This window comes from Gavia stellata, chromosome 30 (assembly GCF_030936135.1).
Source record: "Gavia stellata isolate bGavSte3 chromosome 30, bGavSte3.hap2, whole genome shotgun sequence".
NCBI lineage: Eukaryota > Metazoa > Chordata > Aves > Gaviiformes > Gaviidae > Gavia > Gavia stellata.
Window position 1 is genome coordinate 3,310,992 of NC_082623.1, and position 69,477 is coordinate 3,380,468.

General features: G+C 54.7%; 1 protein-coding gene across 1 annotated transcript; it reads left to right on the forward strand.

Moving 5' to 3' along the window:
• The first annotated feature begins 1,537 nt into the window (after nt 1-1,537).
• On the forward strand, nt 1,538-44,285 carry GRM4 (glutamate metabotropic receptor 4). The gene is made up of 10 exons (XM_059831064.1): nt 1,538-2,056; nt 10,776-10,992; nt 23,256-23,391; nt 25,813-25,967; nt 26,273-26,413; nt 32,284-32,484; nt 33,392-33,528; nt 34,101-35,036; nt 40,730-40,976; nt 44,236-44,285. Exons 1-10 carry the CDS (start codon nt 1,538-1,540, stop codon nt 44,283-44,285), a joined length of 2,739 nt encoding a protein of 912 aa, XP_059687047.1.
• The last annotated feature ends 25,192 nt before the right edge of the window (nt 44,286-69,477 follow it).

A 69,477-nucleotide genomic window follows, 5' to 3' on the forward strand; every position in this document is an offset into this window, starting at 1 on the left:
TGTCCGTGGGCACAGCCTGCGGGCATCACCCAGGCACTGCTCCCAGTGCCTTCACCACTGGTTTTGCCCCCAGTTTCCTGAGGGACCATTCGCTCCCTCCTTCCTCCCCTGTGGGCACCCAGCTTGGGGTCTGGTGGTTTTTGCAGCCCGATGCTCTCGGCACACAGCTGACCATCCATCCTTGCCGCTTTTAATTTGAGCGGGCCCTGGGGCAGCCGGAAAGCCATGCTTCCCCCGCGGCTTGGGCGAGCCCTCAGTGCTGTCAATATTTGCTGCTGGAAGCTGTCGATAACGGATGCTTGCAAGGAAGCAGCTGCCCGTTCAGAAATCAGCGGCCCGAAGGAAGAGCGGCAGGAGCAGCAATGCTTAGGGTAGCGATTCGGATCCATAACGCCGGGTTTCGTCAGTGCCTGGCCACGTCGGTTCTTGCTTAAGACACAGATCAGCTCCCAGCCCGCTCGGTTTGCGGCGCGGCAGTCGAGATGTGGGCACTTGTGGCAGGCGATGGAAAAATCCGTTGGGAAACAGCCCCCAGCTCCTTTGGCACCTCCCTTGCTTGAGTTCGGTGGTGCAGGGGATGGGGGACGGCTCGTGTCCCTGATCCCCCCCGAGTGCCTGGCAGATGTGGGAGGAGGCTTGGGAGGATCTTCAGCCTCAGCTTGCTTTGCTGGGGACAGGGGCTTGCGTCTGGCTGGGCCACCGATGGGGACAAGCAAAGGGCAGGTGGGTGCAGCAAGGGGTGCTCAGGAGAGGAGGGGACTTGCCACTCAATAGAGGGGCTGTTTAAAGAGCAGGTTTCTCCCCAAATCAGCTCAGCTTTAAGGCAGCCGCTTGGTTCCTGTGCCTGGCTGTGCCCTGGGGATGCTCTAGGGTGGGTGGGGACCAGGGCTGGGGGTGCATGCAGGGTTTGGCCCCCTCTGAGTACTGTCTCAGGGTCTGTTCTGCCCCAGCAGCTCCCCAGAGAGGGGGTGGGATGGGATGGGATGGGTCCCAGGGCCTCCCTCCAACCCTGGTCCCGCTCCTCAGGGCAAGAGTGAGCCGGAGACCCATGCACTGGCCCCTTCGCCTGGATGTGGTTTGGGCTGAGCCAAAGCTGCTGGCTTGAGTCAAAAATCGAGTGAATCGAAAACCTTTTTTTGCAATAACCCCCGGTGCTAATTTCTGCTGGGGTCCCTGATGAAGGCTCGGGATACCTGATGTCCTCTTCATCCTCCTGCTTAATTTTCTCTCTCTCTTTCTCTCCCTCCCTCCTGTCCTCCCTCCCCACCCCAAGGGCTCCGGAGGAAGGACCCGAAGCTTTGCTTGGGCTCACGTCTCCACTGCTGCCTCTTCTCCCCGGCGCAGCCATGCAGACCCCGGCACCCTCCTGCAGCCTGGCTGCCTGCTGCTCCCCGGGGACCGGCATCACCGACGGGAGCCGCTGACAGTGCTGTGAGCGGGAGCCCACCGGGAGCCATGCCACCCGCCCGCACCAGCCTCGCTCCCTGACCGCCGCCGGGTTTTGGGCCGCGAGCTCTGCCCCAGCACGGCTTTGGCGATGAGCGGGGGTTATTTTTGCATGGAGCGTCTCTCCTTCTGCCTCCTCCTGAGTGCCTGGAGCTGGGGGTGGGTGCCCGGGGGTGCCGCCAAGCCCAAGGGCCAGGGCTACCCGCACATGAACTCCATCCGCATCGACGGGGACATCACGCTCGGGGGGCTCTTCCCCGTGCACGGTCGGGGCACGGAGGGCAAAGCCTGCGGGGAGCTGAAGAAGGAGAAGGGCATCCATCGCCTGGAGGCCATGCTTTTCGCCCTGGACCGCATCAACAACGACCCCGACCTGCTCCCCAACATCACCCTGGGCGCCCGCATCCTGGACACGTGCTCGCGGGACACGCACGCCCTGGAGCAGTCGCTGACCTTCGTGCAAGCCCTCATCGAGAAGGACAGCACCGAGGTGCGCTGTGTCAACGGTGGTCCCCCCATCATCACCAAACCCGAGCGAGTGGTCGGTGTCATCGGCGCCTCGGGCAGCTCTGTCTCCATCATGGTGGCCAACATCCTGCGGCTCTTCAAGGTAGGGCTTGGCGAGGGTAAAAATAACCACTTGGTGAAACCACCGCGGGTGTTTTTGCAGTGTTTCTCCACGTGTGCCTCTTCCTCCATGGCTGGGGGTAGGCAGGAGCCGGTGTCTTTAAAACCCTTCTCCTGCCTCCCCCGGGTCCCTGGGGATCCCCTCCTCCATCTCCCTCCAGTGACGACACTTTTAGCAGGAGGATTTTGATCTCTTCTCCCCCGGCTTCATGGTGAGGGGGGATGCTGATGCTCGTGGTGCATCAGCGGGGCTGTGGGAGGGAGGTTGCCTTGCAGGGGATGGATGGGGAGGTGGGCTGAGGATGGGTGTGGGATGACTCGGGCTGGAAGGGACCGTGGGGGGCTCAGCCCACTGTCCATGCCCACTGGGGCCATCTTGGGGGTCAAACCAGGTTGCTCAGGGCTTGGTTGTGGTGGATCTTGAAAACCTCCGAGGCTGGAGAGGGTCCAGCCTCCCTGGGAACTCCCCGAGGGTTTCTGGGCTGCAGCCCTCGCCCCTGTTACTTGAGAGGGCTTGGCTGGTCTGTGGGAGCACTGTCACCCAGGGAGGTCGGCCTGGGGGGACCCTGGCCATCCCGCTCAGCACCCTGGGTGTAAGATACCCTTTGCCATCATATAAGACACTTTGGGCACCTCCCTGCCTGTGGCTGTCACCTATAGCCTAACGCTCTCGACTTGCCTGCTTGCAAGTAGCTGATATTTGGGAGCATTTCAATACAGCCCACCCTGACACTGGCTATGGGGGATGGCTCGATAAGGGGGTGTGGATTATACCCCCAAAATATAAGGTCACACCGTAGCCAAATGACTGGGGAGCCACAGGTTTGCTGCGTTCACTGCTGGGATGGAGGCAGTTATGGGTGATGGGGTGCAAGGACTGCTGTGACTGTTCTCTGCTCCAGCCCAGGGGACATCAGCCAGGCTGGGGACACTTGTCCTGTGTCACCGGCCCCGGGTGTCCGGGGGGGAACAGGGCACTCAGGGCTGTGGTGGGACGAGGGCTGGCTCTCCCTCCCGCTCTCCGTGCCAGCTGCAGGAAAGCCGAGGAGTTCCTAATTGCTTTCCCCCTCGCTGTGCATTTATTTATCCGCAGCAACGTCTCCGGGCTAGAGAGTGTTTGAACAAGAGCCCCCTCCGCAGCAAACAGCAGGGAGAAATGCAAACACTCTGTACACCCAGCAGCCATGGGAGCCCTGTGCTGCCCCCGGAGCGGGGTCCCGGCTCTGCCTCCCCTCCCAGCACCCCAAAACCCCTCGGTTCTGCAGGGCTGATGCCGTTTTCCTTTTTCTCTTTCTCCCCCTCCTCTTCCTCCGCCGGCCCGGCATGCGGAGAGCACCGGGTACCCTCCTGGGAGGGCTGGAAGCTGTTAGCAAAGATGGAAAAAACAGATCGCTGATGGAGTTTGATTTTTCTGGGTCCCTTTTTTTAAAACGTGTTAATGTTCCAGGCGACGAGTGAGAGGGCTATTCAATAATTAAAATAATATAAATTAGAGGGAGCAGGAGGAACTTAAAAGCTATTTGCCGAGACAAAAAAGATTGAATGCTTGCCTTGGAGAGGAGGAGGGAGGCAGGCAGTGAGAAGGGAGGCAGGAGAGTGACAGTCAGAGGAGCGGAGGGTACCTACATCCTTCCTAGGTTGTTATTTTCTTTTTTTCTCCCCCTTCTCCAATTTTGATCCTTGGGCAAAGCAGCCGTGACCTGTGCAGGAAGGATGTCAGCAAGCCCAGATGCACCCATGCCCCAGCCTTGCACCCAGGCACTGGTGCTGCCGGTGGCCTGGTGAGGGCATGTCTGGAGCCCTGGGTGTCCCCAGCACCTTTAAAATCCAGAGCTGATCTCAGCCCAATGTGACAGTGAGCAGGCGGGTAGAGGACGGAGACCTCGAAATCCCTGGGAGGGGACGATGCAGGACGAGCTCAACCCTTCCTAGGCAGCAGTGAATCCCTGTGTGTGTGTGACGGGGTGTGCATGGGGTGGGTGCAGAGTGGGTGCACTCCCCGGTGGTCCCCAGCACAGGGACATTATTCCCACGGGACGTGGGGTCTCAGCCCACCGCGCCGGGCACAGCCGTGTTCCTGCAGCAGTGGGGGCTCAGGGGGCTCGAGGAGGCTCTTGCCTCCCCCTCCCGCCACGACCTGCGAGCTGCTGCCGCTCTTTGTTATTCAAATAGTGGCTTTATGGCAGGGACATGCTTAAAATGAAAATAAGGCAACTTCCATTTCACGCCGCTGCTGACCTTTAAGCGCGGGTGACTCCGCTCGGAGGTTCAGCAAAGCGTTTGCCTTCCCGGGCGTCGCTGCACAGGCGGTTCGTTGCCTTTGCCCATTCCCTCGGGAATAACACTTGCTGGACCTCTGGCTCCTGCCGTGGCATCATGGCACGAGGCGAGTACCGCTCGTGTCCCCCTCAGCGCCTGGACAGGAGAACCTCGGTGTTCCCCCAGCAAGGGGATGCTGGTGTCAAGTGCTGGGAGCTGAAACAGGAGGTGGCTGTTCTGCCCCGGCATGATGCTGTCCCCCCTCCATGGTCCCTTGCTCCATCCCATGCTCCCTTCCTGTGCATCCCGCCCTGCTCCATCCCTGCTCCGCTCCCGCACAGCCCACCAGCTCTCCCCCACTGGCGGTGAGCCTTGCCCCTCCCTGCCAGGGGTTTTGTCGCTCCCACGTTACATAAATAAATAACATGTCCTTCGTTAGATGCCACTGCCTAATTAAAGCTGTACATCAGTGGAACAACTTGCAGATGCGGCATCCCCTGTCCAAGCCGGTTTCATCACTCCTCGTAGCTCTGCCTGCAGAAAAACCTTCCCCCAAATCCCTGGTCTCGGCTCCTTGCGATAGCATCTCTCTGGCGTCACTGCGAGAGCTTTCTGGCACGCTCCAGCTCCTTCCCACCCCTTTCCGCTGGCTTCCCAGCCCCAGCTCTGCCCGATTTCTCCTGAACCACCACAGCAATGATGGTGTCGAAGGAAACAGGTCCGTCCCCTGCAACTGTGGTCCCCAAAAAGCTACGTCAGGGTCTGGGGTGTGTTTTTTCAAACCCATCCAGAAAGAGCTGGGACATGATGAAGCTTGAGTGCTCAGCCGGGGTGAGGAGCATCCCTGGTGAGAGGATGGACTCCACACACACCAGGCACTTTGAAGCGCTTATTTTCTTCGTGGCAGCGACTGCAGCAGCTCTTTTTAGCACAGGGGTGTTGCACAGCACGAATAATTCACCTAATGGAGGATGCTGCCCGTCGCGTGCACGGCGGGAGCCGGGTGTGCTCCGCACTGGCAGGCACGCGAGGTCCCGGGGCCGGGTTGCTGCAGCTGGGGTGGGTGCGGAGCCGGATCAGGCCCCCGGTGCTGAGCCCCCCTCCGGCTTGTGTCTGCTCCCCGCCACGGGGCATGTCCCGAGGCTTTGGGGGCGGTGGGACGGGAGGGATGCTGCATCCGGCACCGCGCTTCCCCACTTAGCTGGGAAATAACCTTCATGAAGCCGGGAAGGTGGAAATCGGCTGGGGGACGCTCTGATTAATCACCCGCTCCGCTCCTGCCACTTCATTTCCTTGTTCTTCACCGGGTTTATTAAAACAAATTGCAGCTGCCTGACTCCCCCGGGCTGCCCCGGCGGCTCCCCCCTCGGTCCCCGGGCACAGCATGGCTCTGTGAGGAGGAGTGGGAGGCCGAAGGCAGAGGGGATGGCAGGACCAGTGAGGAGCACGCTTGAAGGGCAGCGGCCGTGGCTCTCTGCTTTGCTCTCGGCTGGGATGGGAGCTGGGTTGTTGGGTATTTTTTTGGAAAAAGGGATGCAACCGCCCACTGGCAGCACCGGGGTTTTCTGCTGGAGCGGCCTCCCCGGCGCGGGAAGCCGGGTCCGTGGGCAATTAAGAAAAAGTTTTCTTCCTCATCACTGCTTTTATGTCTGCCTCTGGCACCCCCGGATGAGCCGTCTCCTTTCGGCGTAAGCCCACGCCAGGGCTGGCCGGGAGATCCTCCCGCAGCTGCCGCACTTCCTGGTGCTTTATTTCTTGACAAGAGGCAGATTTATTGCAGGGACCTATCAGCCCGTGCCTGGCCAGCGTCAGCCCCGGCGTTGGAGCTGCCTCATTTACACGCTCAGTTTAACAGGTCGCAGCGAAGGAGCGGGCAGGTCGGGGAGTCCATTGCTCCCTGCCCCAAGCTGTGTCCCCTCGAGTGCGGCTGTCGTGTGTCACCCTGGGGCAGCTACCTGTCAGTGTCACCAGAGCTGGGAAATGGAGGAATTTATCATTGGCTCCATGTCGTGTTGACGCATCGTGATGCCTGAGCGATTTGCCTGCTCTGTGCAGTAGGCATCCCCCATTTTCAGCTGGGGAAACTGAGGCACAGAGACCTGGTAAGCAGCCCAGGGTCTGCGGCGTGTGGGATCTTTATTGCTCTCTGAAGAGATGCCGACGGCTGGATCCTGTCTTGGCACTGGGCCTGATCCTGTGGCCCTGGGGAAGGGGCAGTGGATGCGGGCTGCAGCTCGCTCTGCTCCAATGACAAGGTCCGACTGTCCCCACTCACCCCCTCGCTCCTCCAGCCCCTGCGGTGCTTTACGCTTTCCCTAATTAAAAGCTGTCGTCCAAATGGCTCGATGATGGAAATTCTAATTAAATCAATTCCATCTTGTTGGTGAATCAGAGGTTTGCATAAGATATGCATGAAATTAATAATTATGGTTAGGGAATTAGCTGCTCCCGACACCGTCTCTGGTGGGGGGGGCTGGTGCCGGGAGCAGCCGGGCCGGTGCAGGAGCCCCTTCTCACAGGGATGCTCCCGTCCGGTGTGTGCGGCTCTGGCTGTGCAACGGCCCGTTTGTTTTTTGGCTCCGTCCCTGCCGGCTGCTCAGGCTGATGTTCAGATTGATGGTTGAGGTTGGAGCATTGCAGCCCCCCCCAAGCCTCGGCTGGGGCCCCGCTGAAATCGCTGCCTTGGCCTAATTCTCCCCGATCTGGAGGGGATTCTGTCCGCCGCCGGTAGAGAAAACGCCGCCTCAGCTCGTAAGCCGGCAGTAATGAAATGGGTACGAAATCAAGGTGTGTTTGCGGTGCATTTGAGGTTGATCACACCAGTCCATTGACCCAGGGGCTGGGGGGAGCAGGATGACACCCCGACCCTGGCTCCTGCCCGCTCGCTTACCCTGAGGGACATTTCTCCAGGTTGGGGGTGCTTCTAGGTGATGCTGACTCTGGTTTTCGGTTCAAAATAAGGGAAGAAGGAGGTTTTTTCCCGCTGCCCCGGGGTTACTCCTGGATCTTGATGGGACAAGGGAGCCTTGGTGTACAGGAGAGCTGGTCCCGCTAATTTTCGCCCCACCACCATGGTATTTATCCCAGGCTGGCGATGAGCCAGGCAAAGTACCACCGGTGCCCGAATATGCAGCTGAGATATGTTTCCAGCTCCCCTTCCCCACCGCATCCTTCTTCTTTCTAAGAACCTTGAATTCCCTGCCTGCATTTTGCTTTTATGGACCTACAAGGGCTTTTGTCTTTTATCTGAGAAAATAGCTGGTGCTGGGAGTTGGGCTATTGTAGACCAGGAGATCAAAAAGGCAGAGGGGGGAAAAAGACAGAAAAAGTCTATGAAACGGTCATTTGGGAACTGGTATATTATTTTCACTTCCATCCAAGGCTGAGGAGTGAGAGAGAAAAGCTCTTTCCATTTTTTTATTAAAATACAGCTTCCAGTTCGAAGTTTGTAGATCAACAGGTATTTTCTAGGCTTCATTTTCCAGCAGGGCTTCGAGCAGGATGGGCAGCCCAGGGGTTAAACCCAGGCGTGTCCTGGCCGTCTGGGCCTGGATGGGATGCGCTGGGCTTGGACGGGATGCGCGGTGGCACGGGCGAATAGCTGGGAAGTCTCCGTCGCCAGTGCCCTGCTGAGGAGGCAGGGATCTATTTAAACTACACTACTTTGCAGAGGACAAATCATTGGGAAAGGATCCTCTGGAAAGGCAGGGCAGCATCCCTGCCCCCAAATCTCCTTTGACGTGGGCACCGCTGCTTTCCATGCCCACTTGCCCTCGTTGCATGGGCACGCTGCACGCATTGCCTCCACCCCAAGCCCCCGTGTCCATCCTTTGGCCAGCGCCGCTGCAGGCAAGGCAGGGAGGAGGGAAGGAGACCAGGCACGGAGCAGCCCCCCCCGTTCCCTCCCCAGGATGAATGATTGCCAGACGAGTGCCTTGCCTGCTGAGCAGAATTTTAATCGAGTCTCATACACCGGCTCCCGGTCACAGATACTCAACGAGCAGATCACAGCCCCTCGGAAAGGAGCACAAAGCAGATTGTCACAGAGAGTAATCCTATTTGTGCCTTGATAAAGATTCCTTCCTTTCCCTCTCCCACTCCTTCTCCATCTCTCTCTTTTTTCATCTTATATTTTGCAGGTAGGTAGAAGAGTGGCTGCTCCTTTCCAGGGGCCTTTTAGCATTCAGGTGGAGTCGTGGGTTTATAACACCGGTATTGCATTTAATAGAGAGAGAGAGGGGGGAGTGGAAGAGGGGAAAATAATGGAGAAACAAAGGAGAAACTGTGAGATGCAGCCTGGGAGCAGGAGCAGAGGAGGATGGGGTGGGTCGCGGGGACCGGGAGGGTTGGGAGACCCGGGTGGCTCCGGTGCAAGTACCCCCGTCCTTGGTCTGCCACTACCCAGCGGGTGCTGTGCCCGCTGGGACGGGGGCTTCTCCCAGCCTCAGGGCAGGGACAGGTCGGACGAGGTGTTGGGATGGGATGATACCGATATGTAACCAGGGAGCTGTGGTCGTGAAGCACCATCATTAAGAGACAGATACCAAAATTTCAGGCTCCCAGCAAGGTGGCTTGATCTTATAACATGAACTAGGTTCTCCACAGACCCCAACGCTCTTCCCGTCCCCTCCAAGCCCACCCAGGTGTCTCTGCTGCTGGCAGTTGGCTAATTGCTTAATGGGGAGTGATGATGGGTGAGGCCAAAGGCAGCCTGAGCTGATTTGGGCATCCAGGTGCTTGCTGAGCCTGGAGGATTACTGGGATCCATCGCAGTTCCCCGTGGCTCTGTCGGAGTTTGTGCTCCTGCAAGCGGTGATTACTGAATTATTCCTAAACTGGGTTAGAGGGAGCAGGAGAGGGGGAAAGTCCTCTAAGAGCTGGGGATTGCCGCTCTGCACCCGCTTGCCCCCAAAGCATGGGGTGGTTTGGGATTGGCAATGCCCTGGGCTGTTCTTCCTCCGTTTGCTCTGTCCTGGCAGTAAAGGAGCACCTGCGGGAAGGCGAGAGGGCAGCGGACCCTTCCCTGGGCTGTGCCAGCTCTGGGTAGGGCTGCCGCTGTCTCTGCAGCGCTACTGCCCTGTAGCTCCAGCCCCTGCGATTATGTTGCTGCTGAATTTAAAACCTTGCCCAGGCTTTGGGCAGGGCTCTGCCAGCCCTGGCAATGTGCCGGGCTGCACCCGGGAGAGGTACCTGCTCAGGTGTGGGACAAGGGGACGATGGATGGGGCTGTCTGGGTACTGGGTACGTCGTTGGTAGGGAGCTTCAGGCTGGTGGGGGGAATCTGGGCTTGATAATTTAATAAGCCTTTTCCATCTTTAAGATAAATTAACATCTGTGGTGTGTTTTAGAGATGTAAAGTGCTGTGTAAGTGTTAAGCATCGCATGATCCTGTGTGCTAAATCATTCTGATGTAGTGTGTGAGGTGTGGCAGCTCTGGTTAATTTAAAGCGCTTATTTATGGCTTGGGTGGACAGGACCTGGAGGGGTCAGATCTGTCCTTCCCAGGGCAGAAAGCCAAAGGGAGACCTTAGCAGTGCTGTCCGGGGCAGGAAGAGGGTTTTCTCTTTGGCCTCTCCCATTCTGGGCACATCCAATGCTTGGGAAAAACTCCGGGGGTCCTGCTGGGTGTCCCTGAGCTTCAGGTGGTCCCCGAGCTCTGACATCTCCAGGGGCTGGGCCAGCCTGCGTGGCCAAGGCTTGGTACCCACTTTCCCTGGATGGTGCTGGTCCCCTTCACCCAGGCAGCACCCAGAGGCACCCACAGCTCTTGTTCTGGCCAGCAGCCGGGGAGCACAGAGGGGAGATGAAGGTAGGCTGGCAGGCATGTTACATGCAGAAATGAAAACCTGGGATGCTCTGAACCTCTCCTTGCAAAGCCGAGGGCTGCCCAGCTCCTTGGTGGACCTCGGAGGGACTTACTGGTGGCTGCTCTGCCCTGGGGCTGGTTTCTGTTCTTCCTCGGGAGATCCTGGAGTCCTTCTGACCTGCTGGGCGCTTCTGTAGGCAGAAATGTAAAGCAGCAGCTCTGCACCTTCTGATGGTTTTATTTTCCCCCTTCCCAGACACTGGTGTGTGTGGGTTTAGACCGGTCTGGAGGATGCAGAGGAGATGTGTATCCTGGCATGGGTTGGGGCAGTTTTGTGTCTCCCGTACCCAGTTATGGATGGAAATCACCAGGTCAAACCTTTGGGTTGCCACCAAGACCCAGCAGAGCTGATCACGCTCCACTTTGTGGTCTCCCCTCCATGAGTTGTTGGTCCTGGGTGCTGTGGAGCATTGCATGTCCGTCTGGTGGCACGTGCTCCCACCTGACCCATAGTCTTCCTTGATTTCCATCTCCCTCTCCTCCAGAGCAGGGCTTTGGGAGCATGGGTGAGGCGAGGGCACCGCAGTGGGGTGGAGATCATCTCTTTCTCCTGACGCTTTGTCTTTCTCCATCCTAGATCCCCCAGATCAGCTATGCCTCTACCGCGCCGGACCTGAGCGACAACAGCCGCTACGACTTCTTCTCCCGCGTCGTCCCCTCTGACACATACCAGGCCCAAGCCATGGTGGACATTGTCAAAGCTCTCAAGTGGAACTACGTCTCCACCTTGGCGTCTGAGGGCAGCTATGGTGAAAGCGGCGTGGAGGCCTTCATCCAGAAGTCCAGGGAGGATGGTGAGTGGGTTTGACCCGGGATGGGAGCTCGGCGTGGGCTTTGGAGCAGCTGGAGCTGGGGGAGAAAAGGCAGTGGGTGGGAATGGAGGGTTGCGTCTGGTTGGGCTTCTTGGCCTGAGCTGGGATGTGGCTGCGGTGCCTGAGCAGGGGTGGATGGTATGATTTGGGGGACGATCCCAGGGCAGTGCGGGTTTTGGGGCTGCCCTGCTGATTGCAAGGACAATGTGGTGTCCAGCAAGGATCCAAGCTCTCCAGCAAGGATCGGGACCCGCAATCCCCAGCTGCCTCCGCTCTGCAGGGCAGACTGCTTTATTGCTGCCGGCTCCTTTTAGGTGTCTCAAGACCCCATTCCCTGCTCGCCAGGAGACCTCAGATCTGCCGAGCTGGTCTAACCCCTTCCCTCCGCGGCCGAGCCACAGCGCTGGGCACGTTCCAGAAGAAAAGACTTTTACAAATACTCCCAGGTTTTAACAGAAAATAAAGTTGGCACCGATGCGCGCTTCGCCCAATTTTAGTGGAATTATCCCTGAAGGCAGGTGCTTTAACTTGTCTATAGGCTTTGGACAGGCGGAAAGTCCGTGCTCAGCAAAACTCTTTGGGAGGATTTGTCTGGAGCCAGAAAGCGTTTTGCTGACAGGAGCGCTGGGATGCTTAGGGGGGATTAGCAGCCTTGGGAGCGGCGGAGGAGCTCGTGGGTACCCACTGGTGGCCAAGCATCAATCCCGGGACCGGCTGGGATGGTGAGGACCCCCAGGTGTTTCTGACATGGGTGCTATTACCATGAGCCCAGAGCCGCCCTGAAACCCCGCAGAGGGGGACTGGTACAGCACCCGGCTCCCTCCTTGCTCCGGCATCGCTTCGTCTCCGCAGCATCGCGTGCACGGGGCGAGACGGGAGCTAAAGAGTGTTTTCCGAGGCAGTTAAAACCCTGCAGCGCACAGGCTGCTGCCTATTACTGGCTTAACTGTATCTGAATGGCACATTAAGTTCTGGCAAAATCGGTGGGACACCAGCCTATCTGGAGTTAGTCAAACTGTGTTATGGCCTTATAAATGGATAAAGGGAATAAAAACTTCTAGGTGACGAGCTCCTAATCAAAGCCCTATAAATAGGAACAGTGTTAATTCTGTCTCTCGCGCGCGCCCTGGCACTGGGAACTGGCTGTGCTTTTAATATGCAGAGAAACCCATCTGGGGATTCAACCTGGAATCTGCTCTTCAGGATTTTAACTTGAAAAGCAGAATATTTTCACGGGGCTGCAGTTTTGCAAGGAGGAGTGCGTGAGGATGCTTTGGGGTAGGCGGGTGCGATGCTTGTCGTACGGCTGGGCGCGGGGCGTGCTGCTTGCGTGCCCCGTGATGGGGATGCGGGTGTGAGGGGTGCCGGGGTGCCTGCGCGGAGCTGGGGTTGTGTCTACACGCAGCCGGGTGTGACAGCGAGTTGCTTCAGGCGTTACACGGGGCTGCAGATGGGAAGATGCCATCGGGCACACGTGATGCCCGGCACGTCTAGGGGAGCCCCACGGGATGGGGAGCCCCACGGGATGGGGTGCCCCATGGAAGGGCTGCAGGGCTGCGAGCAAAGGGCTGCGTTTATGGCTCTATTAACAGCTTCGCCGCTAACCCTACCGGGGTTTGTGAATGCTAACAGCAGCCCCATCTGGCTAGTGATGATAATGAGGTTCTCAGCTGACTACAGGAGGAATAAGGGAAAGCAGCCTTTCGGGGGGGTGCGGGGGGCATTTTGCATTATCATAAGTGTTTTTCCACCCAAAAAGGAGAGTTTCCTTGCCTGCCTTGGGCCGGCAGGTCCTACTCCATGGGGTGCCTGGGGCAGGGCTGATGGGACCGCTGGGTGACATGGGGAGGTGACAGTAATATTGGGTTAAGCAGCTTCGTTAGCCCATGCCTGGCCCTGTTGTGCCCTTACCCTGCAGCAAGCACAGCCGGAGGATGCTCTCCCGCCCCATCCATGGCTGCTGCTCCCCGGGGGGGTCCGGGTGCTGGGCTGCACATGGCCGGGAGGAGCGGGTTGATGCACAGGCATGAGTCAAACCCACGCTCCTCCTCCATTAAGCTCCAGTAAGGAGCGGTTGTCGTGACTGCTGGTCCCACTGCAGCACGAGCACTTCTTCTTTGAGATACCTGTGGTTACCGCGAGTTCCTATAACCAGATGGTTAATGATATGGCAGTGTAATTGCAGAGTAAATGAGTGTACATGGAGTCGAAATGCATGCGTATTAATCCGGGGCTGAGGCAGTCCGTAATTTGTGTATCCACATAACCCAACGATTATGTGCATTAGTGATAATTTAGTTATCAAAAAGCATAATTCCACTGTAATTGCGGTATAACAGCGGCGTAAGTGCAGCCCGTACGTTATCAGTAGTAACGCTGCTTCCCTGCTTGCGCTGCAGGAATACGTTTATTTATAAGAGCTGTCATGTATCAGCCTGAGCGCGGGGCCCCGGGGAAGCGGCTCTCCCTTGGGTGCCTGGGTGGGATCCGAGCTGCTCCCTGAAGCATCTCCCCTGGGAGGGAGCACCGGGGGTCGGCCTCGCTCCTTTGCCCGTGGAGGGCAGCTCCACAGCCGTGAAAACAGTGTGGTTGGACCAAGAACGTGCTTTTTCTTGATTTTTATTTTTATTTTTTTTATTTTATTTGAAAATTCCCCAGCCTTGTCCCGGTGGTGGCAACTGCAACGCTGGAGGAAGAGCTGGGCTGTGCCTGCTTCGCCTTTCTGTCTTCCTCCATAAATAGGGACGCCAGAAGGCTTTACACCAACACCGAGCCGTTGGGAAAGGGTGAAGGATCCGTCCCCTTCTTTTATAGCCTGTTTGTATACGCCTGGCTCTCATTTGCACTTCTCTGGCAGCGTAAAGGTTCCTGCAATTTATTGCTGCTTCAAGGTGCCTCCAGCCTGTCAAAGTGATGTAAAAGGGCTGTCGGTTGACTCAGGATCTGGCCTCTGCCTAGGGCTTGCCAGCAGTTTGTCAAGCAGCAGAGTTTACCCGTGCTGGGGTATTTATGCCGGGAGAAAGAGCCAGCCGACCCCTGGATCAGGGTGAGCATCTCCCCGCGCTGCTCCCGAACAGCGCTCCGCTTCATTTTTCATGCCAAGCCTGAGTCTTCAGAGTCGGTTTTTATTTCCATCAGGCAATAATGCTCATTGCTGTAGTTAGCAGTTAGCATTCAAGCTGTTTGCTTTCTGATGCATTATCAACTTGACCTTCAGTTTCAATTTTTAGCAAAGCCTCATGTTAAAGCCTTCGCCGTCGCAGCGGAAAGCGTTTCTGCTCAAGGCACAAACCGACCCCCTCCGCAGCGGGAGGGGGGAGAAGAAACTCGCCCTGGGGACAGGTTATTCTTGCAGCCAGCTCTGGCCCCGGGCTACCGAGACAGACTGACCTGGGAGGTTGATTATATTTTATATCTTGCAATTACTCTGGCAATTATGCTGTTGGCCCCTGGTGACCGCACCCATGGCTGGACAGTCCTTATTCACTGAAGTGAGGGGTTTTTGGGTGCTAGCGTCGCAGAGATGTTATGTCTGCAAAGGATGAATTTTCTTTGGCCATTTTTAAGGGTTTTAAGCGCTCCCCCAAAGCATCCTCCTCCCCCAAAGCATCCTGCAAAGGCAGTGGGTGCATCAGCTGTATTTACACCTTGGCACCAAGGTGCAAGGCGGGGGTGTCCCCAGCGTCCCCATCTCCTCTTGTACAGCGTCTCCCCATGACCCTGATCCATGGCATCGTTTAGTGGACGGACAGACCCGTCCGCAGCTCTGCATGTGTTGACACCGCTGTCGCTGAGCTCTTGGAGATGAAGTATTAGATTTATGTTTATATAATTTAGCTGGTGAGCGCAGCATGTTATGCCACGCGTCGTAATGTGCAGTGCTCGGTTTTGTGAAGAGGGTAATATTTCCAGCCAAACGCAAGACTCCTTAGTCATGTGTCTGGATCAATTTTACACTGTCATTTCCCCCCTCTATTGTTTTATCCTTCGCTGAGTTTTCTATATTTTTAGTTAAGAGGCTGATGTGTATTTGTGATGCATTTGCTCATCCCCAGGTGACATTCATGGCTGTCTCTTTCTGGTTTTAACCAGGTTCATTACTTCTGGCTGATACATCGGGATGTCACCCCCAAAAAGCTGCTCCCAAGTCTTAAGGCATAAGTGAGCATCGAGTACGACTTTACAGCAGATTTGTATATGCAATCCTGGAGGTTGCTAATCCTGATTATTTGCTGGCCTTGGGGATCATCCCCTCCTGCGCCCTGTGAATGCCGTCCCCGCGGGACAGCTGGGATGGACGGGAGGATGATGCTGGTGGGTACCTGCCCCTGGTACTTGTCCCTAGAGATTTTTTTTCCCTCGCAGCGACATGTGCGGGAGTTAAAGCGAGTGACCTTCAGCCCCGGGACGGGGAGGTGTGATGAGCGGTAGGGCAGAGCAGGGCTGGCAATCCAGCTCCCTTTCATCCCCGAGGACGGCTGTTCTTGTGCAGTCAGCACTCAATTACCGCGGCTCACCGGAGGGCTGTTATTTGCTGCCGGCGTCTCGGCTCCCCAGCCAAATCCTCCCATTCAGCAGCTGGCATGGAGCTGGATGTTTTTTCATGGCACGATGCCGAGAGCCCAAAGGGTCCCTGCTCCAGGGTTTGGGTGAATCTTTTCCTGCAGGTGTTTTCTAGCTGATAACACCGAGGGTGGTGGCATCTCTGTCTCCTCTGGGGCTCGAATGGAGCATCTCTGAGCAGGTCCTTTCACAGCGTGGCTCAGGAAGGGTCCCTGGTACCCACGGGTCAAAATCAGGCTTATACCCAACCCCTGAGTTTCTGTGCTGGCCTCCCACCCACTGTCCAAAAATTAGCCCCAGCTTTTGCTGAATGCGGCACCTCTTTGTGCTGGATGGGGCAGAGGGACAGGTTTGGTCACCGAGGCTCTGCTGCCATCGCCACTTTGGGTCCTGAAACTCTTGCAGGCTCCTCAGAGACAGAAACCACATTTCCTGGGTTATTTTCCTATTTCTTTCCCCCCACTGCTTCTTTTCTTTTTGCTACTGTCAACACGGTGTACCCCAATACAGCCTGAAGGGAGACGTGCCTCAGTTTCCCCACCTAAAACTCTTCCCTGCCCTCAAGCTGTTTGCTGGTGGATGCAAAGTGTCCTGCAGGCTGGGACTGGGCAGAGCCAGAGCTGGACTGGGCAGAGCCAGAGCTGGACTGGGGCTACTGGGCTGGGAAAACATTCCCTCCAGCCCCAGTGCTCTCTCCATTTGCTGGCTGAAATCTGCCTGTAAATAACACTGCCCTCGCCTCTTAACTCCGCTCCTTGTTTTCACATCTCGCAGCGTTCCCTTTGTGCGGTGGAAGCGGGGAGGGAGGTGAGTAGGGCCGGACAAAGAGGAGCTATTAGTTGTGGTCGAGGCTGGCGCGCGGGCTCTGGCTCGCAGCCCAAACCTGGGCTTTGGAGGCAGCCCGAGTCGATATCTTGCTTTTTAATATTTTTGGTGTGTGTTGGGGGTTCCCGTGGGCTGGTGACCCGGGCTGGGTCGTGCCAGGCAAATGCTGGTAGCTCCGTGGAGCTCCCGGTGAGGTCTGGTCCGAGATGGGAGACGCAGCCCTGGGAGATCACTGAAGCGGAAAACGTGTGTGTTTTCCGTGATGGGGGCTTGGATTAGGAGAGATGAGATAAATGATTATGATAAATGAGATAAATGCAGGAAAAAGCTGTCTTTGCTTTCAGGACTCATCTGGCACTTCAAGCCCCAGCTCCTGGATTCACGTGATGGGTGGGGGATAAATAAACTCAAGCCTCTGGCTGCAGAGCGATGCTGCCTTTGCAGAGCAGTAGACCGGGGAAAGACTGCAAAAACTTGCTATAAACCTTCCCCCAAAATCCCAGAGTTTCCTGGCTTTTATCGCTTCAGGGCTGGAGCAGGGTGAGGGGGAAGGAGACGCAGCTCAAGGGGCAGCTTGCCCGCAGAAGGGCTGCAGGAGCTGAGGGGATTTGCCCCTGTACTCGGTGCTGGTGAGGCCGCACCTCGAATGCTGTGTTCAGTTTTGGGCCCCTTATGACAAGAAGGACATTGAGGTGCTGGAGCGTGTCCAGAGAAGGGCGACGGAGCTGGTGAGGGGTCTGGAGCACAAGTCTGATGAGGAGCGGCTGAGGGAGCTGGGGGTGTTCAGTCTGGAGAAGAGGAGGCTGAGGGGAGACCTCATCGCTCTCTACAACTGCCTGAAAGGGGGTTGTGGGGAGGTGGGTGTTGGTCTCTTCTCCCAAGTGACGAGCGACAGGACAAGAGGAAATGGCCTCAAGTTGCGCCAGGGGAGGTTCAGGCTGGATATTAGGAAAAATGTCTTTACTGGGAGAGCAGTGAAGCACTGGCAGAGGCTGCCCAGGGAGGTGGTGGAGTCACCATCACTGGAGGTGTTCAAGGAACGTGTGGACGTGGCACTGTGGGACATGGTTTAGTGGGCATGGTGGGGTTGGGTTGGTGGTTGGACTTGATGATCCTACAGGTCTTTTCCAATTTTAGTGATTCTGTGATTCTGTAACTCGCCTGAGTCCCTGATTAGGTCTTTAGCAGAAGATCCTTCCTATGGTCACGGTCTGTGGTGTTATTACCTAAGCGAGAAACATGAATTTTCTGCTCCCTGGCATCCCACCCAAGGCCCTAGGTTTGACCTGAAGACTTGCTTTTTTTCCCCTTCTCTTCCCCATTGCAAATTCATTAATTACTGATTTAGCCTGGCAATGCAGGCAGTTGAAAAGCAGGCGCAAATTGCTCAGATTCATAATGCCTGATGAGATTTCAAAACACTGGAGAGCAGCATTTGAGCCGGTTCCAGGGACGAGGCAGGCGGCAAGTGCCAGGAGCCTCCGGTGATGGGGATGTGTGGTGCAGAGCCCAGGGCACACAAGGAGGGATCTGCCATCCCCACAATGGGACCAGGCTGCAAAAACGTGGGGCTCAGGGAGCTGCCATTGGTCCCCGCTTTGCATTCCCAGGAGGGAAGGGGGGAGATGCCCGCCTTGCAGTGAAGCGCAGGAGTCTACGAGCTGAAATCTGGCTGCACCAGGGGATGCATTGGGGCCGGTTTTGGGTGACAAGGGCAGGCTGGTGTCCCCATGCACACCCGAGCTGGTAGCGGAGGCGCTTTGCCAGCAGCAGGAATGGGACGCGTGGGATATCGCAGCCTCCGTGCTGGGTAATCTGGGTATCGCTCTCATTAGGGCTCCACCACAACAAAGGAAGGATTAGAGCTGTGTGTGATGGGACCCGGGGCAGCTCGCTGGCACTGCCGCTCTCCCTCGGCTCGTGCCGTGGCACAGGGCCATTTCCCCGTCACCCCGCTCTCCCCAGCCTGGCTTGTGTGCGGATACCCATGGGATGTAGGGACCATCTCCCAAATTGCAAAGCCACTTGTTGCTGCAGTCTTGAGGATAGACGGACGGTGCAAACCCTCGCCCTGTGCAGGACATCCTGTGCTCTGTGATTAGACCAAAGCACACTGGTCCTGCGATGGCACAGGAGCTTTGCCTCTGCGAGGGCACAGAGCCCTGTCCCTAATGACTTCTCCTCTAATGAGTCGGTTCCTGGAGGCTTTGAAGTGACATGAATAATGAATCCCGGGGCAGGGGAGCAGCTTGCCTCTTGCCAATTAAGACTCCGGGCTTGGGAATCTCATTTAAAAGGCTGGGGTTAGGAAGGGGAGGCCAGGAGCACGCAGGAGAGCTGTGCAGGTGCTTGCAGAAGGCCGCCACTGCCGGGCTTTGCAGAGTCCGATCCCCTCCTTGCGGTGCCCAGGGCTGCCCAGGGAACGTGTCACGGTGAGGGGGGGGACATGCACGTCGCTGTTCCCAGCACGGTTGAGCTGGGCCCCCCTTCTCCAGCACGCCAGGCCCGTGCTCACCCAGTGCTTCGCAGCCACGGGCGCTGCGGGGAGCCCCGGCAGAGCGCTCCCTGATTGATGGTGTACGTTAGCGACAGCAAAAGCTTATTATCTACCTGCAATCAAGAGGGCACTTCAGCGTCGCGCTTCCCGGAGCAGATGCGCTCCCACCGAGCCCGTAATGGAGGAGATTAAACCCTGACCTGTGTTTGACAACACGCATTAACCCCACCTTAATGAGGAGAGTCCCTCAGGCCCCCGGCGAGCGGCCGGCAGAGCCGCAGGGATGCCGGGAGAGGCTGAGATCCCGCCGGGCTGGGGGTGATGCCCGTGAGAGGGACACGGCCATGTGCTTGAGGATGGTGCGGGCAGCGGTTTGCTCCCGGAGGGCTTTGCTCTGTCTGGGGTGGGGGTGATACGCTCACAGGTGAGCTTTGCACGGCTGAGATGGGTGCACGGGGCTGTTGGGTGGTACTGGGTGCAGACCCTCGCGGTTTTGCCACTGGGGCCAAGGTGGGACTTGGGTGCAGATGTGTCCCCGCTGTCCTGGCAGGAGGGTGGGTTGTTTGCTGGAGAACGAGCCCCACGGCGAACCCTTCCCTTTGGACAGCCACTGTTGCTACACGGCCCAGTTTTGCATGGGAGATTTTTCCCTCTTGCCCTGATGAGCATCTGCGCCGAGACCTGCCTGGGTGGGAGGGGGCGGCCGCCGCTTATTAACCGGGGTGGGCTCGTTACGGTGAGCTTTGGCAGGCGGCAAAGAAAGGGGCTGCAAGTGCAGCGCTGGGCATGCTTGGCCATGTCCTGTAATTACATCCCCACCATTTCACTCTCTCTGTCAGTCTCCGCTTCCCCGGATGAGGTCTGCTGAATATTTCATCCTTGGCTCTTCCCAGCGGTCTCCCTGCGAAGCTGCTGGCTCTGCCACTGTGGGACTGGGATGTCACCGCTGCGGGGGCTTGGGCCAGGAGCCGAAAGCAGCTCTGGGTGCTCCTGGGCCATGGGGCTGCAGCTCCGGGTGCCTGGTTGCTGCCCTAGCTCGTGGGGGGTTTGGAAATGGGCTCAAGTTGGGTTTTCAAGGCTGTTTCTTGCTGCACGCATCCTGCGCTGCCATCCATCAGTGGTGGTGTGCACGGGATCTCATCTGAGCACCCTTAAATTGGGCGCCTGTCTCCGAGCTGTCTCTAGCAGCTGGTTGTGGGATGCTGCCCCGGTCCTGGAGGTTTTCCCCACTCTTCCTGCTCCTCTTTGGTCCTTTTCCAAAGCTGGGGGAGGAAGCGGGTCCCCGTTCCTCACCTCCTGACGGAGTCAGACCTTGGCCCGAGCTGGGGACCGATGCTGTGCCATCCTGCCGGAGGAGGGAGAGCGGCCGCCTCCTCCCCGTCACCACCGCCTCTTCGCTTTGATTTCTTGCTTTAAAGGAGTGTTTTGACTAAATGGATTTTTGTGCGAAGGCAGTAGGAGCATCGCTTGGCAAATCCCCCTTCCTGCCGCGGCGCCCGGGGGCCATCAATAATGCAGGCGCTGAGAGCCTGGGCTGCTGGAGGTGAGCGGGGCTGCCCCGAAACACACAGCTCTGCCCACCCCAGCTGCCCCCCCCGACCTCTTTTTTTCATTATTAAGAAGATTTCGTTAATTAAGAAGATAAAAACGTTAAGCAGTGTTGCCAGCATCGGTGCACAGGCTTGGAGGAGGGTGCTGCGGGAATATGGGGCTCCCAGACCCTCTGAGGGCTTTTACCTGGGCTGGGTTTGTGTTATTTTTAAGCCTGGAGAGCCCCGATGAGCTGTAGCAAACTGCGGGGCACAGGCGGTACAGCCAGGGCTTGCAGACATCCGTGTCCATCCTCGGGGCAGTTTTCTCCCAGCATCCAGCTGCTTTTTTGGATCTCCATCTCTGCTTTCCCCTCCCGCTGGCCTGGCTGCGTCCTGCTTGCATGCGCCGCGCTCTCCAGCCGCTGCGTTAATAAGGTCTTCATTACATCCTAATTGCCCGCATTCCTTTTTTGTTACATTCCTCGTTAGTTTGATTTAACGGAGCTGCCGAGTTGGTCATTTCTGAATTGCCATCGATTTAGTCTCTTTTCTTATTTATTCATGGGCCCATCTCCTCTGCCACCTCTACAAGAAGACGGTCCCTGACACCAGCTCACCCAAGGCCACTTGCTGCCCCTGCAAGTGCCACAGCATCCTGGGGATGCTCAAAGCCACTGCTCGGGGTGAGGGGAATAAAACACTCGTGGAGGACCCCAATGCAAAGCCTTGCTGCTGTCCCAGGAAAGTCTCGAAGCTGGGTTTGCTCCGGCCGTGCTGGGAAGGGACTGGTGCTGCAGCTGCCGCGTGCATGCCAGGAACCCCCGTGTCCCTGTGCCACACGCTCATGGGAAGGCTCTCGTGTTTGCAAACGGCTGCTTTTGTTGGATTTTCTCCTTGTATTGCCATGGAAACCGTAATTAAGCTGCACCGGCTCCTTAGCCAGAGCCGGTGGCTCTGGCGGCACAGCCGGTGCCACCCTGGCCTGGCTGGGGGCTCGGTGGTGACCGGGGCCGAGTGCCCCCCAGGCAGGGACGTGCCCACCCCGCCGGCACTGCCTGCTGCTGCCCGTCTCGCCTGGCTGATCTGTCTGTCCGGGAGTCTGTTTATCCAACTCCCTCCTCTCCATCCATCTGGCTCCCCATATGGGAAACAAACAGCAAATTGGCCCAATTTCTTACCGCAGGAAAAAAATAAAACCGGAAAAAACCCCTCTCTGTGGCTGGGCTGCAGGGTGCCGGGGGCGGGCGATGCTCCCCCGGGCAGCGGGTGTTTTCTGGGGGATGCTGTTATCCCCATCCCGCAACCTCCCTTGCTGCATGCTTGGCACCCGTCAGATCCCTCCCCTCTCTCTGTCGTTAGGCTGCAAGGGGCCAAATTACCCCAATTTCCCTCCAGCCCTGCGGGAGGGAGCGAATCCTCCTGTCCCGGTGGCCTCCGCCTGGGTGCCTGTCCCTGTCCCGTTCACCCCCGGGTGCCTGTCCCCGTCCCGTCCCCTCCCGGGTGCCTGTCCCCGTCCCGTCCCCCCCCGGGTGCCTGTCCCCGTCCTGTCCTCCGCCTGGGTGCCTGTCCCTGTCCTGTCCTCCGCCTGGGTGCCTGTCCCCATCCTGTCCCCCCCCGGGTGCCTGTCCCTGTCCTGTCCTCCGCCTGGGTGCCTGTCCCCATCCTGTCCCCCCCCGGGTGCCTGTCCCTGTCCTGTCCTCCGCCTGGGTGCCTGTCCCTGTCCTGTCCTCCGCCTGGGTGCCTGTCCCCATCCTGTCCCCCCCCGGGTGCCTGTCCCCGTCCCGTCCTCCGCCTGGGTGCCTGTCCCCCCCCGGGTGCCTGTCCCCATCCCGTCCTCCTCCTGCTCCTCTCCTGCTCCTCTCCAGGGCCTTAAACGGGGAAATCTCTCCCTGCTGCCGTGTGCTAATTACTCTGACCTTTGCTTAAGCAGGGATCTTTTAGTGGCAGGCGAGGTATCAGCCGTGTCATTTACTATGCAAATTGAGACCATCAATTACATCCAGAAGGTCCCGCAATGTTTAATTTTCTCCCCCATCTCTCTTTTTATTGGCATCTGCAAAAATGGAGGAGCAGGAGGGCCCTGGCTTTTTGGAGCTGGAGGCTGGGAGCCCAGCAGCCGTGTGTGGGGACTCTTCCAATTGCCAGCTTCCCCTTGTCTCTTCTAATTTTAATTAGCTGCTTTTGCAGTCGCCCTGCGGAAAGCTGGGCTGGGAGCTTGGCCCATGCCGCAGGGATGGAAATAAAACCCTTTGCAGGGCCAGGCTGCCGTGTCGGGGGTGAAGGGCTCGTGTCGGGGCTGCAGCCTGTCATCTCTTCGGCCCACGGGCTGTTTCTGCCAGTACTTGACCACTGCATGTGCAGAGCCCTTTGCAAAACCCAGTCCTGGGCTGGGGAGGGGCTGGTGCTCGGAGCTGGCTGGAAAACCCTCTCTGAGCTGCCGGGATGGGACCGTGTGTCTGTTGGGGGGACGGAGCGTGATGTGGTTGTGTCTTGAGGTGACAGGAGGAGCGGGTGGAAGGCAGAGATGAGCTACGGAGATGCGGGATGGGAGGGAAGGCAGCGCAGAAGGGCTGAGCTGTGGGGAGAGGAGGGGTGAGGGGAGGGCTCAGGTACCTGTCCCGGGGGGCTGGGTGGTGGCCAGGGGGCTCTGGGGGTGGTGGGCTGCAGAGATGGTGCGGTGCTGAGCCCCTCGCTGTGGCTGGGGTGCAGGTGAGCTGGGGAGAGCCCTGTTTGCCTGTTGTGGGGCTGAGGAGTGCTGGGAGAGGGGCTGTCCCCAGGGAATGGGGCCTCGTGGGGGTGTCTCAGTGCCAGGGCTCTCTCTGCCGCAGGGGGGGTGTGCGTGGCCCAGTCCGTCAAGATCCCGCGGGAGCCCAAGCCGGGAGAGTTCGACAAGATCATCCGCCGCCTTCTGGAGACCTCCCATGCACGGGCCGTCATCATCTTCGCTAACGAAGACGATATCAGGTGTGGAGGGGCCGGCCTGGCTGGGAGGGGAGGCTGTGGGGGGGGAATGCACTTCAGGGCACCCGTGCCGAGCCTGACGTGGTCTACACGTGCTGCTGGCTGGGATGTGGGATGCGGGATGCTAATGGCAGGAGCTGGGCACTGCCACAGGAGCCGACCATGTCTGCAGTGTGCACATGTGTCTGCAACGTGGTGTAGATGTGTCTGCAACGTGGAGCAGATGTGCCTGCATAGCTGCCTTTGCAGCGTGGCAGGATGTGTCTGCAATGGGGAGAGGATGCACCTTGCAGCGTGGCAGGGACGTGTCGGCAATGGGGAGAGGACGCACCTTGCAGCGTGGCATGGATGTGTCTGCAAAGGGGAGAGGATGCACCCTGCAGTGTGGCAGGAACAAGTCTGCAATGGGGAGAGGATGCACCTTGCAGCGTGGCAGGGACATGTCTGCAGCAGGGACCCACCAGAGCTGACTTCAGAGTGGCTGCCTGGCATGTTGCTGCCATCAAACCACAGCAACACGGAGCTCGAAGGAGGAAAAATCCACTTTCTGTTGGCTTTGGAAACCCCAGCTGTCATGACCCGGCTGCTTCACACCGCTCGGGCTGGACCAGAGCTGGCGTGGGGCTGTGGCAGGATCCAGGCGCTGGTTCTGCTTTGCTGTGCAGCCTCAGCCCCCAGCGTGGAAGAGGAATGGGTCCTGGGGGACCTTTTGGGGACCCTGCCCTTGCCGCCTTGCCTGCCTGGCGGGGCTGGGGACACAGCCACGCTTTGAGGTGATGAGCTGCTCTGCTGATGAAGCGATGTCTTGCAGCTCCCGTTGTTTATGGAGCAGAATGATTCACATGGAACTACCCCTGATTTCCTAAGTATCTAATTTATTAATCAGCAAACATTATGTAAATGTGGGTAAACTGCGATTTTAAATCAGTTTACATCAGATGTGCAAATGCTCCGAGTTTCTTTTTTCCTTCCTTAATAGAAATGTCTGCAAACCTGACATTTACACGAGTGCGTGGTGAGAAACGGGGGATTTACCTCACTGTGTAAATGGCAAGCCCCATTAACTGGGGTTTGTAAACATTTACCCATCCAAATAGGATTATATCCCATGAACCGTGGTTTACACACACCCACCTCATGCCGGGTGAGCATGGGTTTAGCCCGGGCATGGAGACTGCTGTGATCCCGACCCTCGTGCCAGCTTGGGCTGTGGAGCCTGGAAGATGGTGTGCTGCCTCTCCCGAAATATGCAGCGCCATGCTGCCAAGCAAGATGGTCCAGGGATGGTTCTTACTTGAATTTCTGCCTGGCTCAGTTTGGGTGTAAATCACTGATCTCCCAGGAACGTCCTCGATTTGCCCCGGGGAGATCCTGCCCCACACGAGGACTGCAGGCAGCTGGAGATGCTGCTTGTGCTCCGAGCGGGACGTGGGCTTTGCTGACCTCCCTGCGGCGGGATGCGCCTGGAGCTCGGGGCAACCCGGGATGAGCACGGAGCAGCCGGCACGGCTTCCCGGCTGCTTGCTGGCCCTGCGGCTCCCAGAGCACGCCTGCCTCTTCCCATCTTGTCTCCACTCTCTGCTCGATTTGTATGGTTTTTTTTTTCCTTATTACGCGTTTCAAACACCATCTGGACTTGAAATGATCAGCTCCCGACGGCGGGGGGGTGAGTCACAAACCTGCCTCCTCGCTGCACGGGGAGACGAAGCTGCCCCGGGCCCCACTCCCACGGGGCCGGGGACCCACACAAGCCCCTGAGGGGACAGCGAGCCCTGGGAAAAAAGAGCACGGAGGGTCGGATCTGGGAAAGCTCCCGTCCACCTACTAAGATTTTCTGAACTGGCTGGCGCTGGTGGAGCATGCAAGCCTGTGCGGCTGAGTGTCTGACCACATGAGGGGTGCTCGGAAGGATGGATGCCATCTCAGACTCCCGAGAGCTGCTCAGCTGCCCAGTTGAGCCCAGCAGAGCCCAGTTTAGCTCTAGCCTGAGCACTGGCAGCACTGGCTGGCTCTGTCCCATGGCTTGCAATGCTGATCAGAGATGAGAGCACACGCGCGCTCTCCAGTGCTGCTGCTTTTCCTGCCTGCTGCGGCATAACATGGTTTCTTTTTTCCTAATGTTGGGTAATTAAGGGGGGAATTCAATTACCAGTCAGCAAATATGCAAATGAGGTGGGAGAAGCAGGCCTGTGTGCCGGGCTGGGGAGGATGGAGGGTACGGGAGCGGAGCAGCACGGTTTGCTCTCGTGTATCCATAGGCACTGGGTCGTGCCTGGTGCCAACCGAGTGCCCAAAGCAGGAGACGCAAACAGTGCTGAGCCCTGCTCCATGCCAGCATCCCTGCTTGCATGGGGCTGGACACGAAGCCGGTGCCCCGGCCCCACAGTGCCGGCGAGCGCCAGCGCCTGTTGCTTCTCTCGGCAGAAGGGTGCTGGAGGCAGCCAAGAGGGCGAACCAGACGGGACACTTCATCTGGATGGGCTCGGACAGCTGGGGCTCCAAAATCTCCCCGGTCCTGCACCTGGAGGAGGTGGCCGAGGGCTCCGTCACCATCCTGCCCAAGCGGGTCTCTGTCAAAGGTAAGGGGCTGCGCTCGGTGGGTTCCCTTAGCTCCCCCTTGGGTCATCTGTCCCCCCCGACGGCATCCCCTTAACCACAAGTTTTGGCTGTGAAAGGCTCTGTGTTTTGCTGTGGGTCTTCCCTGAGTGGGTTTTCCAGGCTGCAGCTTTGCCCAAGTGGCAGCGTGGACATAAACCCACCGCACTCTTACATGTCCCTAGACCCCATCGCTCACAAGACCCTCCTTCCCCTCTGCCTGGGGAGTTTTGGGCATCTCTCTGCCATCCCAGAGATTTACCCCCTCCGTCCCCTCTTCCCCGGGCAGGTTTCGACCGCTACTTCTCCAGCAGGACGCTGGACAACAACCGCCGAAACATCTGGTTTGCTGAGTTTTGGGAGGAAAATTTCCACTGCAAGCTGAGCCGGCATGCGCTGAAGAAGGGCAGCAGCATCAAGAAGTGCACCAGTAAGAGCCGTGGGGATGGTGCGGGCGAGTGGTGCTGTATCGCACAGGGTGGCTGGGGATGTGAAGGTGATGACAGAGAGCCCAGAGCAGGCATTGGAAAAGTTTCGCTTGCTTTCCCCTTACGGCCTTCCAGCACAGCCACGTCGTTATAGCTCTGGAGCTGCCAGCCCAGCTCAAGGCAGCTATGTGGCAATTAATGGTCCATGTGTGGCAGTCCCGGTTGTGAGTGTGGTTTTTTTGGACTAAGCATCAAAGCCAGGTGGGTATATGGGGAAGGTTAGAGAAACGCCGGTGCTTCTGCAGCGTGGGGAACATGGGCGATGCAGAGCCGCTCGCCAGCACGGGCACCAGCACGGGTGTCCACTGGGCTCGTGACCGCGACAGCTTGCTTAAAACTGGCTGGGGGTGTTGCACAAAATGCTCTTGTGCATCCCGATGTGCTGTGTGTGATCTAAGAAAGGTGTGAAGCCTGCTCGGGTTGTGTGTGTGTGGAAGCACGGTCCCTGCGCAAAGCTCCCAGGGCTGCTCCCTCTCACACATGCGTCTTGCACATCGCCCTTCCCTGGACCATGTCTTCTGCAGGTGCAAAGCCACCCAGATTTGGGGGATTTGGGACTGAGTTCTGCATCGTTTAGCAGCATTTGAACAACTGCCTCTTTCTCATTGTGTGCTTGGCAGAAGCACCGTTGTCCTGTGTAAGGCATGAAACCACTGGTATATCCTTGCTCCCTTGCAAGCAGCTCCTATCTTACCTGAGCAGGCTAAAAGCTGGGGTGGTTGCAGAGAAATGAGGCCAATTGACGGTTCGGGGTCAGGATCCAGCTCTTGTTTGGCCGGCGTTGAGGCTGTGGCCCCAGTGTGCCCATGCCCGCAGGGAGGGTGCTGCTGGGCGCCCCACCGGAGGGTGCAGGGGTGCCTGGAGAGGAGGCGATTGCCCCGGGGCACGTGCTGCAGTGGTGTTTGCCTGTGCCTCGTTGCAACCTGCTTCAGCAAAGCAGTGCCCCTTTGCTGCTCCAGGCAGGGAACCTTGTCCCTGGCAGAGCCCGATCCCAGGCCCCCTCCTCACCCCCCACTGTGCATTTTTAGCCATTTCCAGCTAAAAGAGGCTTGTAGGGATTAATGCAGTAAACAAGGCAACCAGGGGATCTGTCTTGCTGACAGCGCTGCTGCCAAGGTGGTGGTTGGACACTCAAGGAGGTGACATGTTTACTGAGAGAGGGGAGAGATTTACTGCCTGCCTGGCACCGGCTGAAGACAGATAACGGCGACTTTCAGGCTGTGACATGGCAGGACTTGGGGACATTTGCGTGTCCCCCCGTCCCCTTGGGAGGGACACCTGTGGAAGCTGTGGCGTGCCGGCGGGCGGATGGACTTGGCCGTGCCTGGAAAGTTTGATCATTAAAGGGTTTTATTTCCCCCTTTCACCACTGAGGACAAGAGGGATGGTGCTTCCACATCCTCCCCCTTGCAGGCATTCCCCAAATGTCCAGCTGATAATTTGGGGACACCTCTCTGTCCCCGCAAGGCCTTTCCAGTGCTGCAGCTTCCCCAAGTAGTCTTGTGGCTAATGCATAGGCGTGAGCTTGGTAAGCAGCAAGGGCATGCAAGAAAACTTGCCCGTGGCCATGGCCTTGGGTAGCTGAGAGCTCCTCATCTTTCCCGACTGCATCAAGTAATCCCCGGCACCAGAAAATGCATGAGCAGGGTCTGCAAACCGCTGATCTCTTCATCTTCATAATAATGTAGCATTTAAACAAGCAATATTTCAGGGCCAAGGTATTAGTGGAGGCAGCTGAAACCACGACAAGGCAAATGTCCTAGGAACTGTCTTTAAATTATCTGAATTTGTCAGCAAATAAATTATGTCCTGAATGTTTGCTTGGCAGATAAATGGAGAGGGGAAATAACGCACGATGAAGCAAATAACCTGCCTGTGCGGTTCCACGCGCTCCTGCTTTGCACGGCTTATGCAAATGTCCCGTTTGGGGCTGTTTTCTAGAGGGAATTGTACTGACTTTCCCCATGAGCTTCAAGTTTGGGTAGAGCCCAACATGCACAGAGAAATGCCAGCTTTGCTTGCTTTTACATCCCAAAAGCCAAACCTAAGGGTCCCACCACTGAACAGGGCAGCTCGTGGCTCTCATTCACGTATGGGAGAGCTGTGAGGAAGGTGAGGGGCGAAGGCTGGGGTGGGCACCAGGTTTTGGGGCGATTCCCACTGGCAGCTGCTTGCGTTGTCCCCGAGACCAGTCCTAGCACCCATCAGGACCCATGCGCTCCCTCCCCAGGCTGTCCTGCTGGGACCAGGATCAGGCCAAGACCCATCTCCCAGCTGCTTTTGCGGTAGGATCTCCTCAGCATCCTTCCCTACCTCCAAGCTCCCTCCGTCGGGCTGCGGCCCCGACCCTCCCGGGTTGGACAGGCTCCCACAGGGAAGCCAGCCCCTGCTCGTGCCCGGCTGGCGGGGCTGGAAAGGATCCTGCCAGCCGCCACTTCGTTAATAATTCACGCACGTGTGGATGCAGATGGGGAGGTGCGGGGTGCTGCGAGTGCAGACGGAGGAGCCGATGGCAGCACCGGCTTTGCCGGGCCGACGGGTGGCAAGGGCAGCAGGACAGGGCACGGCTCAGGGCTGCGTCCCCCCACCTGCCACCTGCATGGGGACCGCAGGATGCTCCCAGGCCCTATGGGCTACTCTTTTTCCAGGAGAGCTAATTATTGGCCCTCATTTAGCAGGGCTGGATGGTAACTCTGCTTTGAAGCAGTGCTGGGGATTTCTCTGCATGCTCACCTCCACCCAACCAGGCTGAGGATAGATGCAGAGCAGCAACGTGGGCGGGGGGGGAGAGGAGCTTTTGTTTGATTTTCCTTCATTATTTGTGATTCTTCATATTCTTTTCCCTTTTTGTTTTGGTTCTCTCCAGTCTCTTCTTAATATGGGGTTGTTTTTTTGTGGCACTGGCTGTTTTCCAGCACAGCATGCCCTAGCCAGGCCAACGGGGAAGGATTCGCACTGCTTGCCCGGTAGTTAAGATGATAAAAGGCTCCTGTTGATAGAGGCTGGGTCTGAGCAGGCAGGGGCGTCCCGGCAATGCCTCTGCTTGGCTTTCCTTCAGATCCACTGGCTCTCCAAACGGGCACTGCCAGCCTCGCTGCGAGAGCAGCTCAAGCCCTCGGTGCAGAGCAATGTTTGCAGCAAACATCCCTCGTGGGGGGACAGTCCCTGCTCCCCGGATGGGCTCACTCAGCCCGAAAATGCGGCGATCACACTGGGTGCTGCTGCCAGCACCCACGAGATTCAGAGATTCAGAGGCGACACCGTCCCCCAGCTCTCCAGAGCATCACTGTGTGTGATTTTTGATTAACTCCTGCCGAAAGCCGGCGCCGGCGATGTGATGGGAATTGATGCTAATCCCATCTCATCCACCGCTTGAGAAGATAGCTGTGTCCGTCCTCTGAGGGGTGCCAGCAGAGGCTCATCATACACTTGAAAATTAATTATCAACCCTGTAGAATGATGCACGACCCCGCTATTATAATCAGCAGGGTCACACCCCTTTTGCAGCCCTAATCTACTGCGAGTTTGGCGGAGATTTATTGTCTCCATGTCGGGAACGAGCCTCGGCTTTCTGCTCCGCATTGCCCCCTCTATGTACCAGCCTAATTCCCATCTGCAAAAAGCAGCTGGGGCCTGGATGGACAGCCCTGGAGACGTCTGCTTATCTGCAACGGCACAGCGTCGGCACCGGAGACTGCTTCTCCCACTGCTCCGGGCTGACGCTGCTTGCTGCAAGCCAGAGGGATGTTTGGGAGGAAAATCCAGCCTCCGCAGCCTGTGTTATCACAGTGGGTTGTATTTTACTTGCTGGGACCTGTGTGGGATTTGAGGTGCTTGCTAGGAAGCCGAGGAGCCGGGAAGGGACGAGTGTCCCCTGGGTGTGTGTCCCCTGGGCTCTGCGGGGCGGCAGGATGGTGCTGGGGGTGGGACATCCCCGCGGGCTCAGCTCCCCTAGACAGTCTATGACACACTTTTTTTTAATGGGTAATTATCTTGACAAGATAGAGTGGCTTGTCTGCGCCTTGAGAGATGAATGCGGGGAAAGGCCCGAAGTTGAGGGAGAAGATTAATAGCCCTTGTCAATAATGTGGAAGAAAGGATAACTTGACGGGTTTCGCATGAGTAATCTCCACGTAGTCCAAAAGCATTTTTATAACTTTGAAGGATGGGCTATAAATTCACCTCCTTGATATCATCTTTTCTTGTTGGTCAGTTCGTTATCAATTTGCTTTAGTGTCTTGTCAGTGGCACGTTCTGCTCTCTGTCCCCGTGCAGGGGCCTGCGGGTGCGCGGCTCTTGGGGACGTCCCTGCTTGGAGGAGATCTGCTCCGTGTCCAGCGCTGGCTTTGTCCCACGTTCCCGTAGCGGGGAGGGAGGGGATCAGCAACCACAGCTTGCTTGTGCCTTTCGGTCCCCATCTGCACAGGCTGTGTGTCCCGGTCCCCTGCAGTGGCCCTAAATCCCCACCTGGCATCAGGGAGCATCCGTGCACGGAGGAGCCTGAATTAATTTTGGACAGCCTTGGATGGCTTTCTAGGATGCCTCTGCCTCTCCAGAGGATGAAGACTGTGCCTTCAGCTCCCTGAGAAACCCTCCTTCCCTTTCGCTGTTGCCAAAGAAGCTGTGGCCTGGCGGGGTGCCCGGCTGTGCCGCAGAGGTGGTGATGGAAGTGCAAAGGCTGTGGCTCTCCGACGCGGCTTCACCTCATGGGAGATGATATCTTAGCTGTAATTAACAGCGTGCTACATTAATCGGTGTCTTTTGCTAAATGATTAACATGTTTCTAGTCCCATTAAGGGTGGTTATGACAGTAGAGGCAGGCCGCTGTCACTGGTAATTACCAGATCCTTGCAGGATCCTGCAAGCCAGGATGGCTGGGGAAGCTGCAAAAGGCTGCGGGGTCAGCGGGGTGGGAGGGTGACAGGGGGTGATGAGGGGACCAGAGTGACAGGAGGCTTCAGGAATGTGATGGAGGACATGCAGCCAGTGGTAGATACTGCCTGGGTGGTCCCTTGATGCCACTGATAGAGACTGAGCCGATGGGAGCTCCTGGCAAGATGAAGGAGGTCAGCCCGTGGGGATGAGGATGGCACATCGATCGCAGCCCAGCCCGCGTCCTGCTGGGGGACCTGGGGACCTGGGAGTACGGGGATGTCCCATGGCACTGGGATGTGACACCCTGAGGGCCCTTGGAAGCACAGCTGGGTGCCAGCACCCACATTTTCAGGAAGGCACTACAGGGAGGTTGGTTGGGTATTTCCCCAGTCAATCTGGTTTTTTGGCTGCACATCACCCTCCTCCTGCCCACAGAGGCCACCTCATGTACCCCGAACCTTCCCAATGTGCTGCTCAGGGGGGCTGGGGTGAAAGCCACAGCGTCCCCCCCCCGGCTGTCACTCCTGACCCCTCCGGACGAGGGACACACAGGCGATGGGAGGACTTTCAGCTGGCAGAGAGGCTCGAGCCCTGAGCCCCAGCAGCGCAGACACAGCCAATGCCTTGGCCTGGCACTGCAAAATACATCTGCAACGTGGGTTTTGTTTTGGGAGGAGTTTGGGGTTGTTTGAGATGCATTCCTGCCCTGCTGCTCCTTCCTGGGGCATGCCTAGGTAGCAGAAGCTTCCCCCTGGGAAAGAGGTGCTCCGGCTGGCTGATGGGTTTGTAGTTTTGGGAATGGGGTTGGAATTTCTGGCTGCTTCAGTCCTGGGGATGAGTGGGTTTGTCTGCAAGGGTTCAGCTGCAGCAGAATTATCCCTGAGGGGCACGCTGGGATGGCAGGGAGATGGCAGCCCCGCTTTATGTGTATCCACAGACCGAGAGCGGATCGGCCAGGACTCCTCGTACGAGCAGGAGGGCAAGGTTCAGTTTGTCATTGACGCCGTCTACGCCATGGGCCACGCTCTGCACAACATGCACAAGAACCTCTGCCCCGGCAAGGTGGGGCTGTGCCCCAGGATGGACCCGGTGGACGGCGTGGAGCTGCTCAAGTACATCCGCAACGTCAACTTCTCAGGTCTGTCTGTCCCCGGGGCGGTGGGGAGGAGTGGCCCCGTGGGGCTGGGTGTCTCAGGTTGTCCCCTGTCATGAGTCACACAGCAGCACCCACAATTTACTCGTGTTGCCATTTGGCGCCCGCCGCACTGCAAATGCAGGGTGCGAAGATGGGCTGGTTTTGCAGCAGATCAGCAGAAGAAGAGGTCTGAGCTCCCATATCTCCTGGGAGCCTTTGGAGAGTAACCCGGCAGCAATCCTGCCCTCACCCTGCCGTCCTGCCTGCCTGGCCTCTCCCCTCGCCCGCTCCCCCCTGCCGCCTCCTCGCATCACGGCTGGCAGAGGTCCCACTGAATCACACTGCTGTGTCCTTGTCTGTCTTTAGATCTCCTCTGGAAATGCATCTTTTCCTCTACTCTATCTCCTTAATAAACATTTTCTGTCTTGTCCTCCTTATTACTTCTATTTATCTCCACTCTGTGATCTCCTCTGCAGTGTCTCTTTTATTTATTTTTCCCTCTTGCTTGATTTTTCTCTTCCTTCCTTTCATTAGTGTTTATCTGCACAGTTCACTTGATTTAACTTTAAAGCTGCTTTTCTCCCCTTTTTTAAAAGAAGCAGTAAACCGGCTGGTGTAACAGCTCTCGGTGCCTGGCATCGCTCAGTGAGCTCCAGCTCCTGGGGGTGTTGGTGGGTCAATACCGTAAGGTCCCTGCACCAGCTTGGGTTTGGGGTTGGTTTTCTTTTCCCCAGTTGCTTCCTCCACACCGTGCCCATGCTGGCATCGTCCTGGCAGCTTGTGGCACTTCCAGCAGTGAGAAACCCCACGCCAAGGGGGAAGAATCAAACCAGAGCCCCCTTCAACACCATCACCCAGGGCACCCTGTGCTGCTGGGTGCTGCGGGTGCTGAGCCCTCCCTCTCTCGCAGGCATTGCTGGGACTCCCGTGACGTTCAACGAGAACGGAGATGCGCCGGGGCGTTACGACATCTACCAGTATCAGATCAGGAACTCCACTCCTGAGTACAAAGTCATCGGGCAATGGACCGACCACCTCCACCTAAAAGTAAGGCTGGGGGCTGGCTGGTGCTTGCGGCGTGGCCGTGCACGGACCCTGCCAACGGGAAGGTCCTGCAGATTTCTCCTGTACCCATCGAGGCTACGTAGGGTGTAGCAAACCTGGCTGGGAGCCAGGGAGCCCATGGGGGCAAAGTTAGGCAGCCAAACTTGCGGGGGGTCAGAGGGGAGGGTGTCCCCCAAGTACCCACTTGTGGTTCAGCCGCGGTCACCCACCACCAGTGTGTGTGACCATATCCCGCAGGCTCTGGGCATCCGACTTCTTTGCACATAAGGGAAGGAGAAGCCAGAACAGAGCAGAGGGTGTTTTCCTAGGGAAGGAGGGACTTTGTTTTGGGTTTCTGGTGTTGAATCTTCCCAAAAGGCTGATGGAGAGCTTCACTTTCTCCCTGTCCCCGTGCTGGGTAGGGCTGGGGTCCTTCATGGGATGTACTGATCGGGCGAAGGGCCAGATCCGAGCAACTGCTGGGAGCAGAGCCGGGGCATCCCTCTGTGCCCCGGGGATGCTCGGCAGATGCCCAGCTCGAGCATCAGTGGGGCTGTTGTGGTCTTGGCCCGCAGGTGGAGAACATGCTGTGGCCGGGGGGCGGGAGCCAGCTCCCCAACTCCATCTGCAGCCTGCCCTGCAAGCCGGGCGAGAGGAAGAAGTTGGTGAAGGGCATTCCCTGCTGCTGGCACTGCGAGCGCTGCGACGGCTACCAGTACCAGCTGGACGAGTTCCACTGCAAACGGTGCCACTTCAATGAGCGGCCCAACGAGAACCACACCAGCTGCACCCCCATCCCCATCATCAAGCTGGAGTGGAGCTCGCCCTGGGCAGTGGTGCCCGTCTTCATCGCCATTGTGGGCATCATCGCCACCCTCTTCGTGGTGATCACCTTCGTGCGCTACAATGATACGCCCATCGTCAAGGCATCAGGGCGGGAGCTGAGCTACGTCCTGCTGACGGGCATCTTCCTCTGCTACGCCACCACCTTCCTCATGATCGCTGAGCCTGACTTGAGCACGTGCTCCTTGCGACGCATCTTCCTCGGGCTCGGCATGAGCATCAGCTACGCCGCCCTGCTCACCAAGACCAACCGCATCTACCGCATCTTTGAGCAGGGCAAGAAGTCGGTGAGTGCCCCTCGGTTCATCAGCCCCGCTTCCCAGCTGGTCATCACCTTCAGCCTCATCTCGCTGCAGCTCGTGGGCGTCTGCATCTGGTTCATCGTGGACCCGTCCCACTCTGTCATTGACTATGAGGACCAGCGGACTACAAACCCCCACTTTGCCCGGGGCATCCTCAAATGTGACATTTCGGACCTCTCCCTCATCTGTTTGCTTGGGTACAGCATGCTTCTCATGGTCACCTGCACTGTGTATGCTATTAAGACCCGTGGGGTCCCAGAGACCTTTAACGAAGCCAAACCCATCGGGTTCACCATGTACACTACTTGCATTGTGTGGTTAGCCTTCATCCCTATATTTTTTGGGACGTCGCAGTCAGCAGAAAAGGTAAGGAAGGAGGGGAGAGGTCTGGCTGGTGATGCTGTGAGCTGCAAGGAAGGGGGCTGTGGGAGGCTGACGTGTCCTCAGCAAGGAAGGGTGCTTCTCAGCGGTCCTGTCGGCTTGGGAATTGTGGTGGGAAGCGTTGGTTTGCAAACCTCTTGCTCTACCAGGGAGCAGAGACCACTGCCTCCAACCCCATTTTCCTTTTCCCATGTTTTGTGGTTTTGCTCACTCTTCCCTTCTTGGCTTTCCTGTATCATTTCCTCCCTCTCCCTATGGTTTTCTGTGCTGTGTTGGCCCCGCTGCCCCTCTCCGGACAGGGTAGCCGTGGGCAGCACAGGCTGCTGCCGTGTGGGCTGGGGGAAGATGAGTCCCCAGGGCAGATCCAGGCCTCCAGTGTCACGAGCACCATTTCTGCATGGAAAAGGGACTGAGTGCTGCCAAGCTGGCTCCTTTTCCCAGCGCTGAGTCATTGATGGAGGCTGGAGAGACGGACCTGACCTCCGAAAGCCCCGAGAGGTGGAAGTAGCAGAGGGCAAGGGCAAACGAGAGAGAGCAGAGCAACCCCGCGGCGCGTCTCCTCCCTCGCTGGGGCATGCAGCAGCTTGCGGCTTCTCACTCCATTACTGTTTCGCTGTGTTTTTAATTAACACCTATGTGTTTGGCAACACGGCACCACCAACAAATTGCTCGGCTGAGCTGCGGGGGAACAGAGCGGCTCCCTCTCGCTGAGGGGCTTGGGGAGCGAGCATCCCCTGTGACTCTGACTTTGCACACAGTGTAGATGAGGCCAGGCCAGATAATCCCAGGGGTGGATTTGTGCTGTGAAACAACCTGTCTGTCTGTCCTCCTCCCTGTCCTTGGCTCCTGGAGGGTGGTCCCAGTGCCAGTACCCACGGGACCAAGGCCAGCCCGGATGAAGCTCCATGCTCAAGTTGAGAGGCAGTGAGAAGAAAGAAGAAAAATCTCATGAATGAGACCCAAATCCCCTTTGCCTGCCAGCCAAAACAAGAATCGCATTTATGTTAAATGCAAACAGCTCACGCCTGCCAGCCCGGAGCTGCCTGTGACAAATAAACCTCCGTGTTGCTATTCCCTGGAAATCCCCGGGATGACCCACCGCCCAGATTCCCCCTCCGGACCCATCACGACTGGGGTAATTTCCCCCGCCTGTGTCCCCCACGATGGTGAGCTGCTGAAGGCAGGGGTTTTGGAAAACGCCTATTACAAAAGGGCCAGGGGTGGTTTGCTGAGAGATCTTTTGCTGTGGACACCAGAGTTTCAGACGTGTCCTGGAGAGCTGTCTCCGCTCAGAGCATCAAACCCGGGAGCTCGAGGAGGCCAGGTCTGCACAGGCGCCTTTAACCTTGGCTCAACCAAAAAGCCTCTACCAAGCCAGGCTGGCTGGAACTGTGAAAGAGAATTAAAGGAAATAAATGGAGCCTTTTGCAGCATTTCCATTTTGATGAGATGGCAGGGGAGATACTAACAAGAAAGCAGGTTTTTTAAGAAATTATTGCAAAACAAAAGCTCCCTTAAAGCCTCCTTAATGTGCTTGGCATACTGTGGGTAATAAAGATGGAAATGATAATGATTGTAGATTATGCGCAAGGTTGCTCACCTCTTCACTGCAGCTTGTCATGGGATAATTTAGGGCTGCCGAAAGCTGGCTGTCAAGCAGCAATTCGACAATAGGCTGTGCCTCACTTCGGGGGCTTGTAATGTGCAGGGCTTCTCTGTTATTAGGCTGCTAACAAGCTGATTAGAGGCAGAAAAAGCGATGTTCCCAACTCCCCTTGGACGCAGCTCTCTTTCTCAAAGCCTGCTGCTGCCGTGGCGTCCGCTGAGCAATCCCGGGAGGGGTTTGTGGTGTTTCGGCTCGGCCATGCCGCCGTGGGATGTGAGCTCTGAGTGTCTCCAGGCTGTGGCTGAAGGGCAATGGATGTGCTCAAAGGGGCAGCCGGAGGAATGGGGGCTCGGTACTGCCTCGATGCTTTAGCTGCTGGTTTGCAGTCTTGGGGAAAAAGGTCAAAAAGGTGTTGTTACGCAGCCTGCACAGGGGATCTGGCTCTGAGCGTGTCCTTGGGATGAAAACTGCGTGTATTGGCATTGGCATCACCCCGTGGCGGTGCTGGTGCTGCCCGGCATGCTCGGCGGGGAGTCCCCAGGCTGCTGCGGGGAGGGATCCCCTCACCTTCGCCCCGTTGGTGCTGGGGCCAAGGCCCTGCTGGGCTCTGTGGAGGGTCAGCACACCTGGGAAAAAAAAAGCCAGGAGCATCAGCCAAGCTGTTGTTCTCCCCATAGAGCACGGCTGGAGTTTCGCTCAAGTCCTGAGGATGCCACGGGGCAGACCCACACCTCCAAATGCTGCCCGGCACCTCTGCCCCGACCCCATCTGAGCCTGCAGCCAAGGCTGCCTCATGGTCCGGAGGAGTTGGATAAAAATCACCATTTTTATTTTATTTTGCTCTACCTTGTGCCTACAACTTTGCATGGAGGTGGCATCTTATTATAACAAGTCCCCCAAGCCTTTTCTCAAAAGAACCTCTTATCCCTGCCGATCCCAGCGGATTACAGAAATAGCAATAACAGAGGATCTAAAGAAAGAGACAATTTCCTGCGCTGATAAGGCGGCAGCTGAACAGTGGTGTCATTGTCTGGTTCTCTGTTTATCACATTTGCTTTCAGCGAGGGAAAAGAGGGAGAGAGGGAGGAATGAGAAGGCCTGTCCAGTGGTTTGTTTAGCAGTGCTGGATGAGGGTTGAGCGGCTTTTCCCTTCCCTGGCACCCGCAGCAGTGCAAAATCTCTCGTAGCTGGGTCAGGCCTGGATTTAGAGGGGGAGGTTGCCAATTAATGGCAGAGAATTGCTTTGGGGCAAAGGCTGAGCATGGCACCGGGCTTGGGGACTTGTGCTGGGTCATTTAGGGTTGCCGCGATCCCTCGACACAGCGTCATCATCCTGAGTCAGAGACAGGCTGCGTTCTTTGATCCCATCCACGAAGCAGTGGATGCTGCTGAACCGGGGGCTGTAACTTGTTTTATAACTGCAGTGCACACCTCAAAGGGCTCTGGAGGAAGCTCAAGTGTCGTCAACGGAGAGGCAAAGTGGAGTCCTGGGTTGGAAACCAATTAAGAGAGTAGGAACCAAAATCGTGAGAAATGGTCATTTTTTGATGTGGCGAAAGGTTAACTGTGCAGTGCTTTGTGGCTGTGTTTAGACTCCAGGCTAAAAATATTTCTCTCTGAGCTGAACAGGGGTTTGCTGCGGCGTGATGCAAAGCTGTTGAAGTTAGCGGGGGCTGCGGAAAACGGGGCTGTTTCTGGCAAATGCATCATTAGGGTGAAGGTAGCTGTGGTGACCCCATGAGACCCCAAAAGCACTGCAGGGGTTTGAGGAGGGCTAAGAGATGGGGGGATCATGGGGAGCCTGGAGCTGGGGCTGCCTGGGCTCTCAGCGGAGGGGAGTCCCCGGCGGTGCTGGGGGCTGGAGCCCCGACCTGGGCACGTAGGGGGAAGCGTGCACGGAGACGTCTTGTCTGAGCTCAAGCTCAGCAGCTCTCACCCTCTTCGCCGAAACGCCTCCGAGTCCCGAGGCACGGGTGGGAGTCACTGCAGAGGCAGAAAATATGGAAATTGCTGGTTTGAAAAGTGAGGCTCCTCCGAAAGGCATCTGCTGAGGACCAGGAGGGTGGGCAGGCGGGGGAGCCGGGGAGGTGAAGGGCTGCGGAGTCTCAACCGTGTCCCACGAGGTGTCACACTGGTGCCGAGAGGAGTCGCGTCGGTCCCTGGGACAGGGGTTGGGGTACCTGGAGTTGGTGTCCCAGTGCTGCCCTCCTTCACGGTAAGTCTGGTCCTTGCAGTCCAGGACACCTGTGGCAATGTATGGAGAGTTTCAGCGGGGGAAAAAAACAGGAAGGAAAAAAAAAAAAGAGAGCAGATATTCTGGCACAGAGATATGTTTTGACTTTCCTTGATGAAATGACATTTTTATTTCCAAAAACTGCCTAGATTTGACTCTGCATGCATATAGAGAGAAGGTGGAACAAACAAATCAGCGCATGTGACAGCAATAGGTTTTATTTTGGGGATGAACAAAACTTTTTGGTTGACTCAGAACAAGCTTCATTGCTTTTTTCCTTTTGGGTTGAGTTGAAACACTTTTGGACCTGTGCATTTGTTTCTGAAGCAGGAGAAGAGAGTGCAATGTTTCTTTGCGCAGTGACACCTGGGACCCGCAGGTCCTGGGGTGGGATGACAGCCCTGGCCGGGAGCTGTTGCCTCCCTCCGGCTCTTGCTCATGGGTCGGAGCTGCCTCCGTGCACCTTCTCCGAAGGGAGCCATGTAGAGCCTCTGTGCTCAGCTTCTGTCCTCGATCACCTTTTTGCTCTATTGACTCCAGAAAGTGAGCCCCCAAGTTAAGCGTGTGCAGCTGGGGAGGTGGGGACCCCCTCTCCTCGCTGACGCTGCAGCCCTCGGGCTTCCCCTGGCTCCTCCAGGTTCTGCCACCTTGCACAGTACTAAATCCCACGTGTGAAACAACTGCAGAAGAAACCCTGGACACCACGCTGTGACTGAGCCATGGGATAAAGTTCAAAAACAGCCTTAAGCCTCCTAAAACCTTGTTAGCAACATGCAAAACAGTCCTGGCATCTGAACACAGCTGGAAAAGAAAAAAGGTGCGTGCAAAGGCACCCGAAGACCCAGAGCCCTCTCCCTGCTCAGCCTGGAGAGACCCACCAAGTGAGCTAGGTGGTAGAGGAGAGGGTGCTGGAGAGGACGGAGCCCTGTGCCGGGAGCAGGGATGCTGATGGAGCAGGGATGCTCATGGAGGGGCTTGCCCACCCGGCCTCCCGTGGTGCTTGGAGGCAAGAGGTGGGGATGGGCGGAGGTGGGGTTCTCTTTGCCTCCCGTTGCTGCCTCCTTCAGATGCCCCCGGCTTGTGAAGAGCCTGCCAAATGCTTTCCATAGAAAAATGGATTATTCTACAGTCAGATTAATGGGCTTTCATTTTGCAAAACATCTGTCACTGTTAGTCCTGGACAGTGAGCGTGAAATTAGTTTTGACTGCAGAAAGGCAACGTCGGTGTGTAATATGTGACTTACATGACAACGGCCCAGGGATCCAGCTGGGGAACGGGAATTACCTGTTGAAGCGAGATGGGGGAGCGGGGGGTGCCCCGGGACGGGCCCTGGGAGTGGGTGTCCTTGCTGTGCCCATCACCGCAGCATCGGAGCTCCTGCCCTGAGGCTGGTGAGGCGTGCTGCGCGCACTGGGGAGGAGAGAAGGAGGGTGAAGAGGACACAGGGGCTCTGTCTCTGGTGATGGTTTTGAGTTGGGGTGCTGGCAGGTTGCTGCCAGAGCATGCATGAGTGCTGGGAGGGCTTGGCGCAGGGAGGCTGTGCCAGGGCCCCGAAATGCGGGTCAGGGCACCGGCACAGCCTCCCTGTGTTTGCAGGTGGGGAAACAGCAAAAGTGAGCTGAAGGCCTCCCCAGGTGCACCTTGGCCCATGCAACAAGTCAAGTCTGATATTCAAGATCCAATACTGCCAACATTTCTAACCCTGGCTCCCCGCCCCTTCATTTATTTAACCCCAACATTTCCGTGTTCCCCTGTTTCCTCTCCTCCTTTCCCAGCTGACCCTTTCTGGATCCTACAGAGCCGTGGTGGGTCTCAGCTCGTGCCCTTGTGTCTTGCAGATGTACATCCAGACCACGACGCTCACCATCTCGGTGAGTCTGAGTGCCTCGGTGTCCCTGGGCATGCTCTACATGCCCAAGGTGTACATCATCCTCTTCCACCCGGAGCAGAACGTCCCCAAGCGCAAACGAAGCCTCAAGGCAGTGGTGACGGCGGCCACCATGTCCAACAAGTTCTCTCAGAAGGGAGGTTTCCGCCCCAATGGAGAGGCCAAATCAGAGCTCTGCGAAAATCTGGAAACACAAGGTAACGTGGCTCCCCGCGGGGTTTTGGGGAGCTGGTCCTGCCGGGGACCGACGTGGTGCTGGGAAGCCCAAAGCCCTGGCTTGCCGGTGGGCTGTAGCTGTGTTGTCCTCCATGGGTGCAAGCAATGCCGGCAGCGCTGCTCCTTGGCAAAGGGACATCTCAGCTCCCTCCTGCCTCACGGCTTGGGCCGCCATCCCCAGGAGCGAGGGCAGCGTGGGAAGGGATGCATCTCACGGCTGGGGGCCACTCTGCTCCCCACTGTTCCCAAAGCCACCCCAAGGAGGGAGGTGTGCTCCGGGTATCTCCGCTCCAGCTGGGGCACGAGCAGGGATTCCTGGCTCTGGGAGAGGGGACAGCATCATCTCCTGTCTGCGGGCAGGGAAGATTCCCCCTTTGTTAATTTATTCCCACCCAAGAAACGCCGTTTTCCATCACAGCTGCCATGTAGCTGAGACAGGACGTGTCCTGCCTCCTTCTGATCAGGATCACTCCTGGTGCTCCCATCCCTCCACAGGCCTGTTTGCATTATCCTGTGGGAACCGCTGCTGGGTGGGTGGCAGGGGAAATAACGCTGGAGACATGCTTATGCTGCTGCTGGGCAAGGTGCTGGCTGGGGCACACGGAAATCTGCTCGAACACCCGGAGAAGGATCCTAATGTCAGCCCATGCTGGGTGTCTGGAGCTGCTCCCGGGAAGGGTCTGGTGTGGCTGACAGGGAAAGGTGTTTGCTGTCTGCCTGCGGGCTGTTCCTGGCGACCAGGCTGGAGCTAAGGCTGACACAGGGACAGAGCCAACGGTCTCCCCTGGGAAGAGAGGCTGGGGGCTCGGGAAACCCTGGGAAAGCGGGTGCGTGCCTGTTCTGTGTTTGAGTTTCCAAAACCAGAGCCTTGCAGGAGGAAGAAATGGTTGGAACCAATGCTGCTGGGGTCCTTTGAGAAGGGAAATCCCATTTGGGCTAAATCTGAAGAAAACCCAATGGAAATACAAATGTTCCTCATGTACTAGCAGAGTTTCTGGGTTCTGGTGTCAGTGGGATGGAGACCAAACAGCATTTCCATGGAAAACCGTGATTGTCTTTGTAATCCCACGCTTGCTCTCTTTCCAGCCTGAGCTATTTAATATCCCTTGGCATCTCTGTATAACCTCTGTATCCACATCGCTCTGTGTAATGGCTCTCGCTGGCGGTAGCTCTGTACACGATGTCTCTCCGTAGGCAGTCTCTCTGAATAATCGACTCCTGCATTTACCTATCTGCATTGTCAAGGGCAGCTACACAGTCAGACCCCCCTCGCCGCCCGCGCTGGAGGTGGCTTTTGTCAGCTGCTGTCACAGATCTGTGTGGTCTGTGGTCCTGTTCCAATGTGGCAGTGGATAGGGGTCCCTCTGTCACCCCTGTTTTTTCTGTGCAAGAGATGCTCCATGCAAGGCTGGGGGTATCTGGGGGCTCCCCAGGTAAGGGCTTGCCGGGAGCATGCCAGCCCTGTCCTGGGGAGCCACCTGGTGCCAGAATCCCCATGTCATCGGTGTCACAGGCTGTGATGCTGCAGGAGCATTGGTGTGTGTGACCTTGTCCCCCTCCAGCCACATGCAGCTCCTGGCCAGGGCTCTGCCAGCCCAGAGGGCTGATACTCCCTTTGCAGCAGGGCTTGGAGGCCCAGATGCAGCGAGCACCTCATCTGGGACTAGAACCCAAACATTCCCATATGCTTCCGCTGCGCTGCGCATCCTTCTCCCCTGTGGGACTCGCAGCAGGAGCCTCTGAGGATCGTACGTGCCGGGAGGAGTGAGAGCTGAGCCTCCCGTCTGCCGCATCTCCGGCTCCGATGCGTTTCGCATGGGGAATACGGGAGCTTGGTGGGAAAGGGGCTGGCAGCACGCTCCCAAGGTGTGCCAAGGCAGGGAGCTGGGCACGGCATCCATGCTGGGGGCAGGAGGTGCGGTGGGGTTGTCAGCACAGGACCGAGGGGCTGTTTTTCACTCTGTCACTGGCAGGTCACGTATCCTTAAATAAACAACAGACTAAATAATTCATGGGGCTTTGATATGGGCAGATTGGCTACGAAAACATTGCGGCTAACAAATAGCTCTGTCAGCTCTAATTTCTTACGGCCTATCTAATTGTTATCTGGGAATACCAGTCTGAAATCTGCAGCAAGGTTCATTTGTCAGCGAGGCACCGAGACGGAGGGAGAGCTGCTGGCCGTCCCCTCTGTGTGGTGCCGTGGGGATGGTCTCCGCAGAGGACACGTTTGTGCTGCTCATGGTGCCTTGGGCTTTGCTGTCTGCCCCAGCGCTTGTCCGTGGTCTTGGCTGGAGGGTGTCTGTGTGTCTGCTGAGCCCTGTGGTACCTGGGGACCTCATGGTGGGACTTCGGCAGAGCATCGTGCCCAGCCGAAGTGCTGAGATAAGCCGGGGCATTGCAAGCTGCCGCTTCCACCCCTCCCTGAGCTGTGGCTGCTGCTAAAAGCAAGTGATGTGCTGCAGCCTCCGAGCCCGAAGGCAGCGGTGCAGCCCTGCGGGGAGCGGGAGGATTTATTGCTATCTGGCGTTTTCCTGGCGCTGGGCCTTGCTGCAGCTCCGTCAGTGTCAGTGTGGGACATGTAGTGGTTTTGTAGACATTGCTGCCTTCTCTCCTCGTCTCTTCACCCGTCCCGAGGGCTGGTGCCTCTGGGGAAGCTGGAAGGTGGCAGCAGGTTTGCGTATGTGTTCTCCTCCAGCACCCAAGCATGGGCACAGGGATCCTTGGTGAGGGACGCAGCCGGGCTGGCTGGATTTGTGCTGCCCGCTGCCAGCACAGCCTGTGCCCTGCTACTCCACTCCCAGCTGCCATGGAGTGGCGTGCAGGGCTGCGGGGCACCCAGCTTGGACCCCAAATTGTGGTCTTGCAGGACTGGGGCAAGCTGAGCTTTTGGGAACGTGGAGCACCTGTGGGTTTGTCTGTAAGAGATTGCTGAGGGAAGTGAGCAGGAGCCTGAGAACACATCCCCTGTGGCTCCTGTCACATCCTGGGGTCTCTCGTTGGGATGAACCATCTTTAGAGAAGCCCCAAGGGCTGCCGTGGGGCTCAGCCCCTCTGCCCCGGCTCAGTGCCCTCACAGGAAACGATCCCGAGTGCCGGTGCTGGCCGGATCCATGGATAAACCCCATGTCACGTCCCCACCAGCATCTCCTCGCACAACAGTCAGGGTGCGAGGATGGGAGCCAGAGAGAGAGCGTGGACTTCATTAATGTTACATGTGAGGTTTGTCTCTCTTTCCAGCACTGGCTACCAAACAGACCTATGTCAGCTATAGCAACCACGCGATTTAGCTCCAGCGGTCGCAACTGCCTGGCACAAAGGGAGGCTGCGGATGCCACGACGCGGGAGGGAGCTGAATCGCATCGCTCGTCTCAGGACGCTGGAGGGGGAGCTGGACGGGACGGGGAGGTGGCAGTGGGGGGGGACATGCTCCTGGTGGGGCCGCTAAGCAGAGCTCCCAGGGAGGATGGCGATAAACAGCAGCAAAAAAAAAAAAAGAAACAATAAAAATAAACCACCGACCACCGTGACAATGCATGCCTCCCCACGGAGGAAGAGGAACAGCTGAGCAGGGGGGACGTAGCGCGGGGAAGAGGTGACAGACTTCGGCAAGTCTTTGGGGTTTTTTTTTCTGTATCTTGGCAAAAAAAAAAGAGACCCAACATTTTCCCTTTTCTGGAATTTGTGAGATTGTTTGTGGTTGTGCAGAACCTTCTGTTTTTGCTTTCTTTTTTTTTTTATCCTCCATTTTCTTTTGTTCCTGTCTTCCTCCGTCCCTCTTCACTCTCTCTCCCATATCCTACCAAATTCTATATGTTGCAAAAAGGAAAAATAAATAAAAATACATAAAATTTAAATAAAAAACAGACAACAAAATAAAATAAAATAAAACCTAGACTGTGTTCAAAGTGCTGATTTCTATAGGTGGTTAATTAATGTATGTGATGACCATATGGATTGAAATATGTCTGCTTTATGTACTGACCAGTCAAAAAACAAAAACACACAAAAAAAACAAAGTTCAGTGCCTGGATGTTTATGAATTATTCGATGACTGTGTAGAGCATGATCATTTTTATACGAGGAGATTTCTAATAAAAGACCATGGTTTTGCACTCAGTGTTTGCTGTCTCTTGGTGACTGTTCGTTCCAGGCTCCAGGAGGTGACCTGGTTTTGGCTGATGGGGAAGGTTTTGGGTGGCCAAGCGCCCCAGGACAGGACGGGGCTTGGTGTCCTTCCTCTCCAGGCCATCCTGCTGCAAACAGGGTCCTTGTGAGGGGATGGGACGGGGAGAGGAGCGCTCAGCATCACTGGGGCACACGCTGTAGCCTGTACTGCCCCAGTGCTCAGGGCTGGGGCAGGATCCGGGGCAGAAAGGGCTGGTTCCTCCTCGTTCTCTCTTCCCCAAGGTGTGGGCTGAGGCTGGAGGGATGAAGCAGAGAGGAAGGGATTTTCCAGGGCTTTCCCCCCCCCTCCCCCTTCAGAGGCAGGGCCAGCTCCACCCTCCCCATCAGGACCAACCTGGGCTAATTAGGGAGTTACCAGCTAACAAAAGCAGCTCTGCCCTCTTCCTGGCTCCAGCCTGCCCCTTGGGATAGCACAGCCTGGTGTGCAAGGTACGTGGCTCTTTGAAGAGTCTTGGTTTTGCCCGTTTTGGGGAGGTTTGGTGTGTTTGCTGCTGGTGTCTCTGTCCCTGTGCTCTGGGAAAGGCTCCTGGAAAGGGGGTGGCTGTGCTTGTTTACTGCCGGGTAAGGAAAGGATGGTCCAAGCTCATTTTTCTTCTGGAGAGCAAACGGAAGGTTGGGAAAGGAGGCAGGGGAAGGTGCTCCTGCCTACCCCAGAGAGGTGGGTTGCCTCTAGCTTTTGGTCAGGTTGTTGCTTTAGGTGCCCAGCAAAAGCGCTGGAGGTGGTGTCCTGACCTGGCAGAGGCAACGAGGGTGCTGGGATGTCTCCCCCTCCCTTTGCACGTATTCCTCCCGTCCCAAAGGTGCCCATATGTTTCCTTCTCTGAGCATGAGTGAAGTTACCCCTGTGTTTTGCACATTTCTAGACCTATTTGTGTATTAATCGCAGCTCCACTCTCGCCCCGGTGGGTCGCCCAGGCTGCGTGCCGTGGGGAGGGGAGGCCTCGGTGCCGCTCTGAGCACCGCGGGGAGCTTCAGCCGTTGATGAGTGCTGGAAGGGAAACGCGACTGTTCCCTGCCAGCACGGAGAGGACAGAGCACGGCTAGAAGGCAGGAGTTAAAAAAAAGAAAAAAAAAAAAGAAAAAAGAAATGTAATGAAAAGCTTGAAACTTTGATAAGATCATACTTGTCAAAAGAGCTTCTCAGGAGAAAAAAAACCCTGCTCCGTTCCCACCGCATCCATCACTGTCGGATCAGATGTGAAATGCTGCCTGGTTCAGAGGGCTCCCAGAAAAGCTGAGCTGATGTCTCTGGTGCTGTTTCTAGCTCTGAGATACCACTCTACTGTTCTTACCAGCAGCTCTCCACCCCAAATTCTGCCTAATAATGACTGGAAAGGCTGATTCTACCTTAATTGCAGCATCCACTCCTTCCCCTTGCAGTGTCTGTGAGGAGGGATGCTCTGAGTCCTCTGGAGAGGTTGTGGCTGCGGACTGACTGTCCTGCCACCAAGCAGATCTTCCAGGCTCGTCTATCTTCTGATGGTCCGAGGAGTTCTGCAGGGCATGGTGCAGACACCAGAGCTGGATGGGGTGCGGGAAAGAGGAGACCTGTGGTAGCGAGGTGATCTACCTGGGTTGATGCTTTCTACCCAGGCAGGATGCAGAGAGCTGGGCTGATCTAACTGCTCTGCTTCAGTAGCTGAATGAACTATTTTTTTTTCACATGCAAATACTTTAAGGTGTTGCTCTGTGTCTCTCTTGTTCTTAAACATTTCTGCCTTCAAAATGCTTCCCTAGAAACGCAGCCAGCCCTGGAGCGCGTCCTGCCCGCTGCTCGGGCTGTTATGCTGCGGGGTCTTAAGGCAAAAAGGTGTGCAGAAATGAGAGTTGTGCTACTGCTGTTGGCAGCCAGCAATGCACAGCAGCTCCAAAAGCTTATCGCTTGGGATGGTGGGGTCTGGGCTTCAACGGCTGGGATGGCTCATCCCAAAGGGGTGCTTTGGATGCTAGCTTGGGGAAGAAGTCACTTGACTGAACTTGGAACGTGGTTTCAAGTAGATTGATGCTCCCCTCTTGCATCAGGCCCTATTTAAACACAATAGCTACCCTGATATCTCGATGGATCTGGTGGAGTGTTAAATCAAAAGAGTCCTCATGTGGGTACTTATTTTGGTGTAAGTGTGCTTTACAGTGATTCAGTCTTATTCCTTACAGACTTTAGCTTAAATGATATAAAGATGCTCTTAAACAGACATGCAAAATATTTGCACAAATCCAACCTCACTGGTCTCGAAACAGAATTTTAATTGGCCCCATTTTTTTTATCAGCGAAAACCTACACTCGCTGGCACTGTTCTTGCGCGCTGCTAAATAGACCTGTATCCCTCCCAGTGCTGGGTGCGTTTCAGCTGCAGATGCAGTGACCTCCGAACATGGCTGGTTAATTTTATACGGCATTTCATGATACAGTGCTGTTTAATTCTAGACACTTATTTGATTATGAAAGCTAATTAAAAGGGAGCAGTCTATAAGCAATCGAGATGGGTGTAGAGCGATGCGGTTCTAGGCAGGCTCTGGTGCTGATGTCTGCAGAGAAGGTGACAGCTGCTGCTGGGGCAGTTTTGGGAGCTAGCTGGTGTCTGTTAGGATTGGGTTTCTGCTTTGCTTAATATTTTTGAGGGCAATTCTGCTGCCTGTGGCTGAGCAGAAAGGCAGAGTAGATACTGTGTGATCTGCTGAGGGAATTCCTATTTTTTTGTACTTTGTGTATATTTTTTTTAACAAGGCGCCTGTCCTGAAATCGGTGCTATTGTTTCTCCTCCTTGCCTCCCATACAGCTTAAAAGCACTTCTCTGATTTTTTTTTTTTTTTTCCCCCCTTATTTCTGTGAAGAGCTGTTGAATTTAAATAGCAATAATTGCCTGAGTTCCCTGAGTGGTTGACCTGCGTGTTTTTCACTTTTTCTGGGAATCTGAGAAGTGGGGAGGGGGGGAGAAGCCCCGGCTGGTGCCATCTCCCTCCATTGCCTGCTCGTATCTCCCCCCTGCTCGAACTTTCCGTCGGTCTTAGCTGCCGTTCCCAACCCCCAGCTCCTCTCCTGACCTCCCTTCTCCAGGGACAAGCTTTTGGGGTCCCGCTGCCCTTTCTGCAGCACGGCGGGGGGCTGGGGCGGAGGGGCTGTGTGTGGGTTCATCTCCCCAGCCCCGTGCGGAGCGGCAGCAGCATGGAGCCTGTCATTAACTCTCTTCTGAGAGAGGCAAATTACAGACTTTAGCGACACAATTAGGTCAGCTTGATAGGAAATGGAAAACCAAAATAATTTCTCTGCTAATGTCTCGGTCTGCCCGCCACCTTGTCCCTTGCTCCTCTGTAGCATTGTCTTGAGGAAAAATCGCTCCCCCACCACCCAGGTCTGGAGACCTCCTGTTGAAGCCACGGCAAAGCTCCTTAGTAAGCAAATCTGGAGGAAAGGGAGGGAAAAAGCAGGGCTGGAGTAGAAAGTGGCTTGTTCCTCGCTCTGAGAAAGGTCTCCATCCAGCTCCACTCCCACAGGGAGAGCCACAGGGTCTCTTTTTTGCCCCAGGAGAGCTGAGTGCTGCTCAGAGCAAGGTGCAACTTGCATTTAGAGCAGAAGGCAGCAAAGCCTGTGACAGATGTTGCAGTTCATTACGCAGTGGGGGACCAGCTCTGCAGTGAGAAAGTTGAGCTAATTTCTGTGCTAGGAAGTGTTTCTCCCAATGAGACCCGCTGCCAGCCAAAACCTTTGGCCTGGAGCATCAGGACCTTGAACTTAATTTTCCTGGGCTGTGGGAAGCCAGCAAGGAGGATGGAGAGCTCTGATGAGTACATCAGTGCTGCTGAGAAGATGGGTGATGCCTCTGAGTGGTCCCAGAGGGGCAGTGAGTGCCCCGGAGGGAGATGGAAGCGCTCCAGCCCTGCGGATGGGGAAGGACCAGCGGCAAAGTGGAGCTGGACATGCCGACTGCCTGGCTTCCCCTTGGCAAAGCGGGCTGGAGCCTGCAGCCGTGGATGGAGGCATGCATGAGGTGTGTAGGCAAGGGTCTCTCCCCAGCGCCAATGTTCTCTTGTATGGCCGAGCGAGTCAATGGCAGATTGTGTTGAAATCTCACTTCAGCGGCGAAAGCTGCAATTAGCATTTAATGAAGCTTCTTGCTTTTATTTTTAGGTAACCTCCGATTCCCTGACTGTGTAATTTAGTCCTCCATTGCTTGGAGATAATTAAAGTATGTCACTATAATTTGCTTTTTTTAAAAGCCTGTAATTATGTTTTTATTGAGAATAAAAAAAGGGGGGGGGGAAATGAAAACAATGTTAGGGGAGGAGAAGACTTTGGATGGGCAAGGGTGATTTCTTCCAGCTTGAAGGTTTAGGAGATCTTTCCATGATGCTGGGTGGACTGCGGCCAGGGGAAGGGTTCCTTCTGTATTAGCGTGGGTTATAGCAAGGTGCAGTGTTTCAAGTGGAGGTGCGAGAGCTTTGGGTGTCCACAAGCCCTGATTGTGCCTGCACGTGGTTTAGCTCCAGTGTAACCGTGGTGTGTGCGTGGGCTGCATGAAGTACCAACGTTGCTTCCTTTGCTGCCTTGTTTGTGGTCTTCAGCATCGGTCTCCTTGCAGCACCCTGGGAAAGGGGAGCAGCCCTGCTCCACCTGCACCCCAACCTGCAGGCTCCTGGGCAGCCCAGGGTGGGTTTAGCCTGGAGCAGAACAGCTGAGGTCTCATCCCTGCAGCCTCCCGCTCCCAAAACCACCCTGCCAAGCCCAGCAAACATCTGCGCGCACGCTGGGTCTTCGTGTTTCAATTGCAGGCATCTGGTCTCCGTGACAAAACATGCTTTGCTGATGCAGGGCTACGTAGCTCACACTGTGTCCTCCCTGCACAATAACAAATTAATGGGGAGGAATTAAATGTATCTTCCCAGGCCTGGCAGGGCTGCACGGCCTTTGGGGGATGCTCCTTGCAGCTTGGGCTGTGTTTGCATCTGTAAATGCTGCTGTTGGATGTCAAACAACCTGTGTCCCTCCAAATCCCCCCGGCACTGTCTAACGCTGAACGTGCTAGGTAGAGTGTCCTGCCTTGCTCCAGCCCGTGTAACGCTGTGCATGGCCCTGGGCCAAGTGTTGCTCCCGGGCAGCTCAGCAAAGCTGCTTCTCTGCAAACTGGTCTGAAATAAGAGCGTGGCTATCGCAGGAGGAACTGCTCACCTACAATTCACAGCCTGGAAATTGGCTGTTGGAGGGAAGTTGAATAACGAATAAATTCAAGATAATTGATTGGCCTGTGGCCAGTTCACAGCCAGAGAGAGATGGAATAAGTTGGATTGTTGGCTTTTTCTTTAAGTTATTCTCCCTCAAATTTTTGAGTGCTAAGAGGTTACATTTAGTTTAGAATATATTTAATTCATTAAAACGTTGATCTTCTCTGCTGCAGAGTTCAAATCTGATCCCAGGCTTTATTCCTTATCTAAATGCAAAGGTTTCTTACCAGAAATACAAAGCAGAAAAAAATCTTGGTGCTTAGAAAAAGTGACATGATGAAGGGAGCATGGGCTGGACTGCATTCCGGTGCTGGGAACCCACTGTGACTTGAGCTGACGTCCTTGCTGGCACATGTCCAGTTTCCTTCTTACCCATAATGGGATGCAGTCTTCAGAGGCTCTTGCTCAGTCCCACAGTGTTCAACATATCCTAGTGCTGCAAGTAGCACCCCAGGGTCCCTGCAGCCAGCCCCTAATGCAGGGTGCTTGTACACTGGGATGCTGTTAAGTTTCACAGAATCACTAAGGTTGGAAAAGACCTGCAAGATCATCAGGTCCAACCATCAACCCAACCCCACCATGCCCACTAAACCATGTCCCGCAGTGCCACGTCCACACGTTCCTTGAACACCTCCAGTGAGGGTGACTCCACCACCTCCCTGGGCAGCCTCTGCCAGTGCTTCACCGCTCTCCCAGTAAAGAAATTTTTCCTAATATCCAGCCTGAACCTCCCCTGGTGCAACTTGAGGCTGTTTCCTCTTGTCCTGTCGCTTGTCACTTGGGAGAAGAGACCAACACCCACCTCCCCACAACCCCCTTTCAGGCAGTTGCAGAGAGCGATGAGGTCTCTCCTCAGCCTCCTCTTCTCCAGACTGAACAACCCCAGCTCCCTCAGCCACTCCTCATCAGACTTGTGCTCCAGACCCCTCACCAGCTCCGTCGCCCTTCTCTGGACACGCTCCAGCACCTCAATGTCCTTCTTGGAGTGAGGGGCCACTTGTTTGGTGCAATCCCCTGCAAAACTTCTCTCTGGAACTGTCTGCTCCTTATGGAGATGGGGCCAAAGTGGCTCATGAAAGTCTCTTTGATAGAGCCTATCAGGTCAGGGATTTATGTTTAAGTGTGTCCTCGGGCTGTGCATCCACCCCCGAGATACCGGCTCTCCAGGTGCCTGTATTGAATGGCACCATCAGTAGGAACAGTCCCCCGCTACGCTTGCAGCATGTACGCACTCCTCCTCGCTGTGCAGAAATCCCCCTCCCAAGCCGGGTGTCACACCACCTTCCTTGCAGAGCCTTTGTTATCTGCTGGGAACAAAGGGAAGGAACAGCACTTAAAACCCAATAAAACCCACACATCATCATCAGCTTTTGTACTGGTTGCTATGGGAACCCTATACATGCACCGGAAACGCTGGAGTATGCAAATGAGCTTCTTAATTAGTTCTCCTCAGTCTTTCATGCTCCTGGTGCAGCAATTTGATCATTAGATGAACATGCCACTTAATTATCGGCAGCTTAACCAAACACAAGCTGGGGTGACCTTTGGGGAGGGCAGGGTGTCTTGGGAGCTGGCTGGCGGCAGAGGGAAGACGGAGGCCCGCGGCTGCACGGAGCTGGGAGTCTTCTCTAGCAGCTTTCGTACTGGCAGGAGCTGCCGGTGTGGTTTCTGTTGCCTTTGGAGAGGAGCAGCAAGTGAGGGTGGGTCTGTGTCTCCAGACTGCCCCAGCCTTCCTGGAGAGGGCTGTCTAGTTGCTGGGGTCTCAGCAGCGTGGTCGCCCATGCAGTGGGCTGAGATTGCGTGGTTAGCTTGAGCAGAAGGACCGAGCTCCTTTTCTTGCTGTGGGGCAGTGGTGGAGTGGAGGGCTGGCTGCAAAACCCAAGCCCTGAGCCCCTCTGAGCTGTGGGGCAGGTTGCAGTGTTACCCCTGCTCTGCTGGCCTCGGGGATCGGGGTTGGACTTGTTGCCTCCAGCCCAGTGTGCTGGTTTTGCAGCACCAGATGCCAGCCGGGTGCGTGTGTGAGCTCTTGCTGTAAATGCTATGAGTTTTTCACCAAACAAGCTTCATTAATCGTCTAATAACCGGATTAATTAAGGACACTGAAAGTAAACAGCAAGAATGTAATTTGCCTCTGATTGCCATGTAATTGCAAGAGTATGGTCCTATTTGCATATACAGAAAGTGCTGTTGACAGAGGCACTGGGACAAAGAACAACAATTTATGGAGGGCAAATGTGCCCTTGGGCTGTCCAGACCCCTTCAGCCATACTCTTTGCTGCCTTCGGTGCTGCCTGCGTGTGTTTTTCTCTGTGGTTCTCTGACTTCTTCCCAATTAGCCAACTCTGCTATTTGTGGAGCTTTTCGAGCTGTTTGCTTAGGCAAACATTGATGCTCCAAATAGACTGGCAGATCAGCTTGGGAATGCTCTCCTGTGTTCTGCAAGACAGCAGAAATAGCTGAGAAGAAATCTCTTTTTCTCTCAGGGATGTCGTGCTAAGGGTTAGGACAGCCAGTTCTCCTTTTGACCCTGCTTACTTGGGACTCAGGGATTTTGGTCATGCGTGGAGGAACTTGCCCTTGCAAGCCCCAGAGAGCTCCCAGCGCCCCAAGAGCAGACGGAGATCAAGAGGTGAACTGGGGGTATGCAGAGAGTAAAGCAGATGCTGTGCAGCTTGATGGTAAAGCCAGGGACTGAATACCAGAATCCGAGTTCTATACCGTCTTGTGTCTCATGTTCTCCACCTCTCGTCAGCTGGTCTTTTTCTAGCACTTCTCTCTTTCCCTGCAAACGCAGACATCTGGATGATGACTAATCTTCCAACTCTCTGCCTCCCGTTAGCCCTGGGTGAGCTTTCTTCTTGTATTTGACCTTGTCAACACTAGATCTGGGCTGCTTGAGGAATGGGAGTACGTGGTGCTCCGCAAAGATGACTACGCGCTCCCTCCATGCATGGATGCACGTGCTCAAAGGGGAGAATTCGGAAGACTAATTCCATCTTGGAGAGCCCTAGGGTCATATTTTTCTCACTCCCTGACAGACACGACTTGGTGGAATCCTACAACGGAGGGATGTGACCTTTCAGGAACAGCCCAGAACATCTATGGCAGGCGTGATTTCTAAGTGTATCCATGTTTTTTTTTCCTCAAGGTGGTGACGAGGTCTGTATGCTCCAGCAATTTCAGCCTATTCTTTGTGTGTAGATGGACTCGGATTAAATCAGTGGCGTTGTCTGCTTGAGAAAGGTACCTGCTGCTCACTTGTGTGTCTTCACACTCAAGCAGGATAAGAAGCGGCAAATATGATCCTTTGAGCAACTGTTTTAGCAGAGAGCTTGCTGGCAAAATGGATGGGGGCCGGTTTGCCAGCAGAACGCTGGTGACAAATATCTGTGAAGGAAAATGGGGACTTGGGAACACCCCCCCCCGCCTGTTTGCGGGCATCTTTCCCATCAACTGTTTGTTTCCTTGCAGTGTCTGAAGGTTTTGGGCCAGTTTCCCACGGCTTTAACTGCCATACCTGTCCCGAACAGCTGCCAAACTCCATTCATCACAGACAGTGTTTTGTTTTCCTCTTCTGGTAACTTGAAACGTTTAGAAAGAAATCAAGTTTTCCCTTGAAAGTCAGTGGGGAGAGGGGTGGAAAGAAGGTAGCCTTCTGTTTATTTTGCACTGCCTTTCTGTAAGCTTCTGTAAACAACCTGTCATCATATCTCCAGTGAAGCAGTTGAGCAGGCTCCCCAGGTGCCTGCGCTTGGTTCCTTGCCACGCAAGGTCTTGTTAGAGGTGGTGTTTGTTTCTGGTTAGCCATGGACTCCCTTTGAGCTTGAAGAGCAAGACAGGGAAATAGCAACAATTGTGATTAGAGCTTTATTTTGAACTTCTAAAATCTCTATTTCCTGCGGTGAACAACATCTTAGAGTGGCTGGAGGCTACACCCCGCTAATGTTTCACAGTGAAATTTTCAAAACGATAAACAAGGGAGGCAATCAGCCCCTCCTGAATATCAAGGGGATGTGGGTGGTGATGCCTGCCGTGCCTTTGAGACCTCTCCCGTTGTCAGCATGCTTTCTCACATTGGCCTTGATTCCTGAAGGGCTCTGCCACTGCCGTTGCCTGCTTTAAGCTGTATCTGAATGCCTTCAGATCTTCCCTACAACAACCTGGAGTTCCTTCTGGAGCTGCAGTGTCACTGCCTCTGTCTAGGGTAAGCCAGTGCTTCTCAGTTTTGAGAGAAAGCCTTTTGCTCCCTTTGCATGTTGGCTTCTGAAGATCAAGTATTTGGTTGGTCTTGAAACTTGTGAACATAAGTCAGTTGTTAAGACTTAGAGTTGTTCTTGCAGATGTCTCTTTCCCCACCACTCCTTCTTCTTTCCTTGTGTATTAGAGTAAGTGTGAGGGATCTGCAAGAACCTGACCTTGAATAAATGTTGGTGAACCCAAAAGGATGGACGTGTAGGCCTATGACCATGTCCTGGCTTGAGTGATCTTTGGCTTGGAGGATACTGAGATTCTGATTTGATTCCCATGAGACCTTGGCATGGGCAATTCATCTTTCCCTGATCTCGCTCTTTGAAATCTTTCAACTTCCAAGTGGGCTCTGTACTCTGGTACTGTTTTTCAAGGCTGATGGGGAAGCTGCCTCTGGTCTGATTGTCAGTGCTGCTGCTTTTCTATTATTTTTCAGATGCCTTGTGGGGTTTTTTTTTTTGGAAAATAAAATTCAAAACCCTGCTTTGTGATTTTTCTCTTCTCTGTAATTAGATGTAGCAGTGATCAAAATATGTTGCATTGCACTGCAAGCTTCTCCAGGCAGATGTTTCATCACCGGAGGAGAGATGACTTCATCCTTTACATTTGGGGAAAATTAAAAGAGAGGAAAAAGGCAAAGGAGAATGTTGGATTTCCTCTTGTGTGAATACATCTCGCTAGGCTTCAGGGGAGGGACGTGTGACAGAAGAACCAGGACCAGGAGAGAAAGAGGGAGGACAGATTCTTTTTACCCTGCTGGCATTCAGATCTTGAGAAATGCACCCCTTGGTACTTATTTTGCTGCAAAAACCAGGGACAGTGGCTGTGACCCACCTTGCTGCTTCCCTGCAGCCTCCCTTGAAGAAGGGTTTTCAGCACAAGGCAGGCTCTTAGCTCCGCATTTTGACTTTCTGGGGTGCAGAGAGCCTCTCAGCTGCTGCCACACCTCTACAGCTCTTACATATGCGCTTTCAGAGCAGCTGGGGAGGCTGCAAAGGTGGCATAAAGTCCACTTTCTGTCCTTTGGCATCTGGGACTCTTTGGTGCACGGTGCTTTGTATTGATAGTAAGAATGGATTAATTCCCCAAATATGACCAGTAGAGGAAGGTGGGGCAGACGAAAATATGTGAAAAGGTCTGTAAATGGCCCTTTTTTCAGGGATGCCAGCACCAACTACCACCAGCTTTGGAGCAGAGACTTGGGTTTGGCTGGGGAGAGGGTGAGCGTGCAGGGAAGAAGCGTCTCCCGTGCTGGGAACACCAAGCACAATTCCTTAAGCTCAGCTCAGTAAGAGAGCCATCAAAAGTAAAAATGACAGCAATTCTGCAGTCAATATAATGTGGCTGCAGGTTAAATAAATAATGTTTGAATGATAATAATTGCAAAATGATACTATTTCATCCGCCACAAACATGTGGTTAAGCTCTCATTAGCTGAGACTACGAGCTTTGCAGGAAGCATAGGCTCTTTGAAAGCAGATCTCTTTGGATTATGCCGCTATAGAAATTCCTGGACTGCTTTTGCAAGTGTTTAATAATGCCTGTGAGTAAGTTTGCTCATGGGATTGAGAGGACAATCAGAAAGGCCGGCACCCAAAATGAAGCTGTATTTTTATTTATCTATTTGAGGTCTGCTTTTTTAGGTTCTCAGGGCTTCTAAAAACTGAGTTTATAATTAATGGATTGTATTATAGTCTTTGAGCTCTGCAGAGGAAAAAAAAGTATATTATTTTTAAGTGCTTTTTACGTATAGATCTTTTTACTTGTAGATGTGTGTATACAGGCAAATCCAGCTACATGTAGCGTAGTTTTGTCCGAATTTCAAGTTTTAACAAAAAGCTGCTCCGTCCCGTCCCACCACCTTCCTCCATTGCCACCTCTTGGTCCCTGTGAAGCCATCCTGTAGCAACGCTGCCTGTGCCCCCCAGGGACGGTGCTCAACCCTGAATTGGGGAAACTGGTGTGCTCAGCACCTCGCCAGACAGGGCAGATTTCAGACTTGGCTGCGATATTGATCCTCACTTAACATAGTAATGAGAATCTGCTTACCTAATCAGCAAGGGAAAAATCTTATTTTCCAGCTGCTAGAAGGAAATGAGCTTTGTTGAATCATGTTGGATGTGGGGTGGTATGGAGGTCGGTGATGCTGGCTTGGCTTGGCTTTCATCTTCTTGGTGTGGACAGGAGCCTGTTGTGATTGCTTGGGTCGCGTGTCCTTCTCGTCTTGGCTTCTCTCGTACACCCTGATGTTCGGGGAGGGCCTTCATCTTGCTCATCCTGACAACCAGCTTGGGTTTTTATGACGAACCCCATCGTTCGTATTGCCGTCTTTGAACCCCTCAGGGCAGGTGATGGCTTTCCAGCCCTGTTGCGTCGCAAAGACGCGGGGCAGTGTCCATGCCAGCGCCTCAAAGCCCAGCCTTGTGCCTTATCTTCCCCTTCCTGTGCACTACTGGGGGGGGAAAGCCTTATTTCCCCTCTTTTCCTGGCTCAGGCCTCCCAAAACGTGGGGAAGCACAGCTGTGCCCCTCCGCCGCGCGGCCTCTCTTCCCCTCTGCGGCTCTCCCCGGGCCGGGCGCCTCGCCGGACCGTCTGGCTGTTTTTTGATGGCTGACTCTGTATAACTGAACTCAATTTGCCTTTCAAAAGCAGCTAATAGTCGCATTAAAAAATCCATTTTCACTTGTGATTGAATTTGACGGCGGCTCAATCAATAAGCGAATGGAGTGTTTCACACGCTGTACCGAGCGGGTGTTACCACGGTAACAGTGTAAGCGAGCACGGCCGGGTGAATCCCCCCTCGAACGGGTGTCACCCGGCCACGGCACCCAGCCCTGGCACCCCACGAGGGGCTGCCCCAGGCAGGCGCCCTGGTGGGAAGGGAGGCCTTCCCGGTCCTCGCGGCAGTGATGTCGGCCAAAATTTTCTTCATTTTCCTCTTTTTTGCCAGTGTGGAGGGGAAAGAGTGCTTCGTTGGTAGCTGGACGTGGTCAGCCCGACAGGGACCGACTGTGGTGCCCTGGCCAGGCCTTGTGAGGGGAGGTGGCCATTTTGTGGTGGTGCTGGCACTGAGGGAGCGGTGGCCTGACATGGCCCTCAGGGTGGGGGCCTGCCCGTTCCTGCGCCTTTCCTTCCCAAATCTCTCGGATCTGGGGAGGAAGGCAGGAGGAGAGGGGCTGGAGCAGCTCTGGGGCAGCAGAGGAGGGCGGCAGGGCTGGGAATGGAGCTGGCAGTCAGCTGTCCTGAGGGGACGGTTTTTCTGTGGGGGGAAGATAATGAAGCGAGGAAATGGATATATTTTTTTTCTTTTTAATAGGGTTCATCCACGTTTGATGAAAAATGAACGTGGCACTTTACTTCATGACAATCGGAGTTTTTCCTTTCAGCTATTGTTTGCGTTCCTCCTATTGTAGTATAAAACGAAAATGAAATGGTTCAGTCAGGAATTTTGCAATTGGGATTTTTTTTTTTTTCTTTCTTCTTTTTCTTTCCAAAGCAGTTTCCTGGGGGATTTTAATTAGAAACTCTCCCTCTGCGTGCTCCACAGCCGCCCAGCTTCTTGCTGTCAAGGCAGGGAAGCCTACCTGCCCGCTGACGCTGCAGCCATTTTGCCAGCGTGGAGCAGGAGAGCCCACCCGCGCGGTGCCGCTGCCCGGCCCATCTTCACCGCTTTCCTTCAGCCTGAGGGGGGTCTGCCTCGCAAAATGAATAAGCTGCTTTCCAACACGTTGGTGTTTTCTCTGCAGGGAGTTTGCCTGAGGCTCCAGGATGCCATTAGTTGCCTTGTATTGCGTCTCTAAAGCACACGCAAACAACGCAATCCTGTCTTTGAGCTCATTTCCATAGATTGATCTGCACTAGGGGAAGAAAAAAAAGTCTGTACTGAGTTTGATATAAAAGAAGAGGAAAGCCAGGCACCCTGGGCTTAACTTGAGCTGGCAACTGGAGTTCACCCCTACTGAGGACTAAAAGGGCTTGGACTTTCGCTGCCCACCTGAGTTAAATCCAAGTCCTCTGCCTCCCCAGCTCACTTTCCCACCCAGTCCTACCACCACGCCAGACCCAGGTGGTTTCCCAGGGGTGCCATGGACCAGGGAGGGCTCTTGGGCCACAGCATTGCATTTCTCACCTTTCTCTTCTTTGGGGTATGCGCCATGTCCCATGGGGACCTGCGGAGCTGGAGGTCAGGATGTGGGGCTGATGCTGTGTCAGCTCAGCCTCTTCTCTCCTCTCCCGACATGCTGGAGCTCGTGACACTCTCACTGAAGAAGGCAGGAGACTCTCTGAGTTTCTAGCCCTTTTGCCGAAGGCTCCTCTGCTCCTCACAGAGGAAAGAAGCCATTTCCATTAATTTCACAGGCTGTTTCCACCACGTCTGTGTTTGCTGCTGCTGGTGGCTGAGGATGATTCTCTCTTCCCACATTCCCCCACTCACAAGAAGAAACAAAACCCCTAAGAATGGTGCCTGAGCAATCTGCAGAGCTCTGGAGACAGCCTGGAGGGTCAGGCCTTTGTTTCCTGACAGGTACAGGGCTCCACTAAACTGTAATTTCATTGTCACCAGGAGCTGACATCTCTTTGTTTTACATACTGGAAGGAACTGGCAACAGAGCTGGTTTCAGTGTGCGGAGGGGAGCTGCAGTCTCTTCCGCCTGAGAGAGCACAGCTTCGCTGCACAGAAGAGCCGCTCTGCATGCGACAGGCCGGGTTTCGCTCCCTGCCTGGTGCCCCGCGGGCGACGGAGGGACCCGGTCCCGCTTCTGACTCCCCTGCTCAGTGGCCTGAGCCAAATTGCCGCGCCCCAGCTTTGCGCCCCGTTTTTCCCCCCCGGGGCAAAGAGTCTCCCCTTGTGCCTGCACCTCCCCGAAACTGGGTGATGGTACTTCAGGGAAATCAGAAGTAGTTGAGGGGTGAAGTCAGACTCCTTGCCTACGTCCACTCTGTGCAAGTGGAGATGCTGGCTCCTCTCCTGGGGTGCACCGGGGAGCATCTGCGTGGCTCCCCGGATTGTGCCCGCTCAGAGTACTGATGGGCTGCCTGACCTTTTTGCTGGTAATCAGCAATCTTTCAAAGGCACCGTGTTCTCCCGGTGAAAAGCCAAACTGAATGGACCAGCGACTGCACTGGCAAGGTGTGTGTGGGGATCCTGCACTGCCCCTGCCTGCACAGACCTCTCGGGGAGATAAAGCAGCCACCTGACCCAGAGGAAACCGTGCCTGCGTCTATCTGAGCTTTTTGCTTTCAAAGCCATGCCGGACCCTGCTAGAGAGCTCAGAGTGAAATGGTTTCTCGGTGCTCCTTTTTCCCAGATACAAAGCTGCTGAGGTGTAATAAGCTGAGGGGAAGGCGATAAGCTATTCGGTCAGCTCCGCGTGCTGCAGCAGCACGTGTGCTGTCATTAGCCTTTGGAAGCTGTATCTCATGTGAAAGTTACTTGGGAATGAATCGGCTGCTGGTGCAGCTCCTGTGGGGAGATGGCTGTTGCATCTTGGCTTGTCTGGGCTTGGGAACAGGGACAGCATTTGAATCACCATCGCAGTTAGACCCCCCCCTCTTCCCATCCAGGGACCCTCAGTGCTCAGCGCTGTACCTAAAGCTGGGGATAGTCTATCCCAGAGATGAAGAAACAGAGGAGAAACGATCCCTTAGAGGAAATGAGGTACTGAGAATAATGATTTCCTTGAGTATTGCAGAAGATACAACAACGCTTGGGTGGCGTGCTTGAGGCGGTGATGGGAACTCTGGGTTGAGGTTTACAACTTGTGATGAGGCTTAATAAGCATTGGTTGGAAGAGCTCAGAGGAAGAAAGCAGCATTGCAGAGGGTGCTAGTGTGGAGCCTTGAACTAAATCTAGTCAGACTGGGTTGTGTCACGTTTTGGGCCAGGCCATGCCAGGCCAGAGGCTGTTAAAGCTAAGAACTGAGCCCAGGTCTGCTGAATCCACTTCAGGAAACTCTGCTCCTGGGTGTTAGTGTTCCCAGCGCTGCTGTCGAGCTCTGAACAGGATGGGCTTGCATGACAAGGGATAAATCTTCCCCTGATGCCAGCTGGCATACCTCCATCAAAGTCAGCAAGGACAAAGGACGTGTTTCACGTCCAGGAACTGTGGCTGTGGGTCCTGATGTTGCCTGAAACAGGAGGAGAATTCCTATCGCCCACCTATGGTGTCGATACCACAGCCAATTGATTTATGTTCATTTACATGAGCAGCCCCAGATCAAAGTGGGCTTTGGGGCTTGATGTGTGAAATAATTGCACAGCCATGTAACATGGGAAATAATTTCCAGATCTTTCCCCTATACAATCGCATGGAGAAATGTTAAGTCATGAGACTAGCAATATTACAGAAATAAATTAAAGAAATTAACATGGAAGGAGTGGAAAAAGTTCAGGGTTGAGTTGGCATTATGATTAATTACAGATCAGTTGTTGCTATGTATGTGTGACAGGGTATTTGTCTTCGTTGCAGAGGGCTGCATGCACGTTGATGTGGGGAAACCTAGAGAAGGCCTGGGACAAGCTGCCAGTGAAATGGGAAGGCACTGACCCTGGAAGGCATTTTCCTTCTGTCTTCCTTAGAGCTATACTTTGCTTTGGGCTTATCTACGTACAAAAGGACTTCTTGTCCATTAATAGAGCTTCCGAGAGAAAGGAGGCACTCGTGATTGCATTCTGTCCATCTATCCTACCCTTTCTACCCCACTGATCTTTTAACACATTAGCCAGTTTGAACCACATTTGAGAAAAGAATCAAGGTCTTGGAGATTTGCTATTTTGTACCTTAACTCAGTCTTTCTGTTGACTTTTGTTCTTTTTTTCAGTGCATGCTCCATTTACTCTTTCTCTGTCCCTGACAAAGAGCAATAGAAAAAGAGGAGTCAGTCACTGAGGTTGCTGGGACAGGGACAATTTTGCTGTTCTAGAGTTGTTCTGCAGCCAGTATGAAGGAGTACTAGTTGCCTGCTGACATCCATGGCTATGCCTCACTCCACAGCCTCTTTCCCTGGAGTTGCAGCCTGTCCTTGTGCCAGCAAAGCCCTTGGAAAAACACAGAGAAAAGCATATTTTAGCAATTCCTCTAAGTCACCCCTGCTGAGGAGGAAGAGCTGTTGCTAAGGATGTCTTAGTCCTCTGTGGAACACATCAATCTTTCAGCAAGCGGGTTGGAGATCATGCCCAGATCCTGAGGAGCAGCATGCGTGCATGGAGACTGTGCTCCTTCCCTGCATCCCCATCTCGCAGGGACCTGCCAGGCTGTGGCAGGGATGTGAGCCTGGTGACTCAAGACTTTGGCACCTGCCTCTTGCGCAGACGAAGACTGACTGCACAGAGCTGCAGAGCTGTGCCGGGGCTGACAGATGATAAGACGTGCTTGCAAGGGAGACCTTGAAAGAAGTGGAAGACAGCAGGGTTGGTAGCCTGTCTCTTGTGAGAAAAGGCTTGCTAGCCCTGCTGTATCTGCAGACTCTCCTATCACTGAGGCAGCTGTGCCAGGAGAGCTCTCGCAACCCTCCGACCCGCTCCTTGTTTTGTTTGGCCTTTTGCATATTATGTCCTTCAGGGGTTTTGCGAGAGCAGAGACGTTCTTTTGGGACAGGGCAAATCCTGATGCTGACTGATGTTTCTGGACAGCCCGATAGATCACGCTGCCCATCAACCCTGTTACCAAACCACCAGCAAACTCGGGGACTCTTAGCTCTCTGAAGTCCTCCGTGGACAGGAGACCTGCACATACATGTTTACCAGCTGTGTTAAAAGAGCACCACAGCTCATTGGTTTAACTCACGGCCTACTGCAGGGCTATGGAAATGTTTGATGCTGGTGCCTGCTGCAGTTTTGCCTTCTGTTTTCTGCAGAAGTGCTAGAAAAGCAGCTGAGATGTGCTGCCTCTTTGAGAGAAGAGGATGGAGGCAGTGTTTGTGCAGAGAGGACTGGCTGAGGCACTGTTCAGCTCAGCCTTGCAGCTCTAATGGTGCTGTTAATGGCAAGTTAAAGCAAATATTGCTAGGAAGCTTTTCATTAAAACAAAAGTGTGAGAATTTATCACTGTTACTAAATGCCTTAAACCATGTCTGGAGGAGGAGTGGAAAGGGCAGCTTCCAAATGGAAGTGTTGGCATGTCACTAACCCAGCTGCTTGCTGCTGGCTGCGAGCATCGCAGGGGGCTGTGCCACCACTTTAAGATGATCTTCTGTATTGCAGCCCGGGTTGTTGGATCTGAATAGCTCTGAGCAATTCATGAAACACCGTAACTGCGTGTCTGTGCTGTGTATAAGCTCTCCCCAGGGGGAGAAGTGTGTGTTTGAATGTCTTGTTTTGATAGGGCATTGCTGCCGGTTTTTAGCATGCACAGAACCACAGCCTGTGCCTGGGATCTGCCTTTGTATGAGGATCAAGAGAGATGAACCAACCTCTTATGTGAGCTTCAGAAAAATAGGCCTGTCTTTTCTTTGCCTGTTTTTTTTTTTTTTCCCTGTGTGTGTGTACATGTGGGAAGGGTTTGCTGTTATTTTTATTTACTATCCCTAGTTAAGCACCAGTCAAAGATCTGGTTCTTTTTTGCATGCCTAGTCCTAATTACAGCATGGGCACGTTTGTTTTCTCTGAGAGGCTAAGCTCTAAAGCAATTTTCATCTGTGCCTTTGTTTTCATCACCCTGCAATGTGAGAGATCTGAGCAGCTGCCTCGGGTGCTTTGCTCAAAGTGGAGAACAAGCCCTAGTGAGAAGGGCAACTGGAAAGAGAGATTAATTAACCTGGCCTTGGTTGGCCTTGTAAACAGGGGGGGAGAAATCTTTCTCTCAAACTGCTTGTTGCTTATTTAGCTTGTAGAAAGCTGCCTCATCTGGCACTCGGTCTTAATCCAATCCACCTTCCTGCAAAGCTAATTGCCAGTAATTTGCTTGCACATCTCTAGTGTCGTTCTCTTCCTGGCTGGCTTTAGCAGCTGTGGACCAAGGTGATGGAGAAGTACACTCTTCCTTTCTTTGGCTACAGAACAGACAGTAAAAGTCTGTTGGTCAGGTCCATTTATCTTGATAATCCCGGGAAGATACTTGTCTAAAACTGGGGAGAGGAGCACAGAGCAGAGGTGGTCGCAAAGGATGTCTCTCCTCTGCTCCTGACGTATTTACAGTGTTACCTAATTAAATGAAGGCTGGATAGCTCAGGCCCATTGATTTTCATCAGTGGCAACCTTGCTATGTTATCAGAAGTGAGTAATCCCTTCTCTGTAAAGCAGACATTGATAGATCAATAGGAGAGAACATGCTGTACCTCCTGGCAGCTCCATCAACCTTGGAGGGAGAGCTATCAAGGGCACCAGCATTCCTGTTCTCCTACTTCCAAAGCTTCATTGCTTCCTTCCCCGCACTTGCTGCACCCTGTCTTCTCCATCATTGGTACAAGCTGCTCATCAGCCCCCAGACTGAGATTCCTCATCTCCCTAGAAGTAGTTCTGGTATTTCCTTCCGACCCCATGGGACACTCTGCCATTAAAGTAATCTCCCTCTTGGTTTGGCTGTGCTAATTACTGTACTAGATCTGTTATTTCTAATGGCACAGTACAGGGGAGTGCCTTCCAGCTCAAACTTGGGCAGGCTTTAGAAGGCAGGTGCTTGGCTTTTTGGAGAAGGCCCATGGATAAAAGGAGGGAGAGAGGTTAACCATGATGAACCAAAGGTTTGGGACTGTGTCAGACCTGCTGCACCATTGAGCTTTTGTTGTGTGAGACACTGGGTGGACCTGGATGCAGAGGTCTTACCACTGACAAGACTTGGGTAACAGTGAAAGGCATGGATTTTGTGTATCGTTTGAGCGTATTCTGGTGTCCTCCTGGGAAACAGGAATCTGAATATGAGACTGAGACTGAAGTCTTGTAGGACAGGGAATTGAGATGGATAGTTGATTTTGATTTTTAGTAAACAAACTTAAAGAGCAGGTTTTTTTCTAAAGATGGTAGTAAGCAGAAGTTTCTATGCCATTAAGCGCTGGGTATGCAACTCAGCTGCAGCAATGCGCAGTCAAAGCTCGAAGTAGAAGGCACTTGGGACAGAAAGGAAAGGCGTTGGGGTGAGAAGAATTAAAAACTATCAAGGCTGTTACAACCCCCTCTGCTGTTGAGACTTCTGATAACATATTTGTTTTGAAGATTTCACGCAATGCTGCTCCTGGCTGGGGAGTGAGAAGATGCTATGCTTGCTGCAAATTGCCTTGATAGAAAATAGTGGTACTAATCGCTTTGCCTATACATAATTTGGTGCCTAACACACCACTACAAATACTGTGATTATATCTTAACAGTCATATACAGTACATGTAATTTGAGGGTGAATGTGTGAGCTGTCAGGAGGAAATGTCTAGCCTGTGAATACCTGAAGGTCATGTCACTACAATGGTAACTCTTCCTCACATTTGCAGTTAGGTATGTGAAAGCATACCTTTGCCAGGAGGTCTTGATCAGGAGGTCTTGATCTGTGTGGAACAATCAGGTAGGCAGGAAAAGGGACAGCACGTGTGGCAGGAGCCCATGGGATGCGAGTGTCTGCTTCCACCAGTGTTCGTTTTGGAGAAGCATGGAGCCCGGTTTTGTCCTAGGAAACTTCAGCTGTCGCTTTCTAGTTGGATGCACTTGATCGGCTCCTGCAAGCGTGACCTCAGGACAGCTCTGCACTCCTGCAGGGGTGGGTGGTGTTTCCCTGGCAGAGCACTGTCCCACCTTGCCTCTACAGTATGAGAGCGTGTCATGAGCATGCGGTATCAGAAGCTTTGCCTTTGCTATGGGAGCAGAGGAGCAGTTGTTTGTGGCTCACCTGGAATTAAAACATGACAAATAATCAGCTTTGACTCACCTTGAGTTTATAGGAAACTGCATGTGTCTCATATTCTGTGTGATGATGGGGCTTGCTGTCCCTATTCCACAATCTAGATTTGTTTTCTACCTAATATTCCTTCCTCTGTTCTTGGAACAGATTAATAAAATGCTGCAATCCAGGGGGCAGAGTCCTAGGAAGCATCAAAACCCTACAACAAATAGCTCATGAGCGGTTCTTCTCTTGCACACCTTATCTTCACGAGTTAGACACGGAGAGACAATCAAAGTCAATGCCACGCTTATTGTAAAATCTTTACAGCGTGTCTCTGCAGAAGTTACAAGAGGACTGTTGAGTTGTTCCCTGGCTAAGTGAAATTTTTTTTGTTCGCTTTGAAGCTTGCCAGCTGGGACCCTGCAGCCGGTAGGACTCGATGGGATGTGTATTACCTGAGCAGGGGAGGTGCTGGCCACGCTCGTGTTACCGTACGCAGCTCTTCCCCCTTAGCTTCTGCCTCTGAGAATCTTGGGAGAGACCAAATGTTACTAGTAAGCCTACAAATGCTTGGAATGAAAATCCAATCTTTTGCCTTAACCATCACTGAAAAATGGAGCTTTGGGAATGTATTTGATACTGTGGCAGCTGGACAGCTGGAGGACTTTTTGGGAGGTGGGTGGGAGAGGAGGCTCCCACTGGGACTGAGTCCTTGGTGCTTCTGTGGAGCAGTCTCTGAAGGTTCAGTTCAAAAAAAACGCAAAGTTCCTGTGTGTCCTGTGCCCAGCCCAGGGCTTCAGCCTGGACTCGGCACCTCGCTGTGAGGCATCCCTGTGGGGTGGAAGGAGGCAAGGGGGAAAACAAAGCAGTCTGTGTGTGTGTGTGCGTGCGCGCAGAGCTTGTCTGAACCTTAAAAACATTTCCCATTATGTGTATGGAGCTGCGATGAGGAAGAAACACCCACGTGCACATATACCCTATCGTCGCACTCCGGCTGTCCCTCGCTCCCACGTGCGCTTTGCAGGCAAAGTTTCTCATACGCTGAGATTGTGTGTGCCATGTTGGCTCCCCGTGGACCCCGCTGGCTCCTCCCAGCCCTGTTGGCTAGTGGAGGGCGGGATACCCGGTAAAATAGTGCTCCTTTGGCATCAGGTGTGCCCAGCGAAGGTGAGATATGGGAAGGGTGGATGGGGAGAGTGAGTAACTGGAGGCCAAGAGGCAAAAGTGTCTGGCAGAACAGGATTGATTTGAAGCTTTTCACTGGAACACTTGCAAAAAAAATCAATGCTTATTCCCTGGACTCACGAGTGTGTTTACTGTATTCAGCAGCTAGCATTAAAAGCGAATTCCAGCAATTGCAATTACAGCTTTCTCCTTCGTTGCCATCCCCCCTCTCTCCCTCCCCCATTCCCCACTCCCCCTCTCTTGCTGGCTGGCTTCGTCATGTTTTGGAGCCTCAGGCAAAGCTAATGCAGTCAAACTGGAAGTGGTTTTATAAATTGTAAAGCCCACCTTCCCCCTTCCTTTCCTTTCCCTCGGGATCTTCTTTTCTTGAGCACTGTCAAACTCAATTCAGCTCAGAGCCACGGAGGTGCCCTGTCGAGGCGATTGCGAGACGCTGAGCCCAGCTGGAGCACGGCTCAGTAGCGAGGCAGCGGGCCAAGGCATGTTAGTCCTAATGCTCTCTGATAAGACCATTTGATTTCCTACTGCCTGATGGCAGAAGTCTTAAAACGGGGAGTTTCGGGGATGGGCCTGTGTGGGGAGGCAGTGGGGGAGGCGCCGGGACGGTGATGGGGAGCTGGGAGGAAGGAGCCTGTGCAGTGCCCGGGGAGGGCATGCTGCCTGCCAGCCTCCGGAGCGGGTGTCACACCTATCCTGCACCAACCTGCGCTTCCCAAGTCCCATACATCCAGCCTGTCTGCTGGGAGCTGCACAGGGTGCCCAGTGCTCCCCCATAAGCCCTTCTGACTGGTCCCAGTAGAGGGCACTGATGTCTGCACTCTGATCCTCTTCATTAACCTCTAATTAATGTGCAAGTCTTGCACTGGTCCCAGCTCTGGACTGAGCATGGAGGCAGGGGCTGTTGTCCCTACCGCAGAGAGGCTGCAGCTAAAGCATCGGGTGCCAGGGTCATTGCCGGGGTCCCCAGGACCGGCTCCATAAGAAGGGTGACTCGGGGAGTCATCCTGAGCGAGACAAATGAAGGGTTTTTTTCTTTTTTTTTTTTTTCTTTTTTAACATTTTTTTCTTTGCTGTTGCGGCTGCACAGGGAGATGGAGCCTCCCCTGCCCTGTGTGTTAGCAAAGCAGTTGCAAACGCAGCTCTGATGTGAGGATCTCGTATTGGGGGTTTGGTGGTGTATGAAGTGGAAAGAGCTCAGCTTGACTTGCAGACCCCAGCCTGAGCTGGGGCGGGGGAAAATGCACTTGCTGTTGCTTGTAAACTGAGTCGTTTTGATCTGGAAGTTGCTGGTGGGGAAAATAAAATATGGGAAATCAAGAATTCATTGTTCCTGCTCTGCTTTCCTGACTGTAATGGGTTTTGGTTTTGTTTTGTTTTTTATGTGAGCCTGTGTGGAATAAGACAAGGGACTACTGACTGTATTTTGCTTGTGCTTTCTATGTATTGATCTAGTCCACTCTTCAGAGGAAGTGTTTCCAAAAGTACATAAACCTGCTGCTTTTGGGTGTAACAGAAACTTCTTCTGATTTTCTTTTTTTTTTTTTTTTTTTTAATGCTTCTGCCAGCTTAACGTAAAGGACCAAGCTGCTTCCCACCGAGCACGTGGGTTGCCACTTGCAGGCATTTCCAGGGTGTGCAGCCAAGACCCTGCTCAGCCCCTCGTGCAAACCTGCCAGGAGAGGTGGTCTGCAGCTCGAATCCTACTTCTGCGCAAGCTGCTTCTCTCTTCCCGCTGTGAAACCAGGGTTTATCCGTCTCCCAAGGAGCGTGGTGGTAGTGGATGCCAGTAATGCCTGTACACAGGCTCCCTGATCGGTGTTGGTCTCTTCTCCCAAGTGACAAGTGATAGGACAAGAGGAAATGGCCTCAAGTTGCGCCAGGGGAGGTTCAGGCTGGATATTAGGAAAAATGTCTTTACTGGGAGAGTGGTGAAGCACTGGAAGAGGCTGCCCAGGGAGGTGGTGGAGTCACCATCACTGGAGGCGTTCAAGGAACGTGTGGATGTGGCACTGCGGGACATGGTTTAGTGGGCATGGTGGGGTTGGGTTGATGGTTGGACTTGATGATCTTAGAGGTCTTTTCCAACCTTAATAATTCTGTGTTGGTGTCAGGTTTTGCTCTGCTTGTTGCTCCGGATCTGGCAGAACCTCTGAGCTGGATTTTGCCTCCCTGCCTGTGGCTCGCATTGCAAAACTCCCGGCAGCGACCAGTGCAGAAGAAAGAGCTTTGCCAGATAAACTCCTCATGTTCAAGTGCCTAGCTTTGTAAATGCCTACGAGAGGACTGTTAAGCAGCGGCAGTATTTATTCAGCTCATTTTGATAAACACACTTCAGAAACTTCCCTCGTGAGCTGTTGCTTCTCAGCACTTGGCTGACCACAGCCACGTGGGGCTGGGCTGGAGGACGGGAGCCCTTGGCTCTGACCCTGCCTTTGCTACAGACTGCCGCGCTGTCCGTCAAGTTGTTTCAGCTCTGTTTTCCTCCAGTCCCATCTACTATATGCATTTGGAATAAGAGTTGTTACTGGGACCTGTGTTGGGTTTGAGATGGTGTACGCAGCTTTTGGTAGGCAGTGATAAATCTCAGCATCTCATAGCTGATCAGCAGAGATGTGGGGAAGTCCGAAGTGTGAGACAGTTTGATGCATGCAGGCTCTGTTGGCCTTTGCTCCTCTCCGTGCACATATGCAGTAGCTATGAGAGCAGCGTCTTGTCTTCATGGGTGCTCGTTGGCATGCCAGTGACAATATGCTGGCGTTTTTTTGGTGTGGATTCTTTTTTTTTGCTTTTCTCCTCCTTTTAAATTGGAAAGGAGGAGCTGCTCAGAAGAATAACAGCT

What these genes read in the sequence shown, in the direction of transcription:
- GRM4 (XM_059831064.1), top strand. Translation starts at nt 1,538, where the DNA reads ATGAGCGGGGGTTATTTTTGCATGGAGCGTCTCTCCTTCTGCCTCCTC. An exon ending in CAGCATCAAGAAGTGCACCA is followed by an intron (nt 26,414 to 32,283) that starts GTAAGAGCCGTG and finishes GTGTATCCACAG; the next exon opens with ACCGAGAGCGGATCGGCCAG. An exon ending in CCGCAACGTCAACTTCTCAG is followed by an intron (nt 32,485 to 33,391) that starts GTCTGTCTGTCC and finishes CCTCTCTCGCAG; the next exon opens with GCATTGCTGGGACTCCCGTG.